This window comes from Mesoplodon mirus, assembly GCF_964341445.2.
Source record: "Mesoplodon mirus genome assembly, chromosome: X".
NCBI lineage: Eukaryota > Metazoa > Chordata > Mammalia > Artiodactyla > Ziphiidae > Mesoplodon > Mesoplodon mirus.
The window spans coordinates 86254906-86326994 of NC_138981.1; the positions used below are offsets into that span (position 1 = coordinate 86254906).

The 72089-nt window shown below is 39.4% G+C and overlaps 2 protein-coding genes across 6 annotated transcripts; one reads left to right on the forward strand and one right to left on the reverse strand.

Annotated features, from left to right (window-relative positions):
• Window positions 1-1540: 1540 nt before the first annotated feature.
• On the forward strand, window positions 1541-27416 carry CSTF2 (cleavage stimulation factor subunit 2). 5 transcript variants are annotated; one of them, XM_082609570.1, is made up of 16 exons: window positions 1541-1636; window positions 2969-3047; window positions 3388-3557; window positions 4588-4724; window positions 5220-5339; window positions 5433-5570; window positions 7902-8025; window positions 11092-11157; window positions 12641-12703; window positions 15228-15287; window positions 15933-16074; window positions 16863-17038; window positions 17201-17493; window positions 20913-21023; window positions 22341-22466; window positions 24626-27416. In XM_082609570.1, the coding sequence occupies exons 1-15, from the start codon at window positions 1579-1581 to the stop codon at window positions 22461-22463; spliced, it is 1860 nt and encodes a 619-aa protein (XP_082465696.1). In that variant the 5' UTR covers window positions 1541-1578; the 3' UTR covers window positions 22464-22466; window positions 24626-27416. The 5 variants fall into 5 exon arrangements, with proteins under 5 accessions (XP_082465696.1, XP_082465697.1, XP_082465698.1 ...); XM_082609571.1 differs by lacking the exon at window positions 15228-15287; XM_082609572.1 differs by lacking the exon at window positions 11092-11157.
• Window positions 27417-27763: 347 nt separating this feature from the next.
• Window positions 27764-53783, reverse strand: NOX1 (NADPH oxidase 1; the record flags this gene model as incomplete). Its single annotated transcript, XM_082609575.1, is given in 20 exon segments — window positions 27764-27949; window positions 32390-32432; window positions 32435-32501; window positions 32697-32843; window positions 33268-33430; window positions 33646-33710; window positions 33714-33785; window positions 33789-33881; window positions 34608-34643; window positions 34647-34700; window positions 46316-46448; window positions 46535-46639; window positions 46641-46714; window positions 46818-46963; window positions 47303-47379; window positions 47613-47701; window positions 47705-47740; window positions 50602-50633; window positions 50636-50696; window positions 53739-53783. Coding segments are annotated over 20 exon segments (1665 nt in total). The 3' UTR covers window positions 27764-27822.
• Between the last annotated feature and the right edge of the window lie 18306 nt (window positions 53784-72089).

Genomic DNA, 72089 nt, shown 5'->3' on the forward strand with positions numbered 1-72089 from the left:
GACGTATGACCTTTCATGGCCAGGAGAAATAACCCAAGTCTCTGTGCCCTCACAATCTTGAATGCCTTTGCTTGCTTCACTGGTACCTTATCCAATATTCTTAGTGCCATTAACAAAACTGGATAAGAACTCAGGACTTTACCACAAAACTTTCTGCCAATGCCCCACAAATCTTGCCTGTGGTTTCCCAAATTCTTTGATTCTCCACTACATACCCTTTCTCTTCTGCTCAAAGCCCCCAAATAACACTTAGTCCCATTTGTGTAGAAATGCATCTTTCCTAGTTTTTCCCCTACCTCTTCATACAGTACCTATTTCCTTGTGTTAACTGAGGTTCAGTCATAATACCTACAACAGCATCAGACAACACCTTCTGTCTTCATTTTGCTACAACCTGGAGGCAAAAGAAATGTGTCACTCTGGGAGCGTAGCAATGAAGGGAAAAGACCCTCATGGACAACAGCAATGAGGCATGGGGTCACAGGCACATGGTCTATAACTGAAACACAAATATAAAAACAAAAGCTTAGGAAATACCCCTTGTACACAAGTCTTCTTTTATAACCAGTAGGGGTGGTTGATGAAGTGATAGAACCAACAGTCCATTCTCCACAAATGGCTGATGGCAGAACAAGCCCTGGCTAAGCGCCTCAACCTATTCTCCGGTGGTTCATTATTATGAGACAGTGATCCACCATCACCAGGCCCTACGCTCTAAGTTCTTTTCCAAAAATGGTTTAAAAAAAAAGTTACGCCATTAAAAATTCTGAGTTATACTGGTAGGCAATAGATACAGCACTTAAACATGCAGCCTCTAGAGCCAAAGCAACCCGAGTTAAAATCACGTCTTAGCTGCTTCCTGCGTACAACCAGTCAAAGATATTTTCCGTTCCGAAGTTTTCTGATAGCCTGCCATGCCAACATCCTCCGCCGCCCCGCCCCCTCACCAACACGAAACACTTGGAGCCCATAGGCTGCACGAGAGCAGGTAGGGGTCTCTTCTGCGTTTACCTCCCATCTCCTCAGCTATGTAGGCGCCTTGACGTTGAGCGCCCCCATTCTCTAGGCTGCCGCGACTGTCTTTCCTCATGTCACCCCGAAAGTTCACAGCTTTTGCAAAAAAATAAAACGCACGCCGCTGGGGCGGGGCCAAGCGTTTCCCTCCCGCAACAGGGCGGAACTAAAATGAAAATGCCACGGTTGTTTATCATATGACTTCCCTGTTACCATGGTAAAGCCGCCGCCGCCTCATTATTGTGCGACAATTACTTGCGTTAGCCTAAGAATAAAATGAGTAATACGGAATTCTGCATACTAAAAGCCTTCAAATCAGCCGAGCTCCAGCTCAGAACCAAGTTATTCTCAGGCGGGAGCCCAGCGCGGAGGAAGCGGGGGGAGCAGCACTCTCGTGGATGTAACAAGTGCCGGCTGTGACGGAATAACGCCGGGGGAGGGACCCTGCGTCCCTCTGGCCCAGGAGTTTCCGGCTCACGCGCCGTACGGAAGCTTGTTCGGCGCTGGGCTCACGCGCCGTACGGAAGTGTGCTCTGGCGCACCGGAAGCCGCTGGAAGAGAGCGATGGCGGGTTTGACTGTGAGAGACCCTGCGGTGGATCGTTCTCTACGTTCGGTGTTCGGTGAGAGGAATTCGGTGGAGCCAAGCATCGGGGAGGGACAGAAAAAGACAGGGATCGGCGAGGAATGCCCCCCTGCACCTCACAGATCGCCGCGGGAGCTGGTTATGGGTCGGGCTTGCAGCTCGACCTGCCTATCCCATAGGGCGGCCAGCCTGGTGGACTCGTGGGCAAAGTGATGCTCCCCTTCCCCCGAGGTTTCGCAGCCTTTTCACGATGTGGCTGATGAAGTTAAACCAGCGTTCAGCTTATATGCGTTTCTCGTTTCATGAGCTTCAATTATTATCCAGAAGCGAGGGCTCATGACAACTGTCCCGTACTACTTCTCACCCCCTGTCCCAGAATACAGGTTGTGTGCTGAGGGTATACATCCTTGTGTCCACTTCCCACCCTCTCATAAGGGCTTTCATCCTCTGCTTTTTACCCGTTACATTTTAGTTCGTCGTTAGTGGTAGCGACTACCCGGCGTCTTAAGGTGGATTGTAAATAAATGAATGAATGAACGACTAAGACTTCATCGAAGAAATTTTAAAGAGGGTGGAGTCTATTCTGAGTAATCTTTAAAGCCAAAATAAGTTGTTTATTTTAAATTATGTGTGGTGATTTTAAAGCATCTTTTGGAAGGAACATGACAAAACAGTTCAGAATAATTTTTTTTTTTACGGAAGTATAGTTGATTGACAATTTTTAAACATCCTCCAGTACATTCATGGTCATTCTCCTTTGAGTGCGTGTATATGTAGAAATACGGACATATGAGCCGGCTTTAAAAATTATAATATTGACATTTTTAGTAGTTATTGATAAGACTTAAACACCTTCAGGTAAATACTAATGCCTAAGTATTTATTTTCACCATAGTTAAGGAAAATCTAACACATGTCAGTTAAGTCTGAAAACTGATACTTAGGAGTGCCTACACCTTTTGTGTTTAGTCTAAGTGGTTTATTTCTCTTGTAAATAAAGTCAGCAGACAGGATTGAAATCTTGTCTAAGGGAGTACGGTGGAACCAGGATTGGAGAAACAGTGTATTTGAACCAGTTGTTACATTTTATTTTTTTTAAACATCTTTATTGCTTTACAATGGCGTGTTAGTTTCTGCTTTATAACAAAGTGAATCAGTTATACATATACATATGTTCCCATATCTCTTCCCTCTCATGTCTCCCTGCCTCCCATCCTCCCTATCCCAGCCCTCTAGGCGGTCACAAACCACCTAGCTGATCTCCCTGTGCTAAGTTGTTACATTTTCAGTGATATATGTAGATACTTTCTCACTAAAGATCTAGGTTACAAACTCAGAATTTTGATATGTTATCTATTTTCTTCCTTAGTGGGGAACATTCCATATGAGGCTACTGAAGAGCAATTAAAGGACATCTTTTCTGAGGTTGGACCTGTTGTTAGTTTCAGGTGAGAGCCCCTTTTACCACTTGGTGGAAGTTTCTTTAAAATCACCACAAATTTGGCCCTTAGTAATAATGACAAGCCTTTTACAGGTGAGTTTTCACATGCATTCTTCTTGTTTGTTTGTAACAGCTTTATTGAGATGTAATTCACATACCATACAATTCACATTCATTTTTACTAAAAGATACATTTTTTCACTTAAAAAGATGTGTAAAAAGTATTTCAGTGAGACAGAGTGGTAAGGTTATTTGTCTTACGGTAGATCAAATTAGAACTTGGCAATGTTAGTGGGAACCCTGTGTGTAAGTAACATTTGTGCCTGACACTTGGTTCTGCTCTTCAGGTTGGTATATGATAGGGAGACAGGAAAGCCAAAAGGTTATGGCTTCTGTGAATACCAAGACCAGGAGACAGCACTTAGTGCCATGCGAAACCTAAATGGGCGCGAATTCAGTGGGAGAGCACTTCGAGTGGACAATGCTGCCAGCGAAAAGAACAAAGAAGAGCTGAAGAGTGAGTATAAACCCCAGCTGTGTGCAACGTGAGTTAGTAAAGATGTAACAATGAAGATTTTCCACTTAATGATATGTTTTAGCATCTGCTGAAATGGTTATCAGCCACACAGCTTCTTTACCTGACCCACCTGAGGTGCCTGTATTAGGGAAGTGTGTATCTTTGAGAAATAAGGTAAAGTTGACTTAAGTCCTTCGATTGCCAAGGAGTTGATTTACAGTTGAAGATGAATTACAGGTTTACCACGTCATTAGTTATGTTAACTATGTTAGTGTTTGCCACTCCTGTAATTATGTTGCCAGATGTGTAACTGATGGGGATACCGAGGCATTCTCATGGCTTTTTTCATGAGGTAATAAATCCAGAAATTCCATTTTGAAATTAGAATTTTTTTCTATTTGAAACTTTTGCTTCTGAAATGACTTGTGAAAGGAAATGGATATCCCTAGTCCCTAATTTATGTTAACATTGTTTACCTATACAATCCTGGTCTCAGCTTTCCTTTGAGAGTAGAAAATATACTTTGTCACTTTCCTCCACAGAAATAAAAGACTTGCAAGTCACTTATTTCTTTTCTTTTCTTTTTTAAAATATTTATTTATCTTTAGTTGCTTTGGGTCTTCATTGCTGCGCATGGGCTTTCTCCAGTTGCATTGAGCGGGGGCTACTCTTTGTTGCAGTGCACAGGCTCCTCATTGTGGTGGCTTCTCTTGTTGTGGAGCACAGGCTCTAGGCACATGGGCTTCGGTAGTTGTGGCACGTGGGCTCAGTAGTTGTGGCACACGGGCTTAGCTGCTCTGTGGCATGTGGGATCTTCCCAGACCAGGGATTGAACCCATGTCTCCTGCATTGGCAGGCGGATTCTTAACCACTGCGCCACCAGGGAAGTCCTGCAAGTCACTTATTTCTAAGCTCCAGAAAATTTAAAGTTATCAACAGGTCCTTAGAGCAACCCTGGAAAGTAGATACTTGAAATGATTTAGCTCTTTAATTTGCCTCCTTAATGTTTTTGTACTTTTTTCCCAATCAGGCCTTGGCACTGGTGCCCCTGTCATTGAGTCACCTTATGGAGAGACGATCAGTCCTGAGGATGCCCCTGAGTCCATTAGCAAAGCAGTTGCCAGTCTTCCACCAGAGCAGATGTTTGAGCTGATGAAACAAATGAAAGTAAGAGGAGGCATTAGGTTATGGAAAATCATAGCATATCAACTCTTCAAGGAGTCATTGATGTTAATGGAAATTAACATTGAGTTAATGGAAATGGTTTCCTGAGCTCCAATAGAAAGTGTGCCTGTTGACCAACATTTCTTGCACCTTCAGTATTCCATATGTGCACAGTGTATTCTATATTTCGTACAAAGAGCTTTCCATTTTTTGTATACAAACACACCTACACAATCTGGCAGGGTTTTTGTGGCCCATAGATATCAAATGTAGATGTTAAAATGTGGCTTTTTTCCTAAATGGTGGTATTATGGTATTTGAAATGCCTCTTCCTTCTCTTGCCTGCCATGACCAAGATTTTGTGTGCTATGTAAAAACTGATAATAGCTTTAAAAGCCTCTTGAATATTACATTTCTCAGATGGGAATAGCTCTAAATCACTGTCAATTTCTGAGTAATAAGTTTTGAACCTGTTGATGAATCTGTTTATCTTCACAGCTCTGTGTCCAGAATAGTCCTCAGGAAGCACGGAACATGTTGCTTCAGAACCCTCAACTGGCTTATGCTTTGCTACAAGCCCAGGTAGTGATGAGAATTGTGGATCCAGAAATTGCCTTGGTGAGTGCTTCTGGTTCTTTTATGGAAATGCTAGGGTAAACCTTGAGTGGGGTAGAAACAGACAGCTCATAGACTTGTCTTTTCACTTTTTAGAAAATTCTGCATCGCCAGACAAATATCCCAACACTGATTGCGGGCAACCCTCAGGCAGTCCACAGCGCCGGACCTGGCTCAGGATCCAATGTGTCGATGAACCAGCAGAATCCTCAGGCCCCTCAGGCCCAGTCTTTGGTAGGACTTTATCTCTTAACATTTTTTAACTGCCTTGAAAATGTCATTTTCAGTTTAGGAGGATATAGTGGAAGAAGAATGGTGAGCAGCCAGAGATGATAATTTCAGTTTCCAGGCATAAAAGCAGTTAACAGGGTTGCAGAGTACATGACATCTGAATGAATACAGATTTAGTGCCAAGTTTGTAAAACAGAGATCCTTCCTTTATGCCCTTTTTTTAAAGCTGATTTTGTGTGTATGTGCATGTGTGGCACTGTGGTTGGCACTTTGTTATTCCATGTGCATTATCTCATTTAATACTTAGAGCGGTTGTATGAGGTCAGTGCTCTTCTTATCTCCATTCTTACTGATAAAAAAAGTAAAGCTTATTTTCCAAGTGCAACACAAAACCCTGAAGCCATGAAAAATTGGTATATTTGAAAACTGAAAAATTTCTGAACAGAGAAAAAGAAATAAACACCAAAGACAAATGACAAGTTGGGAAAAAGTATTTGCCACACACGTGATGGACAGCAGGCTGATTACCTAAGGGCCGTTAGTCATATTCAAGAATGTTTATTGCCACATTTTAATAGTGAAAAATTGGAAACATCCTAAATGTACAGCAATGGAAGAATGGAGAAAATGTGGTATATTTATCCAATGAAATACTCTACAACAGTTAAACTACATGTGTCACCGTGAATGACTTTCAAAAATGTAGTTTCATATAGCAGTTAAGATGAACTAGGATACACGGTGTCAACACAGGTAACTCAAAAGCACAATGCCATACAGAAGTGAAAATAAGTGAATGTGGAAATATTTCCAAAATACAGGATGTATGTGTCTGTATATATCCCAAGAACATGTTGAGTGAGTTGCAAAGAATACGTTTAGTATGTAATGGTTTACATAAAATTTCGAAACATCTATAAGAATTCTTAAGTGGTTGTCTAAGAAGGGGATACAGGATGCAATGGGGAAGACCATACAGGAGATTTCAACTATATATGTGATTTGTTTCCTAAGCTGTGTGGTTATTTTATTCTCTATACAACTTATATGTCTGAAATTTTTTATATTAAAAAACACCTCCTATAAATTAGTAAGAAAATTACCAATAACCCAGTAGAAAACTATGCAATGGACATGAACAGTTCATAAGAATGGAAATACAAATATATATTAAATATATGAAAAGTATTCAACCTCAAAATAAGATAAATGTGAATGAAGTACAATAAGCTATCATTTTTCACCTGTTAGATGGGCAGAGGTAAGCAATTTGGACGGCTCATACAAAAGTTGTCAGCAAACATCTTCTAAATGGCCAAATAGTAAATATTTTTTGGCTTTGCAGGCCATGGAATTTGTCTTAACTACTCAACTCTGCCATTGGAGTGTGAAATGAACCACAGACAGTACATAAACAAATGTGCATGATTGTGTTCCAGTGAAACTATTTATGAAACCAAGCAGTGAGCCAGATTTGGCCCATGGGTCATAGTTTACCATCCCCTGCTCTGATTCAATAAATACTTTTTCAGAAATAGAAAGGAAATAAATAAAGGTCCAGAGAGGTTAACTGCTCCAAAAATAACAATCTAAGTGGCAAATCCAGGATCTGAACCTGGTTCTGTCTGAAGAAATCATAACCTGTTTTCTCTTAACCACTTCACTATACAGTTTCCTATTTTCTATTCTAGAGTTTTGTTTGTGTTCTCTGAGAAGATACCTGATTTTTAAAATATTTATATATATCTTAGTTTTTATTTTTCTATTCCAAGGGACTGCTCAGTTCTTTTGGGAATACACACAAATGAAAACATAACATTCCCTTTTCCTCCAGGAGCTTTAATGTAGCATTAGAAAAATTTTACATCCCCCTCCCAACTAGAATTATTTCTGAGGACAGTGATGAGAAAAGATTGGTCAAAGAAAAAATGTAGACTACCAGCAGTTCTGGTTTCTTTTTTTTTTTTTTTTAGAGTCCTCATTTCTTCTTGCGTTCAAGACACTTTTTAAAAAAACTTTTACTGCCAGGCCCTCGTCTCTAAGTCAACAAATAGGTGCTATATATGGCCTCACCACACAGATAAGACTTGTCAATCTCTGCTTTTATAATATGGTCTGTCGTAATCGTGTTCTGTGTAACCAGGCTCATTGCATGTATTGCAGCTTCTGTTCAAAGTGTGTTATAAATCTAATGCTGCATGAGACGTGCTGTCAGAAAAGGGTATTTGGTAGAATATTTGGGGGTGTCAATTTGAAGAGTTCTTTTAGGTCATAGACTTTGTGTGTTGAGTCTTCACAGAGGCATATACATACTCTGGTTTTTCTCTTGGTCAGAGTGGAATGCATGTCAATGGCGCACCTCCTCTGATGCAAGCTTCTCTGCAGGCTGGAGTTGCAGCACCAGGGCAGATACCAGCCACTGTAACAGGACCTGGGCCTGGTTCCTTAGCTCCTGGAGGTAAGTTTTTGTTTAGAATTTTCACCATTTTGGTATTTTGCTAGAGTTTTGTTATAGCAAATGGCATAGTGTAACCAAATTATTACGTGGCAATGAGATCTTGATATTAAACTAATGTATAGCTAGGCAGTATATATCCTAGGTGGAAGAAGTAGTTGATTTCTTATATACACATCCTATATGTCTGATTATGAGAGCAGAGGAAAGAACAGTAAATTGAAAAAGTACAGTAAAATTCCAAGTTAACAAGGGGAAAAATAGAATGAATGGAAACTAGACCAAGCCAGCAAATATAGAGAAAAGGAAATGACATTGTGAAGTAAGTAATAATAAACATAGAGTTAAGATAGAAGGAATAAAATCTCATATAGTCATTATTCTGCTAAATGTGAATGGACTGAATTCTCCTACTAAAAGCCAGACTGTCAGATTAAGTTAAAAAGTACATGCAGAAAAAAAACCAGAAGCAAAATGCCTGGTTACATTTGTTATTATATGTAACAAACATAACATTGGATTTCATGAAATATAATTAGACCAAACAACAAAAGGAAAAAAGAATTCTAAAAACTAATATGTTCACTAAAATTGTGTATATAGGAATTAATATTACGCTTGTAGCTTTTTGTCATTTAACAATCATAACTTTAAAAGTTATGGGTGAAATAGGTGATTCCCCATATAAAACACCAGTATGAACATATGATGTGTATCAGTATTTAAAGTTTTTTACACAGCAAACTCACTTCTTGTTAATTTATCTAATCTGGGTTAGATTGACTACAACACAACTAATAGGCAATAATTTGGCCTTAAATTGTTCTGGTTTATAGAGAAATAGGTTTAAAGAGCTAAGTTGACAGGGAATGGGAGAAGGGATTTTCAAATAAATTTCAACAAACTCACGATTTTCACTTATCCTATAGAGTTACCATTAAACTTAAATTATCTTTCATTGAAAGAAATAGATTCTGTGTTTTATACATTTTTTTGTGTTATAGGTACCTAGCTTACCTTAAAATATCACAAGTTGTAATGTGGTCCTACTACACATGACAAGTGTGCAACCCATGACATATGCAGCTCATTACATGAGTTGAAAAACACCCAAACTGGTCTATACCCTGTTCAGTGAGACAAGTACATGTCATGCACTTGGATGCCACAGCAATGTCAAGTTGCTATAAAAGTGTCTACTCTCCATTTCTGTAGTTAACAGTCACAAACTGTTAACATACAGTGTGGATCACTGTCACCTGTAGACAAAAAATAAGTAAGGATGTTGAGAAATAAAATAATGGAATCAATAAGTTTGATTTAATATGGAAAGGGAGTCTTATATCTTTTGATTGGAGAATATACTCCCCCCCATTAAAAAAATGACCATGTACTTAGCCATAAAATAAAAACAAATTTTAAAATGTAGAGATTTGGGGCTTCCCTGGTGGCGCAGTGGTTAAGAGTCTGCCTGCCAATGCAGGGGACACGGGTTCGTGCTCCGGTCTGGGAAGATCCCACATGCCGCGGAGCGGCTAGGCCTGTGAGCCATGGCCGCTGAGCCTGCGCGTCCAGAGCCTGCGCTCCGCAATGGGAGAGGCCACAACGGTGAGAGGCCCGCGTACAGAAAAAAAAAAAAGAGAGATTTTACAGGCTGCATTCTCTGATTATAAGCCAATAAAGTTAGAAATAAATAATTAAAAGGTGACTGGAAAAAACCTTTACTTGTAAAGTTAAGGAACATATTCTTGGTAATCCTTGAATTAAAGAGGAAATAAAAAGAAATTTATAAATTATCTAAAAGACAACAAAAAGTAGTACACTTCATACAAAAAAGTGCAGGAAATAGTGAAAGCAGTACTTAAACGAAAATGAATACCCTTAAGTGCCTTATTAAAGAATAAAGGAACTCTGCTAGTTCTAAAGTATTAGAAAAATAATTTTTAAAAAAACCGAGGTACCAAGAAGAGGGAATTAATAAATATAAAAGTTGAAAGTAAGTGTAAAAGGAATTTAAATAATTGAATTTTCAAGTGATATTTTTTATGCATTTATAGCATTTATAGTTCTGAAGTTATTGAAACTTAAAACTTCACTACAATTTTTGAGATACCCTGTATGAAGCTCTTTGGCAGTTGATGAGAAGGGGGAACAAACTAGTATAAAAGTAGGCAAAGAAAATGAGTAGGCACTTCATAGAAGAGCACATCATAGAAGAGCAAATCCAAGTGGCAACAAAGACATTCATTTATATTCAGGGGATTTCAAATTAAATAACGAGATTTCACTTTACTTAAACCCATCATACTAGCAAAAGTTTCAGAGATGACACTTAATTTTGGTGGGGAGAGTGGTAGTATACATTGCTGGTGGAAATGTGAACTTTTTAAGCCTTTTAAGAAAGTAGTCTCACATTAAAAATTCATATACACTTTGACCCACCAATTCCACTTCTGGGAAGCTAGTCCATATAGATAAAAGTGCCATTATGTGATAGTGTAGTATGATAAATTACCCATATTGCCTTCTGCCATTGCTTTCCTCAGATTCTAAATTTTTGTATTGTTTTGATGAGTGGTCTGAATAAATCATAGAATGTTATGGCTAGAAGAGAGCTTTGAAATCATTTAGACCTCAAATGTTAGTGTGCATTAACATCACCTGAAGGGCTTATTAAAACACAAATTGCTGGTCTCCACACCCAGACTTTCCATTTCAGCAGGTCTGAGGTAGGGCTCTGAGCTTTGCAGTTCTGACAAGTCTCTGGTGATGCTGACGCTGCTGGTCTGGAGAACCACATTCTGAGAAAACAGTGTTCAGATAAACTCGTTCACTTTACAGATGAGGAAGCCTGAGGGTATGTTAATTTTATCAAATCAGTTGTTCAAAATGACAATTACTTAGTAGCATTGGTAGGGCTAGCACAGACTCAGGTTCTTAATTCATGGCTCTTTGGTGCCTGGCATGTTAAATGGGATATGAGAATGTGACATGTATTGTACTTGGATATTTTAGGTGAGTATTAAGGAACTGCAAACAGTTCAGTTTGTCTTTTCTCCCTACTCGCAGCATGTATTGTTCCTTTGAGGAAAACAGAATTATTGCTACGTGGGAAGGACCAGACAAGGACATATGGTACATGTTTAGTCTTTGTATAGCAATCATAGCCCTGCTGGTTAGAGTAGACCTGTCATTCTCAACACTATTAGACCCGGTGGCGCCTTTTTGTAACATACCTTGCAGTGACCCTTTACTATCCCGAAATGAAATGCACAGGTGACATAGCATACTTAACATGGCTTCCAAAAAAAATCAGTATAGTTACCCTAACTGTAATATAAAGGAGAAGTAAAAGGAAATTAATTTATAGTAAAAGAATATTATAAATACGCAAGTATTCAAGCACAACTACACTAGAAAACAATAAATAGCAGTTAGATGCTTGCACCAATACTATAAAAGTAAAAGACAGACCCAGGTGTGTTGTTTTGGCAATTCAGATACCACAAGGACTGTTGACATTGATGATGTGATTTTCTGAATGGTGAAAATGAAAACTCTTGGTAAAGTTCTTAACAAAACTGTAGCAGGGTAACTGAGGACATGGGAAAAGACGTGACCCAAGAGTCGGCTCACCTGACAAGCTGGGTGCGTGAGAATGCTTCAGGACTGCAAGCAGTACTGATCGCTCTGGGCACTGATCCACGCATGTCCTTGGTATAATCGGGAACATAAGAAAGTAAGGAGGTGCATTGCTTAGATGTTCAAGGACGACACAGCCTGTGCTAAAAAGAACCTTTTTGTTTTGGATAAAACTTAAATAAATACGCTATAGTGGACTGAGGGCTTTGCTGTTTTGCCTGAGCGAGCAGCAGCCCTCTACCACTGTGCTTTAATGCATACATCTCGTGTGTTGGACTCATTTTCGTCCCTGCCTGAACAACTACAACACAAAACAAGATACAATACCCATAATTTACTCAGTAATTGCATTCTTGGAAAATTCACTGTGTGTGTGTGTGTGTGTGTGTGTGTGTGTGTAAAAACTGGGCAAAGAAGTGCTTTGTTTACAAATAAAACAGACAAGATTTAAGTTCAGATGACTATAAAAAGGTTTTCATTTGTGTGAATGTTTAGCAAGACGTTTGAAAGTTTTGCAAGACAGGGTAATCCTTGATTTTGCGGAACTGTCTCATACGTTGCAGGACATCTAGTATCCTGTTGGCTTCTCATAAAATGACAGGCGTGCCCCCACAAATCTTTGTCACAACTGCAACAGTATACCCACCCATTTACAAAGTACACTGGGAACAGTACCTCCTGTGGGAGGAGGTACGTGGGTAAGTGCCGTTGTTCTGTATTACAGAACTCCCTGCCAAGGTTTTGGTAACCAGTGAGGTTATGAATTCTTCTTTAACTCACTTTTCTGTCACCAAAGGCTAAAGTACAGTAACAAACTCCATCTTCTGTATAACTGCATTGTTTAGTGGTAGTTATGATCTTCCTTTATAGGTTTCTGCTTGTGGGGCAGAAAGGAAATTTGTTAACTCAGCCACTGTCCCGATTTTTCCCTACTGTCCTATTCTGGTTTTTTTTTTTTCTGCCCTTTATCTTCTAGGAGGAATGCAGGCCCAGGTTGGAATGCCAGGAAGTGGACCAGTGTCCATGGAGCGGGGACAAGGTAAATAAATATTAATGTCCGATTAATGTGGACTAGACATGGAAATGTTCTATATCTGCACTATCTGATATGGCAGCCACTAACCACATGTGGCTATTCAAATATTAAATTAATTAAATTGAATTAAATTGAAATTAGGTAAAATGTAAAACTCAGTTCCTTATTCACAGTAGCCACATTCTGACTGCTCAGTAGCCGCATGTGGCTAGTGGATACCATACTGGATATTGCAGATATAGAACACTTCCATCATTGCAGAAAATTCTGTTGGGCAGCACTGTCTCGACTTCTATCTAGTGATTCAGAGCCCAGCTCTACAAGAATTGATGATGAAGCAAATGGATCCTTTGTTTCTATTTAATTTATGTTGCCTTTTCCTGATAGTTTAATGCCTCTACTTACATGTTCTCACTCCCTCTATGGGGATCTGAGTAAGGAATTGTAATTATGACCATGTAATATGTGACTGGGTATGTGGAAGACTAAATTTAAACCCCAGAGAAAACTGGGAGGGGGTCAAAGGTCTGTGAAGCCTGCTTGGTAAGTGTATGTTATACTGTAGCAGTAACACTGGATACCACAGTGGCAGCCGCTCCAAAATGTCCACGTTATTTCTCTATGTTACTGGAGTTTGAAGAAAAGAAAATGCAGTGATTCGGTTGAAACCAACATCAGGAAGAGAGAGAGTGAGAAAACTGAAGGAACTAACGATAAAACTGAGCGCATCCTATAGGCCATGCACTTTAATTGTCATAAACAACCTTGTGAGTTAGGTGGCAGCACCTCAGTTTTCAGGTGAAGAGCTGGAAGCTCAGAGTTCTGAGTTACTTCCTCAAGGGGACATGGTAAGTAAATGCTGGTATCTGAGTAATGTGGCCTGGGCTTGGTGCATCTGTCTTCTTTTCCAGCTAATAAGTGGCAGAGCTAAGATTCCAAAGTCTCTGACTCTGAAATCTGTCCTCTTTCTGTCAATCACACTGCTTCTGTTTCCTTCCAATGTCTTCTGTTCTTATTCATTGTGTCCTTGTGATGAGAAAGAACTGCTTTGGACAAGTGTAGGGAAGCTTAAGTTACTTCTTATTAGCATATGATCTATAAGTAAAACCCATTAAAATTTTTTTTAATTCATTTTTTTGGGCCACACCATGTGGCTTGCAGGATCTTAGTCCCCCAACCAGGGATTGAACCTGGGCCACGGCAGTGAAAGTGCTGAGTCCTAACCACTGGACCGCCAGGGAATTCCCCAAAACCCATTTTTTTTTTAAAGCAAAATACTAAGATATAGGCCTATGCACTGTACTCCTTGTCTATGGTTTGTATACTGATATTGGTTGCTAAAGTGACTGAGCTAATAATATTGTCAGGCAATTAACAGTGGAACAAGCTCTTTGTCCAGACACCTCATCTGAGCAGACCATGCTGTTATGCTGTTGTGCCCCACCCCCCTCGGCTGCTATCAGTAGATCTTGTATGTGCCCCAAAGTATTTTTGCAGTAGTGTGAAGGAATTAGAAGTTTCAGTCATACCTCTACCTCTCCCCCAGCCATCAATAAATCAAACTTTGTTTAATACACACTTCCACAAGACATCTTCCTTGATACAGTTATCTTCACCTTTCTGGTCAAAAGTTAACAAAGGGAAATGACTTGAGTTTTGAAGGTATTTCAAGGATGTCTTCATGAAGAGACAAAATGAGACTTTTCTTTTATACTTTTCCTTTAGTACCCAGCAGAGGAAGCAAGAATCTTTCATTTGTACCCAGTTTGTCATTCTTTTCCTGCAATCCATGCTTCTTTTACACATTTGTAATGTTGAAAAGAGACAATGAGATGTTTAAGAAGAGACTTCTTCTCGCCTTCTGCCACCTTTGTTTAGTGTTGGCACCCTTGTCATCTTATTAGTCTTTATTTGCTGATGTCATGATGTTTGTTTATCAAAAACTTACAGTGGCAGAGTACTTCTTGAGGAGTAATATTCTCTTTCTTTGTCTAAAGTTCATTCACTGCATTTCCCCATTTGATAGCAGAAATTTTTGTGCTTTAAATTATGACAAAAAGAATACTGTGCCACTTCTGTTAATGGGCTTTTCCAGAATAAATCTTGCCTTCCAGATTCAGTACAATTTCTTTCATTTTTTGCTTATGAAAATATGTTTACCTTCTTTGCCTAACTGGAGTTTCAGAAGCATCCTTTTTATATTTTGTTTCTCTTTTTCATACTATTATAAGATTTAAGGGGAATCCCAGTAGGAGAGGTGTAAATTGAAAGTGGCTGGTTATTCCTGCCCAAATAAAATCAGTGGCCCACAGGTTTTACCTTAGGAAGCAATCTCATCAAAGCAGAACAGTTTCAGATCCCAAAGAAGCTCATAGTTTAGGAAGATTTTGTAGCCCAGGGCAAGCTAATGAACTCTTGGCTCTTTAACTTATATGTGTAAATCTCCAGTGTCTGTGTGCCTCTGCGTGTGTGTGCAAGCTATTTTAAGTGTCTGTTCTTTCTCCTTTTGAACTTACTGCTCACCTAGGAACCCTACAGCACTCGCCCGTGGGACCCACCGGGCCTGCATCAATTGAGCGAGTTCAAGGTACCCATTGTATCTGCGGGTTTCCTTTTGCTTGTGGTGTTCAGGGTGGGACGTTGAGAGGTCAAGGGCTGCTTGGCAGTCATCCTCACGTTCGGAACCCAAAAGGGTAGTGTTTTGGGTTTTTGTTTTTTCATTTTTTCCTTTTGGGGCCACAAGCCTAAGATTGACCTCTTCACACGGGGCAGAGAACATGGATGATATGGGCATCTGTCTGAGGTTGTACTCCTTCCCTACTGGTGTCAGGAGGCTTGGATGGAATAGCAGTCTGTAAGGAAACAGCAGGTTCTTGCAGAGCCATGGCAGTGTTCACATATGCCAAGGCCCTTCCTCTCTTTTGTGACTCTGGTCCTTGAACTAAGACTGATTATAAGCAAAACCAGGAGCCTAAGTTTCTTCAGGTTGCAGTGCTAGGCCTTGGCAGGTTGCTCTCCAGTTTGTTCTTTACCTAATTCCATCCATACCTCTGACATGGAACAGATTCTGCCTACACCCTGCTTCTGTTCTTGAGCTGCAAGAGAAGTCTGTTGTGGTGAGGTTTCACCCACTCTAAGGGGTCTGAACTATGTTGTCAGTGGTATATAGAGTCATTTCTTCTTGCCTTACATGTCCTTCACAGCAGTATCTCCCCGTTTGTTTCCTTGTCAGTGCCAATGCAAGACCCCAGAGCAGCTATGCAGCGTGGGCCCTTGCCTGCCAACGTCCCAACTCCTCGAGGTCTGTTGGGAGACGCTCCAAATGACCCACGCGGAGGCACTTTACTTTCTGTAACTGGAGAGGTAGAGCCTAGGTAAGCACTGACACAGAAGGAAAAGATTGAAGGAATCAGAATTTCCCCTTGCCTTGAGAACAGAGACTTTTCATACCAGTTGTGCCTGTTTGCTTACTTCAAAAGATAAATAAATATTCATGGCCACTGTCCAAGATGAAGTACTTCCTGGGCAGAACTATGTAGTTGAGTATGTCATTTGGAACTAACCATTGCTACTCCATCCTCAGAAACTGGAAATTCTAGCACACATATCTAAACAGGAAAAACTTATATTGCTTATTGTTAGTAGTAATACTAATAATAGCAATAATAATAATAATTGGTATTAGTGGGGATTATGCCTCTCAATCTTCTCTGAGTACTTTACAGAGATCATCTCACTAAATCCACACAACAGCCCTGTGAGATTGATACTAATATCAGTCCCATGTTACAGATGAAGAAACTGAGGCTTATAAAAGTTAAGCAAATGTGCCCAAGATCACACAGCTAATAAATGATAGAGCCTAGATTTGAACCAATACAGTAACCCATGTTCTTAAGCACCCTACTGCATATTCATTATATATAATGGATATCCATTCATTCCTCCTTAGTTTGAGTGCCCTGACCAAATACAAAATTCTAGAATACATGGATTTACATCTCGATAGCTTTCCTTTGACCTGTTTTGTGTTATTCTCTTAGCATTTGTAGACTGATGTTTACATCAGCTCTTTATCTAATTTTACTGATCTTCTGGTTGACACTTTTTTCTTATTGTTTTGTTCTGTTTTAAAATACAACATTTTTTTCTCCATCTCTAGAGGTTACCTGGGACCACCCCATCAGGGTCCGCCCATGCACCATGTCCCTGGCCATGACAGCCGTGGCCCACCCCCACATGAGATACGAGGAGGCCCATTAGCTGAGCCCAGACCTCTAATGGCAGAGCCAAGAGGACCCATGCTAGATCAGAGGGGTCCACCACTGGATGGCAGAGGTGAGGGGAAACCACGTCACAAGGCTGACTGGTAGTTGTGGGCTCATGTTGAACGTGCTGTCTTAGGCTCCAATCTGGGATACAGAGTGTTTATTTGATTGTTGGTTATTATTGCAGTAAAGGTGGGTAGCTACCCAATGGTTTTCTTGCAACTTTTTATAGGTGGAAGAGATCCCCGAGGCATAGATGCACGAGGGATGGAGGCACGAGCCATGGAGGCAAGAGGATTAGATGCTAGAGGATTGGAAGCCCGTGCGATGGAGGCCCGTGCAATGGAGGCTCGTGCGATGGAGGCCCGTGCGATGGAGGCCCGTGCAATGGAAGTCAGAGGAATGGATGCCAGAAGCATGGATACAAGGGGCCCAGTCCCAGGCCCTAGAGGCCCTATACCTAGTGGAATCCAGGGTCCCAGTCCAATTAACATGGGGACAGTTGGCCCCCAGGGATCCAGACAGGTATATGTAACACTCACTTCTCACTTGTATGTGAAATCTTGATCTATTCAGGAATTGATAATTGAGGCTGATTATTACTGCTTTCTGATTTGGATTGTTTTCTCAGCTTTTTGGGGAAGATTAGAATCTCCCTTCCTTTAGTTTCTGTGTTCCTTAGTGTGGTGGTTTTCTGACTACCAGGATTATAGTCCAAAAGTGTAACCTTGTCCCACAATTTCAAATTCCATTCAGAGCAGAATCCCTGATTAGAATCTAGGCATGGATAATTTGAAAAATCTCCCCCAAATGATTCTAATGTATAACCCTAAGAACCATTGCATTAGAGCATATGAAGAGCTATTAGTGGTCATTTAGCTGATCTTAGGTTTGCAGAAATCTATTTTAATTTACTTTCATCACATAGCCTAAAGTGAACAGTGGAGTTGAAAGGCAATTTACTAATGCTTGTCTTAAAAGCTGTGCAACTAAATTCTTATCTTTTCTTTCTCTTTATTTGGCTTTCTCCAGCTATGTGTAATGGTGGTCTATGATTGTCTATGTGTTCTTATCTCCATCCTTTTTACCCTCCAGTTGGTTGTGGGGAGGTAGTACATGTGTATCTTCCCTCTGAGTTTGGTCTGTTTTGTTTTGTTTTTCCGCTAACACCTTCGTTTCACTCTAGCCCTTCCAACCTCATTTTTCCTCAATGTGACTTCCTCCTTCCTCTATGTACTTCTTTATCTCTTCTCTCTTCCATATGCTTCTGTGCCTTACTTCCCCTTGTGTGTGTGTGTATGCACAAGAGAGAGAACTGTATTGTCAGAGCTGGAATGGAACATGTCAGTCACCCAGTTCTCTCATTTTATAGGTTTGGAAACTGAGACCCAAGAATTCAGGTGACTTATCCAAATTCACACAACTAAAAAGTGGCAGAGCAAGGAATAGAACCCACTGTTTTTTCCGCTATGCTACTCTGTCTTGTTATCTGCACGTTGTATATGTATGTCTATCCCTCCTCTCTAATATGAAATATGAATATGTTGCTTTCTGGTATGTGTAGAAAAAAACTGTTTTCTATTGTTTTTCAAGTTTCACTTTTAAAAAATGTGTTTGTGGGCTTTGATTTTTATCATACCCTCTATGGTCAGTAGCCTCATAATAAAAATGGGTTTTATGCTTTCAGTCAGTCATTCAACAAATATTTATTGAGCACCTACTATGTACCAGACAGAGCTATAGGTACTGGGGATATAGCAGTGTGAACAAAACGAAGTCCTGCCTCCATGGAGCTTATATTCTACTGGGGAGATAAATAACTGCGTGATGTCCTTATATAGTTCTGTCAATAATTCTTTGGAGAAAGATGTCGAAAATAATGGTTGGAAGACCATTTATCAATAATTTCTTGTTCCTTTACCTGCTAGTACTCGAACTCATTACTCTAATATTACGTTTATTATAGTTTTCATTAGTAGATTCTATAAAGCCAATTAGATCTGAGGTAGAGAAAATAAAAACTTTATATTCAAACTTTTAAAAAAATGTTTAATATGTTTACGTATAAATAAATGTCTAAAATACATTCACTCGTATAAAAGATATACAGTAAGAACCTCACTTCCTCCTCGTACCTGTCTCCCTTGTGACCCCCATCTCCTATAGATAATCACTTTTATTATAATGTATCTTTCTAGCAAATAAGAATATATATTCTTATTTTTGAAAATATGAATATACATGTATTCTTACTTTTTCCTCCTTTCACTGTTCTGCACCTTGTTTTTTAACCTAACAATATGTCCTTAACTCATAATTTTAAATCAAATTCTAAAATTAACTTCAGTCCACCTAGTTGGAAACTTGTTGGTAAAAGGCTTATTACTAGGGTGATTATATAACTTACTATCCAAACAGGGACACATTTGAGAGTGCTGTTAGAAATTACTGTGGGGCAGAAGCTTAAACCGGGACTGTCTTAGCAAACCTGGTTATGTGGTCAGCTGTATTATTACTTGAGAGCCTAGAACAGGCTCTTCTGGAAACTTTAAATGGCCATTATTAAATGGTTAGATCACATTATAGTACCTCAAATTAGTATTTACTGAAGCTTCAAAAAATTTGTTCTCATAGAGTTTTCAGGTCTGTAACAGCTCATTAAGGTTCAGACTGGTCTCCGGATTCAGTATTGATAAAGAACAGAAAGTGATAATATTCTAGCAATCTGTACAAAGCTGTACTAATGCTTCATGTCTCTGGTGTCTTTGGGAAATTAGTTAATGCATCCAAATGAATGTTCCAGATAATAGAATTATTCAACCAAGTTTTTAAACTATTTTAATGAAAAATCATTTATAAAGTATACTATGCTTCCTTCTCTTCTTAAACAGGATACAAAAAATTATTTTGATCATTTTTGATTGCTCAAGGTCATCATTAAATGTACCCATTATTGTATAGGCTATAATAGAAAGCATAGCATCTCCTGTTTTGGTTTCTGGTATCCTTCACTGTCAGGTTGTCACCTGGCTCTTCACATTGCTGTCATGATATCTGCTCCTAATGGTTCATCCACATTTCTTTCATGCTTTGCTGCTTCTCGTCTGCTGGGGAAGCAGGTAACATGTTTGTTAACAATTTGTATTTAATAAGAGTACCACCTAAGCTCTGGGTGAATGCCTGAGTGTGAACATAAATCCAGCATAGGGACCTTTTAACAGTTATTCTAGGTGCTCTGAGGCCTTTTCCTTGTGTTCTGGTTGTCTTCCAAAACATTGAACCCATCAAAGGTCTTAAGTACCAGTAAGCGTGATATAACTGCACTTTGTTAACTCAGGTCAGTCGTGTTTCTTGGTCTGTATTTAACAGAAAGCAACTGCTGCATATTCTCTGAGGAAAGTTATAAAAAGCAAATGTTGGGCTAATAGTAGTCCTTTCCCTGGAGGCCTTCCTATCTCCTTTCTGCCTCTGCCATTATGATCATCTCTGCCTTACTTGTGGGATAGGGCCTGTATCTGATTGAACTAGAGGTAGGCGGTATCCCTGTGAATGTAGCTTCCCCAGTGGACCAGCATACGTTATTCTAGAATCTGTCGGCTTTCGTTTCTGTTTCCACTGAGTGCTAGTTTCTAGAATGCTCCCAGTTTCCCCTGTGCTTATGTGGCTGAATTTTGCTTGATTCGATGGTATCCACTTGTGCCGTGTGATACTTGTTGATGATGCTGGAGCTATTGTAAGAAATTTGTCAACTTGCTAGTTGATCTCTGGCTAAACCCTGCCTTCTGCTGATGTTAAGAGTAGGAGATGATCTTCAGAGTCATTAATTTGCTTTTTAAACTCATATCCACAATCAGATATTTTTTCACATTGCTGTTATTACTGGCTTCTGGTTACCTAAATGAGAAGTACCGAAAATCTCTCCTCATCTCTCTCTGTGCACATAGGTCCCAGTCATGCAGGGAGCGGGCATGCAAGGAGCGAGCATTCAGGGTGGAGGCCAGCCTGGTGGCTTTAGTCCTGGCCAGAACCAAGTCACTCCGCAGGACCATGAGAAGGTAAGTAATGCTGTCCAGCTGCCTCCATATGCACGAGTCTTTTGGAGTCCTCTTTTCACAGTCACCATGTGGAGGTCCTAGGTCTTCAGAGTCCCTTTGGAAGTGGTGTTTTTACTCTTAGAACTCTTCATGATCTTGTTACCTGAAACTCTGTGGGCTTGGTCCTAAAATTCTTAAATGGATGTATGTGAATGGCAGCTTATCTTACATTTCAACTCATCTGCCAGTAGATTTTTTGTGTGCAGCCCTGATTGACCTAGAAATCCAAATCCCTTTCTTCCTCCCTTTTTTACCTTATCCCTAAAAACAATAGCAGATTCCCCATGAGCATACCTTTCTGTTTCTATATTTGACCATTGTAGGGAACTCATATCTGATGGAAAGGCTAAAACTTGTGAAAAGGAGGAACTTTTTTTTAAATTTATTTTATTTTTGGCTGCATTGGGACTTCGTTGCTGTGCGCAGGCTTTCTCTAGTTGCGCGAGCGAGGGCTACTCCTCATTGCAGTGTGCGGGCTTCTCATAGCAGTGGCTTCTCTTGTTGCGGAGCACGGGCTCTAGGTGCGTGGGCTTCAGTAGTTGTGGCACGCAGGCTCAGTAGTTGTGGCTCACGGGCTCTAGAGCACAGACTCAGTAGTTGTGGCACATGGGCTTAGTTGCTCTGCAGCATGTGGGATCTTCCTGGACCAGGGCTCAAACCCATGGTCCCTGCATTGGCAGGCGGATTCTTAACCACTGTGCCACCAGGGAAGTCCCAGGAGAAGCTTTTAAAGCAGGATTAAAAACTGTAGACTTCCCAGGGCTCACAGGTGTCACCTTAGTCTGTAAGAATTTGGGGTTCATGAAGGTGTCTGTTTTGAGTCTTCTGATCTTAGGCATTGTACTTGTGTTTTTCTTTCTTTTTTCTTTTTTTTTTTTTTTTTTGCGGTACGCGGGCCTCCCACTGCCGCAGCCTCTCCCGTCGCGGAGCACAGGCCCCGGACGCGCAGGCCCAGCGGCCACGGCTCACGGGCCCAGCCGCTCCGCGGCGTGCAGGATGCCCCCGGACCGGGCCACCAACCCACGTCCCCTGCATCGGCAGGCGGACTCCCAGCCACTGCGCCACCAGGGAAGCCCCTGTGCTTGTGTTTTTCATTGTGCCTTTTCTCACCAGGTGGTTTTGGTTTTTTCTTTGGTTTGATTTGGTTTTTATTTTTCTTGGCCTGCTGTTTTTTGTGTGCGAACTATCCTTCCTCTATCCTTCCTTTTTGCACAGAAGCTGGTGGTGTTTTTTTAGCTGCCATCATTAAAACTCACTACCTTTGTTTCCTCTGCACAGGCTGCTTTGATCATGCAGGTTCTTCAACTAACTGCAGACCAGATCGCCATGCTGCCTCCTGAGCAGAGGCAGAGTATCCTGATCTTAAAGGAACAAATACAGAAATCTACTGGAGCACCTTAAAAGGTGAGCAGACTTACCCTGCCTGAGTCAGACAAGCTTCTCGTGCATTTGGGATATATACTTTCAAGCTTAACCAACAAGACTCTCCAAGGCCCTCACTTCTCTTGGCTAGACCCTTCACCCTTCAGTAGCTCAGTCCCTATCATGACAGGGGAAGGCAATAGGCATTTGTTCAGTTATTGAATGGATTGTAATCTAATTTAACCTTTCTTTCCTAATGACAAAAGTGACATATGATCAATTTAACCAAATTAATCAAATACAGAAATGTAGAAAGTTCAGGGTAAAATCTCTGCCCTCTCAGTCTCATTCCCTAGATATAACCCCTAAATATAGTTTGATCGTATATTCCTCCAGAATCAGTTGTTATTTTATTCCAAAATAAAATAGCATAAATAAAATAAAATATTTCCCCATCAAAATGAAGAAAATACAAACCATTTCAATAAGACGTATAAGCATTCAGTTTCCAGTATTTATTTTACATTGAATACTTTGAGGTTAAACTATTACAGCACATAATTTAAGGTAGTGAATGTCCACCATCGCCATCAGTCCCTGTACATTTTAGAGGTTGCTGTACACTGCTGCCCTTATTTTTCTTGCTCATCAGTCAGGTAAAAAGGAACATAGTCATGTGACCTAACTTGATTACATGTATTGGTGTTTCTTTTTAAAGAATTTTTCCCCAACATCTTGTATTTCATAAACAATTCTGCTTTCTAAGAACAGTTTAAAATGTACATTGTCCCAATATCAGTTGGAATATCACATTTTGAATTTCTGCTTTTTATTCCATCTTTATTATAATTCCCATCCATGTATTATCATATGACAGTGAACTCATTTACACTAACTAGCAGTCTTTACTAAATATATTGTATTTTAATCCATATTTGTAATGTTGTTAAAACATCCAAACTGGAAATACGCATTATATCTGTATCTAGACTTTAAATGACTGAACTTTAATGGGAAGCTGTCGTAGATGGATGGAGTAGACTTTCAGTATGACCAGCACTTTTAGTCCAGATACCCAAGGCATTCTATTTTCTTCAGTAAAAGTATAGACTATTATAGACCTATAAAAGTATAGACCTGTTATATTCAGAGGAATAGATATATAAAAAAAAATTATTCCTCTCTTTTACTTTTTCTAATTTATTTATGCCAGAAAAGGCATCCCCTACAATGTGAGGAAATTATGTTTTGGGAGAGTAGAGGTAAAAATGTTTCTGAAAGTTCTTTCATTGTGTATTCTTGCTTGTAAGATATCTCATTTTAAAGCCTTGCACATAAACCACAGGGCACGGTTTTTTGTTTTATCTTTTATTTTGAAATAATTAAAAATTCACAGGAAGTTGGGAAAGTACGACAAAGAGCCTCGTGTACCCTTCCCCTAGCTTCCCGCAATGATAACATCTTGGGAAGCTGTTGTACACATACCTTTTTGGTTTATAGTGCAAAAGGAAGAAATTGACTTTGGTACCTTACCGTTAACTAGACTACAGACCTTATTCACCTTTTACCATTTTTACTAAACCTGCATTAATATGTGTGTGTGTGTGTGTGTGTGTGTGTGTATGCACACGTAGTTCTGTGCAGTTCTGTGTATGTAGTTCTATGCAGGGAAGGTTTTAATGTGTATTTGCTGGTATTTGTGCATACTGTAGCTGAGATGTTGGCTCTCCCTCCGTCCTATACCTTGCTCATTGTGATCCAGCTCTGCTGTCACTGACAGGCTTATGTACCATTACCATCAGGTCAGTGGTTCTCAACCAGAGGCAGTTTTGCCCCCTACACGACATTTGGAAATGTCTGGAGACATTTTTGGTTATCACAGCTTTAGGGGGTATGGTGTGCTACTGGCTTTCAGTGGGTGGAGACCCGAGATACTGCTAAACATCCTGTAATGCACAGGATATCCCCCAATAACAAAGAGTTCTCTGGCCCTAAACGTCAGTAGTGTTGAGGTTGAGAAACTCCACTGTAAGGGATGATTACTTTGGGGAAGCAAGAGGCAGACACCTTAGGGATCTGTCCCTGGTGATATGCTCATATGTGTAGCCTCCCTCCCCCACCTTTAAATTCTTTTTCCTGATGTTTGGGGAAGAGAACTTTGTCTCCACTTCTGATGGCTTTCTCCCTACTTTTCCTTACAGGTTTTCAAAACTACCTGGCAACAAATCTGGAAGTTAATTCCATAACTTTGTTGAAATGTTGCAAAAAGATGGATACTGCATCCTAACCCTTGAATGACTCAAATTGGTGCCAGGTGGAGGACTCCCATCACCTTCTCTCAGAACAAAATCAGTTCATTCTGTTGTCTTAGTTTGTATGTTTTCTGTGACTTGAAATAAACTTTGAACACAATTTTAGTATACTGCAAATCGATATACATGACCTTTTTGCTTTTAAAAGGCTGAACACCAAGGGTGAAACCTTACATGTGTTTTCTACCCTTACTGCAGTATTGTACTTTAATATTATGTTGCCATAGCTCTGTTTTTCCTTTTAAGTTAACCATTTATTCTTCTTAATGATATTTGAGAATTTCTCAGAAACAGTGTTTTCTGGAACTTAGTTTTTGCTTAGTTTGCTTCCAACAGGAATAATATTTGCCCTTTGAGAGCTTGCTAGAACTTCTGAGTCTACTGGGAGACAGTAGCATGTGCTTAGAGCTGTAAAATGGTCAGAAGGCCAACGATGCAAAGAGCCTACCTAGGAGAGCAGTGTATTTAGTTTAGAAAAATCCAAATATCAAAATGTATTTTTTGGTCAGTACCAAGTCTCTTCACACGCATAGTTTAGAGTTAAGACAAAAATGATGTATGATCACTGGTTTGAGTGTGTCAACAACACAAGAGACTGTTGACATTTTCTTGTCTGTTTTAAAACTCTTCAGTCTGGGCAGTCAACCTTAAAAGTTAAGAAAGCCACTAATTTTTCACATGTTCAAGGTGAAATAAACACTGAACAGAAATCAAACAAACAAAATACATTTCATCCTGCCTTCTAAATAATTACTAACCTACAGCCCTACCCAGTAACCAAAGTTATTCTGGGAAACTAAAACATAGAAACTCTAAAACTTTTACATTTTTCTCATTTATTTTAAGAGGACCAAATGTAGAGCATAAGCTGTCAGATTGCCCATTAGGCCTGCGCCTGCCTGCTTCCTTTCAAATAGGTGTGAACATAATCAGTGCCACTGGCTCTAACCTATTGCTCTTCCAGCCTAGTATTCTCTCTCTCATAGTGGCATTAAGGAGAAACATGATTTCTCTCCATCAGGCCAACCTCAAGAGGTTAAGAGGTGCCTTAATAATTAGTAAAGTTCCACTGGAACTACTCCTGAGCCTATTTATGTTCTCAGAGTCCTAGCCTCTGGGTTAGGATAATGGTCAAGTGAATTAAAAGCCTGCCATAGGCTTAGAGGATGTAATAGCATATTGCTTACCTGTGAAGCAAAAGAATGCAAAGATAATCAACTTTATGAGAGACATTAAAATTGAGGGATTTTCTACTCTGATATGTAAACATTTACTGCAACAAAAATTTGCTGAATAAGATACTTGATATTACAACCTAGGGAGAAAAACTTGCTCAAAACAGCTGAGGAGCTTTCTGGGTATCTTGCTCATCCCCAGTTCAGGCTTAGATGTTGATTATGTGTAGGACTTATTATCATTACCTTTTCTGCCTACTTCCATGAACATTCTAGGCCTTGATATGTTGATTTTAGCAGCAGTCATATCTTGAAGTGTCAGTACATTTAGACATTAAGACCGATAGTACAGCCTTTCTCCTTAGGAACTCATTATAAATTTCAAGAACACTAAGATTCCAAATCAACCTCACTGAAGATCAAATTATAATTTGGTCAGCAGTTGTCTAGTAGGAACCATATCATCAAGGTTCCATTGTGCATGTTCCTAAAGCCTTATTAAATTTAAATTAGCTGAAATCCGGGAAATTGGTAACAGCAGGGGTATCCCAATCTATTCCCATGGAAACATCCATTAGTATTTTTTCCTGATGTCCAGTTAATAAATGAAACACAATTAGCTACCATGAGTTCATGACCTATGTTTATTTTGTTCAAACTAGTGACTGAAAAAATTGGTTTTACTAATCTTTCAAGTCATGTAGGTTTCTGGATAATTAGAAACAATCATTTATTCATTTTTGCTCACTTAATGGTAGAGAAATAGGTGCTATAATGTTGATTCAGTAAAAAATCCTTGTAAATCCAGTGATTTGAATTGTCTTTGGGCACAACGAAATGTGGATTACTTTTCCTCTTTTAAGGGCCCCGATCTTCTTTCCTTCTACTGTTTCAGTGTGACTGCTGACATCCCAGAGCCAGGAGATGGAAGAAATAAAAATCATTTCTATAGGAGAAAGAAAAGGCATTTTGCTGATGTCATTAGGTGAATGATTCCTTAATGAATAGGTATGTACGAGCCAAAAAATGTGTTGTCAAAATTTTAAATTATCTTTAAGACTAGACATTAATAAACCCCCTTGATAAAAATGGCAATAAAGAGTCCTTGTTGACTAAATAATCATCCTAAGATGGAGTTCAAGTTTTCACAATTATTTCCAACAGAACAATGCAAGCTAATGACAACATAACTGACTTTCAATTATAATACAATTTCAATTATGATTAGCATACTTCCAAGATTTTCTTTCCCAAATGGAGAGCCTAGGTAAAGTAACAAAAGATTTATTCATTAAGCAAAGAAGAAAATCCTTCATTTTTTGACAAGCAAAAATAAGTAAAGCATAAATTGCTGTTCACACTGGATAAGACCATGTTTAACAGTAAGAATGTACATAGTGTTATATAGGGATTGGGTTCTTGGTAATTCTATGTTCGTTGTTTTACTATTTATGCTTATTATTATGTTTTGTCATTCTTTAATAAATTTTTATTTTAAAAAATCACCCTACTTAGAAATCTTCTTTGCAGGTGGGAGGGAGAGGAAAATGTGGCCCACAGTCCAGGAGACAGTAACACTTGGAATCAACAAAATCACCTGGGGTTAAATTGTGTAACTGTCAACCACGTCTCCTATCAAGGCTTGCTTCAATCATGGCATTCCAGAAGGATTTACAGTTGTTTTTCCAAGAAAGGATCCACGGGCTTTGCAATTATTGTGACTCCTGAAGTTCTTAGGTCCATGAAGCTCAGTGATGACGAAGTTGAGTCCAATCAAAAAAGAATACTAGGGAGTCAAGGCTTGAAAGAAACATGTTATTGTCCTTAAGTGGCTGCCCAAACCTGACCAGACCAAGTAAATTGTTGAAGATACAGAAGCTAAATGCAGATTACCATCCTTATTCTTATATTTCAGAAATTTTCATTGTTGAAGTAGAATTGAACCTTCCTAGGATCCAGGCTGTAGTACTGATGACAGCATTTGCGCGGGCTCTTTGCCAAAGTCTGAGGACCACATAGGAAGACTCCCACCGCCGACCTGCAAGAATAGAATGGTAGCCAGAGTTAGAATGCAGCAAAGGCTGCTGACAGTGTTTGTGGGAATGGTTTCTGCCTCTGCTAGGCCTCTACTACTCCCAACAACCTTACATAAAAATTCAGTTATTGACTTTTTCATGTTCTTCATGTTCGTCTTCTCACCTTTTCTGCTTGCAAGCCCCAAATATGCTCCCAACCCTTAACCCTCTCAGCACTCAGCCTTGCCTATTCTATTGAGCACAGACACTCAGGAGATGGAGTGCAGTGCACTGATGAAGTACTAGACTCGAGCCAGGCTGTCTAGGTTCCAATCCCTGTTCTGACATTTGTCCCAGCTGTGTGACTTTAGGCAAGTTTCTTAACTTCTCTGTGTTTCAATATTCCCCCCTGTAAAATGGGATAAAAATAGTATCCACCTCACAGGGTTGTTTGAAGGTTTAAACAAAAATAACATATGTAAAGCAATTAGAAAAATGCCTGGCACATAGCAAGTGCATATGTTAGCTGCCATTAAATCCATCCAGTGTTTTCTCACACTGAAGAGGTGGTGATTCTTATTGCCAAGGATAATCTTTCTAACTAGGCTCTCTGGGTCTCACCCTGTCCTTCCTTCCTCATACCTTCCTCTTCCCTCTTTTTTACTTGAGACATAATTCACATGACTTAACATTCACGTTTTTAGAGTGTTCAGGTAGTGCTTTTTAGTATAACCGCAAAGTTGTACAACCATCACCACTATCTAATCCGAGAACATTTCCATCTTCCCAAAAAGGAAGCCCATACACATTAGCAGTCACTCCCCATTTCCTCCCAACTGCCCCCACTCCCTGGCCTAGACAATCAAGTATACTTTCTGTCTCTAGATTTGCCTATTCTGAACATTTCATATAAATGGAATCATACAATATGTGGCCTTTTGTGTCTGGTTTCTTGCACTTAGCATACTGTTTTCAAGGTTCCTCCATGTTGTAGCATGTAATATACTTCATTCCTTTTTACGGCTGAATAATATTCCTTTGTGTGAATATACCACGTTTTGTTTATCCATTCATCTGTTGATGGACACTTGGGTTGTTACCACTTTTTGGCTATTTTACATACATACAAGTTTTTGTGTGGACATCATATGTTTTCATTTCTCTTGGGTATGTACTTAGGAGTGAAATTGCTGGGTCATGTGGTGACTCTATGTTTAACATTTTGAGGAAATGCCAGAGTTTTCCTAAAGTGCTGCACTTTTTCACATTCCCATAAGCAACGTGGGAGGAACTTGCCTACAATTTCCCCATTTCCTCACCAACCCTTGTTATTGCCCTTTTATTATGGGCATCCTAGCCCTGTCTCCCCTTTTGTATGTTTATTTTATTCCTATCTACTGGCTCCTGATCTGTCTATAAATATGCTTAGATCATCCTTAAACTAAATAAGCATTTCCTGGACCCTGCCACTCCTCCAACCCTGTTGACAATACTCCTCTAATACTTCCTCCCTTGGCTTCTGTGATACTGCTTCTACACATTCTCCTACTTCTTCCCTGGCTCATCTTTCTCCCTTCCCACATATTGTATGCATTCCTTAATACAACTTCAACTATGATCAACCCGACACAATAATTAACATAATCTCTTTTGTTTATATGCTGTTTTACAGTTTACAGAACATTTTTTATATATTGTCTTGCTTATTATTCACGACAGTCCTGCAAGTGAGTAGAGCAGGCGCTTACTAATATAAACCCACATGTTACATATGAGGAATCTGAAGATCAGAGGGCTTTGTAGCTCAAGGTCCCAGAACTAGAAAGTGTCAGAACTAGCAGTAGGACCCAGGATCATCTAAATCTGAGTCACTAAGTGTTCTCTCCACTGCCTTCCTGAAGCCTTTCCTGATCACCCCATATGGGCATAGACTTTTCCTCCATGTCCATGTACCTGCTTCATGGAGTGCATCATTCTGCTTGAGTTGATTATATGCATCTCTCGTTAAAATGTGTGCTCCTTGAAGGCAAGAACCATATCCTATTTTTCTTTCAACCTCCAAATCTTTTAGAATAGTGTGTACTGTACCCTATAGAAGGTAACCAATAATGTTTGTGGAATTGAACTGATCTTCACCTGCCAACTTGTTCCCAGGATTTATCTAATATGATCAGCTTAATCTTCCCATTGGAATGGCTGATTTTATGGCTGATTTTCATGCTCTAGCATGTCTCAGAACCCCTCAGAAAACTGAGGTCAGGTCATCAGTTAACTAGTTAATACACTCCAAACCCTTGTTACTTTAAGTAGAGGTCATTAAGGCCCAAAACAATGCATTTTTTAAAATGTAATTGTAGTTGACTTTTATAATATTGTGTTAGTTTCAGGTGTACAGCTTCAGATTCTTTTCCATTATAGGTTATTACTTCCCTGTGGTATATGGTACAATCCTTGTTATCTGTTTTATATATAGTGGTGTGTATCTGTTAATTCAATGCTCCCAATTTATCCCTCCTCCTCCCCTTCCCCCTTTGGTAACCATAAGTTTGTTTTCTATGTCTGTGACTCCGTTTCTGTTTTGTAAGTAAGTTCATTTGTACCATTTTTTTAGATTCCACATATAAGTGATATTATATAATATTTGTCTTTGACTTACTTCACTTAGTACGATAATCTCTAGGTCCATCCATGTTGCTGCAAATGACATTATCTGAGTAGTATTCCCTTTTTTTGAAAGAAATTTATTATTTTTTACTTATTTATTTTATTATTTATTTTTTGGCTGTGTCAGGTCTTGGTTGCGGCATGCGGGATCTTCGTTGTGGCTTGCGGGATCCTCCACTGCGGTGCGTGGGGGCTCCTCATTGCCATGCTCAGGTTGTGGCCCACGTGCTCAGTAGTTTCAGCACGCGGGCTTAGTTGCCCCGCGGCATGTGGGATCCCAGTTCCGCAACCAGGGATTGAACCCACGTCCCCTGCATTGGAAGGTGGATTCCTAACCACTGGACCACCAGGGAAGTCCCTGAGTAGTATTCCATTTGTGTGTGTGTGTGTGTGTCACATCCTCTTTATCTATTCATCTGTCAATGGACATTTAGGTTGCTTCCATGTAAATAATGCTGCTATGAACATTGGGGTGCATGTATATTTTCGAATTAGAGTTTTCTCTGGATATGTGCCCAGGAGTGGGATTGCTGGATCATATGGTAACTCTATTTTTAGTTTTTTAAAGAAACCTCCATACTGTTTTCCATAGTGGCTGCACCAATTTACATTCCCACCAACACTGTAGGAGGGGTCCCTTTTCTCCACACCCTCTCCAGCATGTACTACTTGTAGACTTTTTGATGATGGCCATTCTGACTGGTGTGAGGTGAAACTTCACTGTAGTTTTGATATGCATTTCTCTAACAATTAGTGATGTTGAGCATCTTTTCATGTGCCTGGTGGCCATCTGATGTCTTCTCTGGAGAAATGTCTGTTTAGGTCTTCTGCCCATTTTTTGATAGGGTTTTTTTTTTTTATATTGAGTGGTATGAGCTCTCTGTATATTTTGAAAAGTAAGCCCTCGTCAGCTGCATTGCTTGCAAATATTTTCTCCCAGTCTGTAGGTTGTCTTTTCATTTTGTTTATGGTTTCCTTTACTGTGCAAAAGCTTTTAAGTTTGATTAGGTCCCATTTGTTTATTTTTGCTTTTATTTCTTTTGCCTTGGGAGACTGATCTAAGAAAATATTACTACAGTTTATGTCTGAGAACGTTTTGCCTAGGTTCTCTTCTAGTTTTATGGTGTCATGTCTTATATTTAAGTCTTTAAGCCATTTTGAGTTTCTTTTTGTGTATAGTGTGAGGGAGTGTTCTGACTTTATTGATTTACATGAGGCTGTCCAGCTTTCCCAACACCACTTGCTGAAAAGACTGTCTTATCTCCATTGTATATTCTTGCTTACTTTATTGAAGATTAATTGGCTGTAAGTGTGTGGGTTTATTTCTGGGCTCTCTATTCTGTTCCATTGATCTATATATCTGCTTTTGTGCCAGTACCAAACTGTTTTGATTACCGCAGCTTTGTAGTATCATCTAAAGTCTGGGAGGGTTATGCCTCCAGCTTTGTTCTTTTTTCTTAGAATTGCTTTAGCCCAAAACAGTGCATTTGAATTGTTCCTGTTCTCTATTTTGTTTGGTAATACAACCAGAACTGAGTCTCTTTGCCTCACTATTTGAATGCATGCGGGGACAACAGTGTCTTCTCATCAATTACAAGATCAAGACCCTTATTTCACTGAAACGCCACAGGAAATTTCCTCACTTTTAAGCAAAAATCTAAGATTGGTGCAAATAGTTTTGGCCCCAGAGATCTTCCCCAAGAGTGTTCAACATGCTGTAATACTTTTCCTAAACCTAAATCTGCAAAATCAATCAGTTCTGCAAAATCAATTCTGTAACTAGAGGAGAATACACTTACTTGGGGTGGGTGGTAGCTATTGTAGAAAACTCATTGTCCCAAAGGAGGTTTTCTGTTTCAGACCTGTCAGGTTATCAGTGGCCTTGTCAAAGCTTAATGCCGCATGACCAGCCTGGAGTCAGAGAAATAGGAAGTTAGAAAAAGCAGGTCCTGATAGCTGCCTCTTCCTTCAGCCACTTTTAAACTTGGCTGTGAAGGTGAGAACAGGTAGGAAATCATAAGAAATGATTATTTCTAATCAGCATGCATTATATTTTGTCTGACATTCATCTTGCATCTTGGGAATGAGTCTGTTGTTTGAACTCACAAAGTTGCAGTCACATCCGGTGAGGAAGAGACGGTAGTTTAGGAAACCCACTTTGCCTAATTCCTCCATCTCCTGTTCCAGGGAAACCAATAGGTCATTGAACCAAGCAAACGCACCTGTCTCCCTGTAGATCCAGTAGAAATAAATCTGGAATCAGCAAAAGAGAATATAGCCTTATTAAGTGCCCTTTACAGTGTGCACTATGGTGACATGATTATGTACGTATACACTATATTTGTTGATCCAGTCTAAGAGTGACCTGAAAAAATCACCTCTACAGTACAGCAGACCTCAGGTGGCATTAATGTCCAGAGTCCTAACAACTTCCATTATGGAAAGAGAACTCCAACGTCAGCTTTAGTTCAAAGTGATTGTAAACTCCAATTGAAAATGAAGACCCGGTTCTTATGGTAAGTCTGTAGAAGCGGATGCCTTGGCAGGGAGAAGCGATCACTCACTCTCATAACTCCAGGGAGGGGTTACTCTCTTACCAGTTGTAAAGAGCTTAGCCCATGAAAGCAATGGACCTATCAGGCCCAGACCAGATGAAAAGTGGTATTCGGGAGCATACCGTTTGTGTTTTGAGGTTGTGATCTGCATTCCAGAATTTGTACGAGATGGATTTCAAGATGGAAGCAAAGGGGGTGACCCCAATTCCTGCTCCGACCAACACAGCCACTTCATACTGGAAGACATCCTCACTGACAGTGCCAAAGGGACCATCCACCTTGATCCTGGCAGAAGGCAAAAAACAAAGGGCAAGTGAAGTCTCACCTCCACCCACAACCTCAAAAATACCCCCAGAGGCAGAGCTGTTCCACAGCTGATTGCTACCTGTTTATTTTAATCATACTCCATTGTACCAGACTTAAGTTTCGGTGAGGAATTGCTTTCTCTTTTCTGCTTGTCTGCTTTCTGGTCTGGGTCTTTGCTGCTCTTAAGGACCTACCTGGGAACTGGTGAATTCTGTTGTTCAAAAGCCCTTATGGGATTTTCTGTCCAGTCCCCCACTGCTCAGATATGAATGGAAAAGAAGTCTTCCTCTGGAGCAGAGGTCAGGGTAAAGGGATGCCACTCCAGGTAAGAGATTCAGGGGCAATTAACAAAAATATACTGTCCCACTTCCATGCTGAAGCCATGCTTGTGCATCTGCAATTCCAAAACTTTGGATGGGTACATGACCCATCCTATGAATAAAGCACAGAGGCCAAAGGAGGCAAATTCAAATGGCGACAGGAGCAGGCAGATAAGGTAAATAAGTAAAGCCGGAGAGCTGGTGATGGCCGTAAATTGCGAACACAAGTCTTTTCTAAAGGGGGCAGCAGTTACCAAGTCCAGACAGTGGTCGCACTACGTAGCCCAGACTCAGCATTATCAGGTTGCCTGATTCTTCAAGAGAAGCCAGAAATGCCACTTTTAAAAATTGAAGCATGGTTGATTTACAATATTGTGTTAGTTTCAGGTGTACAGCATAGTGATTCAGTTATTATTTTCAGATTATATTCCATTATAGGTTATTGCAAGATATTGAATATAAATTCCCTGTGCTGTAACTGGGTAGGCTGGAAAAGCAACAAGAAATGCCATTTTTTTAAATGTGAAAGCCTCCATCCAGATTTCTAAATGTTAGCAACCAATTTGACTTTCTGAACAATCAGGGTGTGTGACAAACAAAATATGTCCGTGGACTAGATATGGCGCAGACTGCCTGTTTGCAGCTTCTGACATAGACCCATGCTGATGATTTCTGCCAAACCTCTCTGTCCAGCTCTGTCCAGCTCTGGAGGAACTCAAATATATTGCCCTCAAATTCTCTTTTATTCCTGTCAAGGTGACAATGTGGCAATCTATTTCTATAATCAGGAAGAACACAACTCTTAGCAGAGCAAGAAGAAAGTGCATATTCTTTACCTTGGTCATCACAACCTTCTGCTGGGAGTGATAAAATCAGAGGATCCTTTCAAAGATGTAAATAATGACTGGTGTAAGGATCCACTTCCAAGACTGCACACAGAGACAATAAAAGGTGAGGTTACACATTAATCTCTACGATTTGTTTGTGTAGCAGTTCATTCCTTCAATAAATATTTACTGAGTTCTCTGACGTGTATCATTATTAAGCCGCTAATTTCACCAAAGCTTGAAGACAGAAATGGAAAGGAGTAATCCACAATGGTTTTGTTTGATAATCTGTTACTCATAAAACAGATCATTTCCTGAAATTTTACAGGTCTCACCAGGAAGCAAGAGAAAAGCACAGAAATAAAATACATGGTAATTATATATATTCTTAAATTATATTTAAAGTTTAATTTTAAGAATCTAAGACTATCTTCCAGGACAACTTGTCCAATCTGAAAAACCAACAGAGAAAGTAGATGTGAAATAGCAGCAGATGATTAAAAATAAAACAAAAAAAGGGAAAGTGTGTGGCTGACACTATTGGTAACAGTAATATATAAAACTTGGTATTTATCCATCACCTCTTTTTTCAGGTGCTCAAAACATCTAACATAGTAAAACACTTTTTATCTTGTCTACTTTTTTTTAAAGCAGTCTCTCTATCCCTGAGATCTTCTCAAAGGCAGCAGTTTGCTTCTATATGCACGGGAGCTACTAAAAATGTATTTCCTAGCAGTGCTAAGTCATGTTCTTTTTTGCCCAACTGCTCAATCACAATACATTGGAACTGTGTGGAATGAGGTTTCTTATGCTGTTTCAGGCAAGATACTTTCTTGGGTATCTCTGGGGAGGAAAGGGGCAGAGACGGGGCCAGTAAATCAGAGAGTGGTTTTAATACAATTTGATGCTACTTCTTATTTGGAAAAAAATCCTCAGCTGAATTCAGAAGACATGAAAAAAATATATTTAAGAAGTGGCTAGGACTTCCCTGCTGGTCCAGTGGTTTGGACTCCATGCTTCCAGTGCAGGGAGCACGGGTTTGATCCCTGTCGGGGAAGTTCCACATGCTGTGGGGTGTGGCCAAAAATAAACTAAAAAAAATAAAGTGGCTAATCACCAACGTGGGAAAAAAAATGTTAGCTTTGAAAGTAATCAGAGAAAATGAATATTAAAACAAAATAGCATTTTAGCGTCTCAAATTGGAAAGCAGTTTCAAACAATAATGCCCACCATTAAGTGGGATGCAGGGAAATAGACACATTCACATGTGCACCTGGGAGAAGTACAAATAAGTAGCATCTTCCCAGAGAGCAATTGGGCAAAGCATCTCAACAGCCTTGAAAGCATTCCTTCTCTTTGACACAGGAATTTTACTTCTAGGAAATGGAGCATAAAATAATAATTAAGGTGTGCACAAAGTATATGAGTATAGTCATGACCCCTTATTTACTAAGAAGAAAATTACAAAAATGGCATATCGGACTCCTCTGGTGGCACAGTGGCTAAGAATCCACCTGCCAGTGCAGGGGACACGGGTTCGAGCCCTGGTCTGGGACGATCCCACATGCCATGGTGCAACTAAGCCCATGCACCACAACTACTCAGCCTGCGCTCTAGAGCCCGCGAACCACAACTACTGACCCCGTGTGCCACAACTACTGAAGCCCACGCGCCTAGAGCCTGTGCTCTGCAGCAAGAGAAGCCACAGCAGTGAGAAGCCCGTGCACCGCAACGAAAAGTAGCTGCTGCTCGACGCCACTAGAGAAAGCCCACGTGCAGCAACAAAGACCCAACGCAGCCATAAATAAATAATTTTATTAAAAAAGAAAAAAAGTGGCATATCATACAGACTTTTTTTGGCTAATACCAAACTCCTTTCTTAATTTTTATAAATTTTTTTGTATTGAGATATAATTGACATATAACATATTATTTTCAGGTGTACAACATAATGATTCAGTATTTGTATATATTGCAAAATGATCACCACAATAATTCTAGTTAACCTTTCTCACCATGCATGGTTACAAAAAAATTTTTTTTCTTGTGATGAGAAATTTTAAGATCTACTTTGTTGGCACCTTTCAAATATGCAGTAGAGTATTATTAATTATAGTCCCCATGCTGTACATTAGATCCTCAGGACATTTTATAACTGGAAGTTTGTACCTTTTCACTACCTTCACCCATTTCACCTACACCCCAACCCCTGCTTCTGGTAACCACCAATCTGTTCTCTGTATCTATGAGCTTTTTTTTTTTTTTTTTAGAGTCCATATATAAGTGAGATCATACAGTATTTGTCTTTTTCTGTCTGACTTATTTCACTTAGCATAATACCTTCAAGGTCATTAAAAATGATCATGTAGAAAAAAATGACAAAATGGTATAACATATGGCATTTTTAAAACAAATTCTTCAGGGACTTCCATGGTTGTCCAGTGGTTAGGACTCCACATGCCCAATGCAGGGGCCATGGGTTCAGTCACTGGTCGGGATTGAAGATCCCTCATGCTGTGTGGTGCAGCAAAAAAAAAAAAAAAAGTTTCAGTAGAATACTTGACAATATAGGAAAGGATCCATGATATAGACTAAAGGAAAAAAGTTATTACTTCTAGGTGATAAAATTCTGTGAAATTTTAATTTTCTTCTAAATATTTTTCTGTGTTTTCCAAACTTTCTACAATAAGCATGTATTATTTTTATAATTTTTAAATGGGGAGAATGTGGAGAGAGTATTTTTGTGTGTGTTTCTGGAAGAAACAAACCAATACATTCAAACAAATGGCAAAACCGGTATTCTCTCCCTTGTGGTATTACATGACTATTCAAAGCAACCCCTGAGTTCTAAGTATACCTCCGAATAGGCCAACTATACCTTTATCTCAGGTAATAGATGGGAAAGGGATAGAAGCTGATGTGCAAGGTAAGACAGGGGATTAACTGCCTTAGCTAGTAAGGGACTAGTCAAGCGTTGTAACTTCTTGTCTTTAAGGACCTCTTACTGGTCAAATAATATAAAAGGTGTCTGGTCATAGCCTACAAGTTCCACTGACTTTAGAAATGAAATGCGCTATTAACATATATCAGGTATGTCCTTTAAAAATTATTTTTAAAATAGGTAATACACGTACATGTCACAAAATTCAAAAGTACAAAAGGGTATACAATAAAAAGTAAATCTCCCTTCCACGGCTCCCCTCAGCTCCCCAAGGCAGTCAATATTATTATTTTGTGAATCCTTTTGGAGAATATGCATTTAAATGATAATATTACATTAAGTACAAATGGTAGCAGAGCATACATACTGCCCTGACTTTTTTTCATTTAACATCTTAGAGACTGGCCCATATTCATATCTAGAAAGCTACCTTTTTATTTTCAATGGTTACAGAGTATGCCATTGTAGGAAAGTCCCGTAATTTAACTAGTCCCCTATTGATGGGCACTTATTTCCAATCTTTTGTTCTACCAAGCAATGCTACAATGAATAACCTAATACATGTAATTTAACACATTTGCAAGCATATTTTAGATGCTCACCAGCAATGCTTGAGAGCATTACCAACACAGCACATGAGCAAACTCTTTGATCTTTGCTAATCTGTTAGGTTTATTACGGTGATCACTGTTCATATCTTCTACATCTTTTTTTTAAATCAGGTTGTTAGGCTTTTTCTTATTGATTTCTATATTTGTATATTAGGAAATTAATTCATGGTCTGTGAACTGTAAATACTTTTCCTACTCAGTAATTTGTTACCTGTCTTTATTTATGATGGATTTTTTTGCCATAAATATATATATATGTATGGATGAATGGAGAGAGAGAAGGAGAGAATAAATAAATTTGAATAAAAATATGTATTTTCTTTCCTTTTCTGGCTTCGAGCTTTTTTTTTTTTTTTTCGGGTATGCGGGCCTCTCACTGACGTGGCCTCTCCCATTGCGGAGCACGGGCTCCGGACGCGCATGCTCAGCGGCCATGGCTCATGGGCCCAGCCGCTCCGCGGCATGTGGGATCTTCCCGGACTGGGGCACGAACCCGTGTCCCCTGCATCGGCAGGCGGACTCTTAACCACTGCGCCACCAGGGAAGCCCGAGGCTTTGAGCTTTTTAAAAATATTATTTAGAATATTTTTACTAACACTCTAGTATTAGAAAAAAAATTCCCATGTGGTCTTAGGGTGCTTTTATGATTTCTTTCATTTTTTTCAACATTTAAATCCTTGATCCATGCATCCTTGACCATATTTTACTGTAAAGTGTGGAATAAAGAGACAGCTTTTTTTCCTAGATGTCTATCCTATTATTGTAAAGAAAAGTATTGAATAATGTATCTTTTTTCCCCAACTGATTTGAAATGTCAACTTTAGGGGATTTTCTTTCTTTCTTTCTTTCTTTCTTTCTTTCTTTCTTTTTCTTTCTTTCTTTCTTTCCTTCTTCTTTCTTTCCTTCTTTCTTTCTTTCTTTCTTTTTTAAAAAATTAATTAATCTTTGGCTGTGTTGGGTCTTCATTGCTGTGCGTGGGCTTTCTCTAGTTGCAGCAAGCGGGGGCTACTCTTAGTTGTAGTGTGTGGGCTTTTCATTGTGGTGGCTCCTCTTGTTGCAGAACACGGGCTCTAGGCACGTGGGCATCAGTAGTTGTGGCACGTGGGCTCAGTAGTTGTGGTGCATGGGCTTAGTTGCTCTGCAGCATGTGGGATCTTCCCGGACCAGGGCTTGAACCCGTGTCCCCTGCATTGGCAAGCGGATTCTTAACCACTGCACCGCCAAGGAAGTCACAGGGGGTTTTCAAAAAACATTTTTCTCTTTCTACATGAGGACAGAGCTATTGCTCTTAATTCTGCATATGATTTAAAGACTTTAATCATCCTCAGAGCACTTTAAGACACCACAAATCAACCTTTCCCTTCCATTTCTTCCTCAATCTAACATATTTTATGAACAAGCAAAGGTAAAGCGTAATATCCATGGTACTTACCTTGAGGCACACCTTAAGTTCCCTGGAATCCAGTTTATTGATCATCCACTATCTAACAATAATTTCCAGGCATGTTCTTACAATACCAAAGAAAGCCAACTTCAAGAATGGTTTAAAAAATATATTGAGGGGGCTTCCCGTGTGGCCTCTGCCAATGACATATGGCAAAATAGGGTACTAAGCTCCCCAAGCCTCAGGTTCCCCATCCAGGAGTTGAGGAGAGGACCTTCCTTCAGAGGCTTCTTGTTGGTATTTTATGAAATCACAAGGCAGCAGGCTGTGGCCAAGATGGTGGAGTAGGAAAACCCTGAGCTTGCCTCCTCCCACATGCACACAAACATTACAAATATTTACAGAGCAACTATCTATGAGAATGACCTGAAGACCAGCAGAAAACATTTTCCACAACTAAAAATATAAAGAAATAACCAAAACGAGATGGCTAAGAGGGGTGGAGTTGTGTTATAGTCAAGACCCATACGCCCAAGTGGGTGACCCACAAACAGGAGGATGATTACAATTGCAGAGGTTCTCCTCAAGAAGGGAGGGATCTGAGGCCCACATTGGGCTCCCCAGCCTGGGGTTTTGCACGAGCCCCTGAAATTTTGACTTTGAAGGCCACTGGGGCTTACTTTTGGGAGGCCCAGAGGGCTGTGAGAAATAGAGTCTCCACTCTTAAAGGGTGTATACAAAATCTCACATGCTCTAGGACCCAGGGCAGAAACAGTCGTTTGAAAGGAGCCTGGGTCAGACCACCTGCTGATCTTGGAGAGCCTCCTGGAGAGGCAGGAGGTCATTGGAGCCAAACCTGTGGGATATAGATATGGGTGGCAACCATTTGGGGGAGCTCGTTCTACCACTAGAACACTGGTGTTGGCAAGTGCCATTTTGGAGTCCTCCCTCTAGCCTATTAGTGCTGGGAGCTTACCCACCCACCAGTGGGCTGGCATTGGAGTCCCCCCAGCTGCAAAGACAGTCACACTGGGACATGGTCCCACCCAACAGCAAGCTGGCACCAGCCCTAGGACCCCCAGACTATGAAGGCAGCCACACAGGGACCCAGCCACCCAGCAGGTTGGCAGCCACTACAAGAGGCAGGGCCTGGCAGCCAATGTGGCCAGAGGCCAGTCATGCTTACCAGTATGCCCATAGTAGTCAGCCTCATCACAACAGAAGAGCCCATGCAGCTCACATTGGTGGCACCCATACAGCATATAGCTCTGGTGATCAGAGGGGAGTGTGCTACTGGGCCCCATAGGATGTCTCCTACATAAGGCCACTTCTCCAAGATCGGGAAATGTAACTGACCTATCTAATACATAGAAATAAACAGACAATTAGGCAAAATGGGGAGACAGAGGAATATCTTCCAGACAAATGAACAAGACAAAACCCCAGAAGAACTAGGCAAAGTGGAGATAAGTAATCTACCTGATAAAGAGTTCAAGGTAATGATCACAAAGATGCTCAACACACTCAGGAAAATAAAAAATGAACACTGAGAAGTTTTAACAAAGAGTTAGAAAATATAAAGTAGAACCAAAGAGAGCTGAAATAAAATAATTGAAATAAAAAATACACCAGAAGGAATCAACAGTAGATTAGATGATACAGAGGAACAGATCAGCACACTGGAAGACAGAGTAATGGAAATCACTGAAGCTAAACAGAAAAAAGAATTTTAAAAAATGAGGAGAAAAAAATGATATAAGTCTATATTGACCTGAAAAGATGCTCAAGATATATGGTTTTCTTGAAAATCAGGAATCAAACAAGTACTACAGAATTGTTCCATTATTAAAAACAACAAAAAACTAGATACATATGTCTGAATATGTATGTATATTAAAAAGCCTATAAGAATAAAAAAAATGAGAAGAGCTTAAGAGACTTCTGGGGCCACATCAAGCATGCTAACATTTGCAATATAGGGGTCTCAGAGAAGGAGAGAGAGAGAAAGGGGCAGAGGAGTTATCTGAAGAAATAATAGCTGAAAACTTCCCTAACCTGGGGAAGGAAGCAGACATCCAGGTCCAGGAGGCACAGAGAGTCACAAACAACATGAACTCAAAGACATCCACACCAAGACACATTATAATTAACATGACAAAATTAAAGATAAAGAGAGAATCTTAAAAGCAGCAAGAGGAAAGGAACTAGTTATGTACAAGGGAACTTCCATAAGACTAGCAGCTAACTTTTCAGCAAAAACTTTGCAGGCCAGGAGGAAGTGGCACTATATATTCAAAGTGATGAAATGAAAAAAAACCTACAACCAAGAATACTCTACCTGACAAGGCTATCATTCAGATTTGAAGAAGAGATAAAGAGTTTTACAGTCATGCAAAAGCTAAAAGAGCTTAGCACCAGTAAAGATCAGAGTGGAAACAAATGAAATAGAGACTGAAGAAAAATCAATGAAACTGAGAGCTGGTTCTTTGAACAGATAAACAAAACTGATAAACCTTTAACCACACTCATCAAGAAAAAAAGAGTGGGCCTAAGTAAATGAAATCAGAAATGAAAGAAGAAAAGTTACAACTGACACCATAGAAATATAAAAGATCATAAGAGATTACTACAAAAAATTATTATATGCTAATAAAATGGACAATCTAGAAGAAATGGATAAATTCCTAGAAACATACAATCTCCCAGGACTGAATGAGGAAGAAATAGAAAATATGAACAGACTGATTACCAGTAATGAAATTGAATCAGTAATAAAAAAGAAACCTCAAAACAAACAAAAGTCTAGGACCAGATGGCTTCATAGGTGAATTCTACTAAACACCTGAAGAAGAGTTAGCACCTACCCTTCTCAAATTATTCCAAAAAATCACAGAAGAAGGAACAATTCTGAATGCATTCTGTAAGGCCAGCATCACCCTAATACCAAAACAAGGCACCACAAAAACAGAAAGCTACAGGCCAATATCACTGATAAACATAGATGCAAAAATCTTCAACAAAATACTAGCAAACAGAATCCAACAACACATTAAAAGGATCATACACCATGGTCAAGTGGGACTCATCCCAGGGATGCAAGAATGGTTAAATATCTGCAAATCAATCAATGTGATACACCACATTAACAAATTGAAGAATAAAAATTATATGATTATCTCAATAGATGCAAAAAAGCTTTTGATAAAATTCAACATCCATTTATGATAAAAACTCTTAACAAGATGTGTATAGAGGGAACATGCCTCAACAAAATAAATGCCATATATGACAAATCTACAGCCAGCATCATACTCACTGGTGAAAGCCTTAAACTATTTTCTCTAAGATCGGGAACAAGATGAGGATGCCCACTCTCGCCACTTTAATTCAACATAGTATTGGAATTGTTAGCCACAGCAGACAAGAGAAATAAATAAAAGGTATCCAAATTGAAAAGAAAGAAGTAAAGCTGTCACTGTTTGTAGATGACATAATAATATACATAGAAAACTCTAAAGACACCACCAAAAAACTATTAGAGCTAATAAATTAATTGAGTAAAGTTTCAGGGTATGAAATTAATATACAGAAATCTGTTGTGTTTCCATACACTAAAAATGAACTATCAGAGAGAGAAATGAAGAAACAATCCCATTTACAATGGCATCAAAAAGAATAAAACACCTAGGAATAAATCTAAACAAAGAGGTATAAAAACCTATACTTAGAAAACTATAAGACATTGATGAAAGAAATTCAAGAGGACACGATACATGGGAAGATATACTGTGCTTATGGATTGGAAGAATTATTATTGCTAAAAAGACCATACTACCCAAGGCAATCTACAGATTCAATGCAATCCCTACCAAAATACTAATGGCATTTTTTGCAGAACTAGAACAAATAATTCTAAAATATGTATGGAAACACAAAAGACCCTGGATAACCAAAACAGTCTTGAAAAAGAAGAACAAAGCTAGAGCTCCCAGGTTTCAAACTACACTACAAAGCTACAGTAATCAAAATCCCTACCAAAATACTAACGGTATTTTTTGCAGAACTAGAAAAAGTAATTCTAAAATATGTATGGAAACACAAAAGACCCTGGACAACCAAAACAGTCTTGAGAAAGAAGAACAAAGCTAGAGCTCCCAGGTTTCAAACTACACTATAAAGCTACAGTAATCAAAGAAGTATGATACTTACTTATTTTAAACGTATAGCTACTGTTTGGGGAGATGGGAAATGTTACGCCAGGGGAGACAGTCCCTGCCCGTCCCCGACCATCTAGAATCCGGCGAGAGGAGGCAGGGGATCCTCATCCTTCCTGCTCTCGGCCAAGTTCATCGGTTACTTGAAAGCCTAGGCGGAGAGCCCTCGGTGTAGCCAGGTTCGGGAAGCGAGGGCAGCGCGGGATTCCGCTTCCAGTGAGCCGTGTCCTCCCCGCGGGAGGTGCATGGAAGGGACACCAGGAGTCCGGATACAGCCGACCCCAGGAACCTAGCATTTAACGTGACGCCTCCCGCCCGCGCCCGCACCCCCAGCCTCGCTGCGCACCCTTCTCGGTCTCAGGTCCAAGTGCGCCTTTCCGCCAACAGAGCCTTACTACACGAATGGAATTCCAGCCTCCAGGAGGCCAGCAAAAAAAAAAAAGAAAAGAAAGATTTTCAGGGAAGATAATATTAATGAAAAGCTGGCCTTTCCTTTCCGCTCAGCAAGCGCGAGCTCTGCCTGCGTCCTGACCCGCCTGGGAAAGGGGAGGCCCGGCAGCCGCAGGCAGGCACTCCCCCCCGCCAAAAAAAAAAAGTATGATACTGGCATGAAAGCAGACACATAGGTCAATGGAGCATAATAGAGAGCCCAGAAATATACCCACACTTAGATGGTCAATTAATCTATGACAGAGGAGGCAAGATCATACAATGGGGAAAAGATAGCCTCTCCAATAAATGGTGTTGGGAAAACCAGACAGCTACAGGGAAAAGAATCAAATTGGACTACTCTCTTACACTATAAATAAAAATAAACTCAAAATGAATTAAAGACTTCAATGTAAGACCTGAAACCATAAAATTCCTAGTAGAAAACAGGCAGTATGCTCTTTGACATCAGTCTTAGCAATATTTTTTTGATATGTCTCCTCAGGCAAGGGAAACAAAAGCAAAAATAAACTAATAGGACTATATCAAATAAGAAGCTTTTGCACAATGAAGGGAACTATCAACAAAACGAAAAGACAGCCTACTGAATGGGAGAAGATATTTGCAAATGATATATCCAATAAAGGGTTAATACCCAAAATATACAAAGAACTCATATAACTCAACATCAAACAAACAACCCAATTAAAAAATGGACAGAGGACCTGAATAGACATTTTTCAAAAAAAGACATACAGATGGCCAGCAGACATATGAAATGATGCACAATATCACTAAATCATCAGAGAAATGCAAATCAAAACCAAAATGAGATATCACCTTACACTTTTCAGAATGGCTATTATAAAAAAGACAACAAATAAGTGCTGGTGAGAATGTGGAGAAAAGGGAATCCTGTGCACTGTTGGAGGGAGTGTAAATTGGTGCAGCCATTATGTAAAACAGTATGGCAGTTCCTCAAACAATTAAAAATAGAACTATCATAGGAGCTAGCAATTCCACTTCTGGGTACAGCTGACCCTTGAACAACACGAGTTTGAACTGCACATGTCCATTTATATGCAGAGTTTTTCAATAAATACATACTATAATACTACAAGATCTGTGGTTCGTTGAGTCTGCTGATGCCAAAACGTGGATACAAAGGCCAGCTGTAAAGTTATACACAGATGTTTGTCTTCCCAGGATTGTCACTCCTAACCCCTGAGTTGTTCAAGGGTCAACTGTATTTTTCCAAAGTAAACAAAAACACTAATTTGAAAAGATATATGCATCCCTATGTCCATTGCATCATTATTTACAATAACCAAGATATGGAAGCAACCAAGTGTCCATTGATAGATGAATGGATAAAGAAAATGTGACATATATATATATAATGGAATATTATATATGTACATACATAATAGAATATTACTCAGCCATAAAATAGAATGAAATCTTGCCATTTGCAACAACATGGACAGATCCTGAGGGTATTATGCGAAGTGCAATAAGTCAGAGAAAGACAAATACCTTACGATTTCACTTACATGTGGAATCTAAAAAACAAAACAATGAATAAACATAACAAAACAGAAAGAGACTCGTAGATACAGAGAAGAGACTGGTGGTGTCAGAGGGGAGATGGAGGGGGGCAATGAGTGAAATAGGTGAGAGAGATTAAAAGGTACAAACTTTCAGTTATAAAATAAGTCAAAGGGTTGTAATGTACAGCATGGGGAATATAGTCAATAATATTTTAATAACTTTGTATGGTGACAGATGGTAATGTATTATGGTGATCATTTTGTAATATATAAAAATACCAAATCACTCTGTTGTACACTTGAAACCAATATAATATTGTAAGTCAATTATACTTCAATTTTTAAAAAAAGAAAAAAAGTTGAACTCAGAAACAGAAAGTAGTAAGGGGCTGGAAGGTGGGGGAAATGGGGAGATGCTGGTCAAAGGGTACAAGCCTTCAGTCAGAAGATGAATAACGTATAACATATGTCCTCCATAGGAGCCAGCACCAGGCTGAGCTAATAATGGTTATCATAAGAAGAGTAATAATAAGAATAATACCAATAACAGCTCCTAACAAGAATCTACTATCCTTGTCCTGGTCTTACCTCAGCGGGGAGCCCTTCAAATTGGGGAGGCTTGCAGTGGGAGTCAGGATCATTCCACTTCTCAGAAAACTCTGCACACTTGTGAGGATGATTCTCATCCATGTTCTTTTCTGTTTGATCCTGGACAAGTCCACTGAGACAGACAAAAAGACAATATGTGGCAAAGAATTACACAAGGTCAGGAACTGGGGCATGAAAATGGGAGTTTGAGGACCTTACCCAAGGCCATGAATCCCTAAGCCAATGAAGTACATGATAAAAATATGGTGTGTATACCAGAAGACCTCAGAATAACTCCTCCAGATAAATTCCATAGCTAAAGTCCATGAGAACCAGAACTATTGTGATAATCACTCCAGTGACACCAGCAATGTGGGTGAATGTCACATACTCCATTGTCTATGAAAGTAGAAATTTCAGCCTGACACAGTGTCCACCAGGGACACCATGCCTTTCCTGCTCATGACCAGATTCCAGATGCTTTGCCCTTGAGTCAACTCACCGTGTTTGAGGACTGGATGGGATTTAGCCAAGAATCTTTCTCCTGATGAGATAGGTTGGAGAGAATGGAAGCAAGGGATCCATCTGTGGCCTGTCGGCTTCTGCTATATCGTTCAAAGTTAAACAGGTGTGTGGTGATGTGAAGAGCTAAATGAAAAGATGGAAAGGAATGTGAGAGTTGTCTCAGAAACATCATGGCAGGCATGCCCCACTAGAAGAGGAGGATCCTATATATAGTGCCAAGCAGAATGGTGAGTCCACAGAAGGTGCCCAATAATGATTACAGAGAGAATCAAGATCTTTTTTATACTCACTCTGTCCCCAAAGGAATAGAATGTAAATTCCATTGAAAGCAGGTTTAGAATAGTGCCTGGCAAATAGTACCAGGTGTTCAATAAATATATTTTGAATGTTTATATGCGTGGATGTATGAAACTAGATTCTGAATGTCCAGGAGCCTGCAGTTTCATCGTTTGCCCCAGTTACCTGTGTGTAGGCAGATTATATATGCCACCAGCTTGTGGAAGGTGAGGTTGTGATCCAGTTGCTTTCCCAGGGTGCACCTACAAAGCGACAAATGTAAAATAATCAAGATCGGGTGTATCCAGGCAGCTTTATGAAATTCGCTAACCCATAACCAACATGTCTTACATAGAGTGTGCCAATACACACCCACTCTTGCTCACCCCCTTGGTTACCAAAGGAGACCTCTGGCTTCCATTCCTAGGGGCTTGGTGTTGAGCTGTCCTACTGAGATGTCAAGAGTCTCTTGTCTTTAATGTGAAAGTTGACCTACAACTGGCTGGGACTCAGTGAGCAGGTGCCTCTCAGGAAGGACAGCAAATTTCGACACACAGGAAGCAGGATCAGCATGCTGTTAAAATGCTAGCTGCAAGCAGAGGCTTGGGCCCAGGCCAATGCGGACTAGAACAGAGGAGAGAAGAAACCATTAGCTGCTTCATCTCCTCATCTTGCAGGTGAGCATGGGCCCAGCCTGAGACCTGGACAATCAGTCCAAAATCTCTGTTCACAAATGACAGAAAATTTGCTGAACTTAACATTGAATTGAGAAATCCTCATGAAAGTGGTTTGGAAATGTTTGACTATATATTTATCAATATGAAAGAGAACAAGACTTAATGTTAACAAATAAATTCTATGAATGTAATACTTTACAAGGATTTTTGCTTAATACACTCAATTACGATTTTAGTTTGTCACTCGTAAAACAATCTTGAAGATCATATATATTTTATTTGCACTTTAAATAAAGCTTAGATATTTTGAGTTATAATTACAGATGGTAACTATTTTTCTCCTTTTGTATATTTTCTAATGTTGCAATTATAAGCATGTAATAATCATGTAATAAAATAATAATCATGTAATAAAAACAATAAAAAATTAACCATTTATATTTAAGATCTCTTTAATAATTAAATAAAACAGGCAAAACGAATGAACCCCTCAGAGCAAAAATTTTAAACTTAGGTAGAGATTTGAGAAAGGAGAACTTCTAAGAACAAAATTTCAAACTGATTTCCTTGGGTGGCCAGGCAGCATACATCAAGATCAATCTGATCCAACAGTAGAAGCTGCTAGAAAAGGAGACAAGGAATCAGTGCTTCAGAGAAGTATTGAGCCCAGAAATAGGCTTGATTAGGTATAGGCTAGACAGTATATGTTCAACTCTGTAGTAGCTAATTCCGACTTCTCTCCTCAGCTGTACAACTGGTCTCTGAGTCAGCTCCTTGGGATTGCAGACAATGGAGTGTGACAATTTCACAGCAGCAGTGAAGGTGGTGGCAGCAGCCAGGCAATTTTTGTTCACTTCAGCTGACTGGTCAGCCTTACATATGTGCCTGTCAGTGACTTGCTAAAAGAATATGAGATAGAGTTAACAATTTCTCGGCCTTTTTCTAATTATCTTTTTGGCACAAAAATTATTTTTCCATACAACCTAAACCCGCGACAACGTGACATTGGTTTAATAAGCCAGGTCAAGATGTGCCTACCATCCATAATGGCTTACAATGTCAGGCAGTGCAATGAACATGAGCTGCCCTACTGTTTTCCATTTCTGACTCTTCCACATGACCTGTGTTTTCTCCCTCTGCTGAGTCACGCTCCAACTGTTTTGGTAGAGACGGCCTGTTCTATTTCTGAGTAAATTTTCTCTGCTCATCTCAAAGATCCTGCATTTCCACATTGGTTCCCACTCCTTGCTTATTTGAGTCACAAAAGTTCCTTAAAACTAAAATTGACAAGTGAATTGAAGAACATAGGACTACAATTTCACAGCTCCATATTCTGTGGAGGCTACCTGTATGGGATGAATTCTTTTTTTTTTTTAACACATCTTTATTGGAGTATAATTGCTTTACAATATTGTGTTAGTTTCTGCTTTATAACAAAGTGAATCAGCTATACGTATATATATACCCCATATCTACTCCCTCTTGCGTCTCCCTCCCACATTCCCTAACCCACCCCTCTAGGTGGTCACAAAGCACCCAGCTGATCTCCCTGTGCTATGCGGCTGCTTCCCACTAGCTATCTATTTTACATTTGGTAGTGTATATATGTCCATGCCACTCTCTCACTTTGTCCCAGCTTACCCTTCCCCCTCCCCATGTCCTCAAGTCAATTCTCTACATCTGTGTCTTTATTCTTATCCTGCCCCTAGGTTCTTCAGAACCCTTTTTTTTTAGATTCCATATATATGTGTTAACATGCAGTATTTGCCTTTCTTTTTCTGACTTACTTGACTTAGTATGATAATCTGTAGGTCCATCCATGTTGCTGCAAATGGCATTATTTCATTCTTTTTTATGGCTGAGTAATATTCCATTGTATATGTGCCACATCTTCTTTATCCATTCGTCTGTTGATGGACACCTAGGTTGCTTCCATGTCCTGGATATTGTAAACAGAGCTGCAATGAACATTGTGGTACATGTCTTTTTGAATTATGGTTTTCTCAGGGTATATGCCCAGTAGTGGGATTGCTGGGTCATATGGTAGCTCTATTTTTAGCTTTTAAGGAATATCCATACACCAACGTGCCATACCCACCCCCACCCTTCCTCTTCTGTCCTTGATCTGCTCCTTCCCCAGCCTTCTCCAACCTGTTACTCTAACCTGACCCCACCTTTTATACAGGCCTTGAATTTGGCAACACCACCCACTTCACAAAACCCCCCACCCCAAGTATCCTTCTTGTTTGATAGGTATTTTTCTGTGAGATCAGTCCACAGTGGTGGTTTTTAACTTGTTCGTTTATTTGTTTTCAGCCAAACTCTTTCTTAAAATCATAAGCAGGAATCCATAAGACAGATAAAGGCTGCTTTGGTTGAAGTAGAGACACTGCCCAGTTAGCCTTCCCCTCACACCCTGTAGGGATACCTGAATTTCTGTGGAAACCAGTTTGAAAATTGCTCAATATTTCTTTACTGTGTATTTTCATTATTGGGTCTGGGGAGTGTGCCCTGGATAGGGCTGTCAGATTTAATGAACAAAAATACAGATGCCCAGCCAAATTTGAACTTCAGATTTTTAAAAAATTAATAATTTTCTAATATGCCCCTGTCTCATGCAATATGTAGAATAACTTATACCCCCCAAAATATTTGTTATTTTTCTGGAATTCAAATTTACCTGGGCATCCTGTACTTTTTTCCTGGCAACTCTAACTCTAGGAGAAATGAGGGCATTGGGTCTCAAAGAAGCCAGCGTCAGAGATAAGAAAAAACAGAGATTCCCCACATCACAACTGTGATACTCACCCCCAGGATTTGTCTTGTGTAGTAGTACTTGTTGCCTTCTCAAATGACAGGAAGGCATGCACAAACAGGAAAACATTCAGCCCCAACCAAGCAGCCTAGAGGAAGAAAAATTAAGCAAGGGATAAAGTGAAATTGGGGTAAGGGAAAGAGTAGATAAGGGGTAGAAAATAGTGTTACCATTTGGTTATTTTGTGTTTATCTGTTTTCATTTTGGGGGTGGTGTGTGTGCCATGCAGCATGTGGGATCTTAGTTCCCTGACCAGGGATAGAACCCTTGTCCCCTGCAGTGGAAGGGCAGAGTCCTAATCACTGGACCACCAGGGAATTCCCATATCTGTTTTCATTTTAAATGAGTCAACTTACTCTCAGAGTCAGTTAGGACTTCAAGACATGCATTAGATGCTAATGACCAGGGTCAGCAAATCAAGGCTCATAGACCAAATCTATCTCACCACCCGTTTTGTACAGCCTACAAGCTAAGAATGGTTTTTATATTTTGTTGTTTTCACATTTTTAAATGGCTGGAAAAAATCAAAAGAAGAATATATTTCATGACACGTGAAAATTATATGAAATTCAAATTTCAGTATCTATAAATACAGTGGTATTGGAACTTAGCCACACCTACTTATTTCTGTATTGTTTATAAATGCTTTTGTGATTCAATGGAAGTGTTGAGTAGTTGTGACATAGAACATATGGACTGCAAAGCCTAAAATATGTACTACCTAGCTCTTTACAGAAAACATTTGCCGACTTCTGGATTGGAGCGTTCAAACTATTGCACCTAAAAGGTGGCAATACGTGAATAAATGGATTTCTAAAGAAATAGAAAATAAATTTAACATCTGTGACAATACCCATCTGAAGGGACTAAACCATTCCAGATGGGCCTGCCTCTTTAATACACTTTCCTGACGTACACTTCCCTGTTTTTAGATTGTGACTCTTTTTTCAAACTAACCTATCATTGCTTTGGACTCATTTGAGCTCTTAAGACTTCTTTTGTCTGTCCCAAGATCTGTCTCTACATTGGCAAAGAGGGAAATTTGGAACCTACCATTCATTGCCTTGGAGAACAACCAGGTGGGCTTTAGCCCAAGCTTGAAGTTGCTAGTCTGTAATTGATCAGGACTCTAGGGCACTGGGATGCCTCTGATATATATCCATGGCCCCAGGATGGTCCAGAACCATCTCAGCCCCACAGGTAGAGGGCCTTTAGCCTAGAACGTGGCCCATTCAGATTCCCTAGATCTGGACCACTCACACAACTCTGGCATCATAACATAGTGATTCGAAGTGTGATATTGGAGTCAAACTCCTTGGGTTCAAATTCTAGCTCCAACACTTTCTAGCTCTGTAATCTTAGATCTGTGATTTAACTTTTCTGAACCTTAATTTCTTCACCTATAAAATGAGGACAATAACTATATCTACCCCACAGAAATGCTGTGAGGCTTACATGAAATAATGTATGTGAAGTGATTAATACAGTGCTTGGTGCATAGTAGAAGCTCAATAAATTCTGCCTGTGTCATCACCAGACTGGCTTTACCAATCAATTTCTTCCTGCATTCTTTGCCCACACGCCCTTTCCAGAGTTGTGTGTTTTCCAGAGATCATTTGACCTTAATGGAAAAAAAGAGGTGAAAGCCACAGATACTTCAAGAGTTCAGAAGACAAAGGAGAGAAGCTTATTTAGAGAGAGTAGAAATATTTCAGAATCTGAGAGGGACATAGACAAAGACCTCTGTGTCAGCTCATCATCAACTCTAGGTAAGATGAATGATGAAATACAGTGACATCTGAGAGTAAGGAATTCCATTCCCCACCTTGACTATAATTTCCTCCACTATGAATGGAAAAGAAAGAATAGAAGACCTGGCAGGAAGAGTAAAAATATTTTGGGGGTAATTTATTTTTCATTAAAAAAATAGTTCAAAGGAGTGTATGTCAGAGATAACAAGAAGTCTGAGCCTGCCAGTGGGATTGGTGCAAGGTGAAAAATCAAAGCTAGTTACATCATCATCACCACCAGGGGTGATGAACTCTCCAAGCAAAACCTAAGAGAGGGATAAAAAATGCAGAGGATTTTAGAGCTAGAAGCACACTTATATCTAATCTAGTTTTCATTAATCCCCTCCCCCCACACATACACACACAGGTGACCTGAAGGCTAGAGAGGATAAATAATTTGATCAAGGTCACTCAATTAATAGCATAACTGAAACTAGAGTTCAGTTAGAGAGTGCATTAGAAGGGGAGCTGGGGAGCTAGCTCCCTGGGGAGCTAGATTTGAGTGATGGCTCTGCAATCAATTCACTGTGTGACGTCTAGGTCTTATTTTCCCTTATAAAATCAAAGAGTTGGCTTGGTTTTGCACTACACAAAGCTGTAGCCACTAAGCACATGTGGCTACTAAGCACATGAAATATACCTAGTTTAATTGAGATGTTCTGTAAGTATAAAATACACATCGGATTTCAAAGACTTAGTAAAAATAAAAGAATATAAATTATCTCATTAATATTTTCATATTGATTACAGGTTGAAAGGATAACTTTTTGATATATTGGGTTAAATAAGATATATTACTAGACATTAATTTCACCTATTTCTTACCTTTTTCAATTGTCTAGGTATTAGACAATTTTAAAATTACATATGTGATGTTACATTATATTTCTAGTGGACAGCACTGGACCATAATCTCTAAGATCACTTCTATCTCAAATATTCAATTTTATTATTTCTTGATGTGAGCAATATAAGAAGAATGGAGAGAAATGAATGCTCCATGGCACTAGTTAGAAGTGAAATGGAAGAGAAAAAGAGAAGACAAAAATGAAAACAGACTGAAATTCCAAATATTTGTGGTTTATATTTTTGTCTCTTTACCAATCAATTTCTGGAGTTGGACTTTTTTCCTTTTCTAAAATGCTGAAATATATCATACACAGAAAAGTATATAAAACATATATATGTAATCCTAGAGTTGGACCTTTCAGCTGATAACTGGCCTTGATGAGCTCAATAGTGGCATGGGATCTTTCCCTTTCAAGTAACGTCACAAATATTAACAAGCATAATGTCTCCTTACTCTAAGAGTAATTATTAGAAAGTGAAACATCACTTACCAGTAACAAAACTGAGAACCAATGGTTAACCACCCAGTTTCCCATTGTCAAATGGTGGTTTGTAGCCTCTGTAGGCAGCAGGGAAGATTCAGCAACTTGGATTCTGGAGAGATTCTTCAGGGTTGGCACCTCTGTCCAGCTCAGGGACTGTGAATCTTTAAGATGTGAAAGATGCACACCTACTCACAAAGCTTTCAGGAATGAATAAATGCACTCTGCCTTCCTCCTCTGGTCAGAACTATGTTATCAGCTTTGGTAGACCAGCCCTACCTATAAGTACCACAGGTGTTTTCCCTAGTGGGGTTTTATCCCTTCAGGAAATAACAATCTTCTTGGGTGAGAATGTTCTCTCCCGTCAACTTATCAACATGATTTAATGTGAGGCATTGTCTTCCTTGATAAGACATTCGCTAACGTTTCTCATAAGGAAGATTTTAGGCTGAGGCTATAAACAGATGATCTCAGGAAAAGCAGGGCAGAACGCATGCAGGTTAAGAAAGCTGCTTTAAGGTGGGCTTTCAGAAGAGCTGCTGTAGCTGCCTGCTGCAATTTGGACCTCAGCCTGGCTAGCTCAGAAACTGTTTACCAGTTCTCCTGGAAGATGATCTGGCTCTGGGGAGCGCTTGACTGGTTGGAAGGACAAGTGAAAAGAATGGCCACATAGAATAAAAGAAAATTTAGCAGGTACAAATGAACATCTTGGTTCAAAAAAAACAGAGGCAAAGTATTTCAAACGAGAGAGGTGACTGTCTTCTAGTATGATGGGTTAGCTAGAATTGTGTGTTCAGTTCTGGGCACTGATATTTTTCCTTTTCTAAAATGATGAAATATACACAGAAGAATGTATAAAACATATATATGTAATTTAAAAAATAATTTTAAGGAATGAATATCTATGTATTCAGTACCCAGGTTTAAAAAATTGAATATTTACTTCCAGTATCTTAAAGTCCTCTGTGTGTCTCTCTGTGATCATGATTTCCCTTCTTCCCCAGTCTCTCCCCCATCAGATGTAACTACTATCCTGAAATTTGGAGTAATCATTGCCATTTTTCTCTACAGTTTTACTAACTAAATGCATTCCTAAACAACATATTGTTTAGTTTTTCCTGTTTTTGAACCTCTAAATAAATGGAATCTAACTGTTTGTCTGTATATAAGCTCCTGTGATTTGCTTCTTTCACTCAACATTGTTTCTCTGAGATTCATACATGTTGGCACATGTAGTTCCCACAGTTTGTGGGATCTCAGTTCCCAGAGCAGGGATTGAACCCGGGCCATGGCATTGAAAGCCTGGAATCCTAACCACTAGGCCACCAGGGAACTCCCAGTTGAGCATCTTTTAATTCAACCGTTGGCCAGTTGAGTGAGTTTTCTTCTTTGAGAAGTGCCTAGTCTAGTTTCTGGCCTTCCTTCCTTCCTTTCTTTTTCCTTTCTTTCTGGTGTGATTTCCCAAGTCTTTATTGTGTGGTTACAGAGGATGTGGAGATTGGCTTCGGGAGTTTTGACATGGTGAGAAAGATGTCGTATTCCCTGAGCTCTTCAATGTGTCTGTAGGTCTCACAGTGCTTGGCTCTGCATCCTTGTTTGACCACCTTACACAAAAAGACTAAGTTTTGGAAATCAAAAGTTCAACCTGGCTTCAGCCCCTCTTGGAAAGGTTATAGTATGAACTTGTTTTTTTCTTCTCTTTCTTTTTCTTGATGTTTCGTCTTTTGTCCCATCTCATTATGGTTCTTTCTCTATATCTTTAATTGTAGAAGATCTTTTCTGCTAGTCTTTTGTTTTTCTAATCAATAGTTTCTCTGTAAATAATTGTAATTTTGGTGTGCCCATGGGAGAAGGCAACATATGTATATGTATAACTGATTCACTTTGTTATAAAGCAGAAACTAACATACCGTTGTAAAGCAATTATACTCCAATAAAGACGTTAAAAAAATGAGCATGAGAATAGGCTGCCCTATAAAGTATTTTGTGCTGTGGGTTGAAAGCTTAAATAAGTAGTTTTAGCTAACTAGTTTCAATTCTATCTAAATGAGGAAATTATAGAAAAATTATTGGGTGAAATATTGGTCAAATAGTATCAGGGTCCTTTTACCTCCTGTAAACACCAAATAATGTACTGACATCAACAGGGAAACCTTCACTCTGATCTCTGTTGCTTGTCTTTCTATGGAATTGCAACTCTTTGTACATAAATATGAAATGGATGGTAATATGACAGATTCATGGTTCTACTTCTAAAATAAGAAAATGTTGCCTTTAATGAGACCAAAGCAGATGAGAGGTAGAGGAAAAAGTATAAGTAAGTCAGGCAGGCAGGCAGTCTCCTATGTTGTATAAGTTTTTGAGAAATTCAAAATGACATTCCTCTTTCCCACCCCACTAAAAAAGAACCTTTTCATTAGTCTTTCATAGGGTAGGAAATTCTTACTATTGGAATTAAAAAGCTATACTCCCAGAGGCTATGATTAAATTCCATTGTTATCTTGTATTGATGGAGGGGTGGCGGTGGGGGATGAGGCCTCTGCTCTAAGGAGAGGGAAGTAACGAATCAACCCACTATCACCTGTGACTCATATTTTCACAGAAGGCAGGATCCAGAGAGAAGGGGACCTATAACAGATTCCTGGGGCATCTGGCAATAAGGAGTAGCTAGAATGGGGTACTGTAGTAGAGGACTTTGGAAAACAGGGGTGCATTGGGTGTTTGGAGGTGGACTGAAGCCAAAGTGAATGCCTGAAGACCCACTTGATCCACCTATAATGCCCTCTCCATACCTACTGAATCAGAATTTTCATTTTAACAGGATCACCAGGTGATTCATGTGCACATTAAATTTGAGAAGTGTTGCTCACAGAGTCTGCAACTCACAAGGGCTCAAACACTTAAGCAGGCTGGGAAAAAGATTAAATGGAAAAAAAGTTGGGAATTGATCTCACAAAATGGTTTAATTAGATTCCTTTATTTAACAAAGGTTTGTCCTTTAAGAAATGGTTTAGAAACACAACTTCCTTCCCCCCTTGCTTGAATCTTCTCAGATTGCAAACCACACACAATCCCCCTTGTTTATTACAGGAAAAGCCTCAGTTTAAGGTGAAATAAACATCAAGATTCCGGGTTGGAGCCCTTCTTTCAATTGTTAAGGAAATATGAAAACAAACAATAATCAAAAACCCCTAGAGACTTTGTTTAAATACCACTTTATCTTAGCACCTGTCAGAGGTCATACAGCTGAGAGCTGGGAGGTAGGTGGCAGGTCAGATCTCAAAGTGGACTGCTCTTAAAAAAAAATTAAGGAACAAAATATAGTCATTGCTCCAACTTAAGGCTCTTACATTTAGAAATCTCAGTTGGAACTCAGCTTAGTTCCTTGGCCTTTTCTGAGCAAGCTGATTCAATGAAAAGGGATCCCCTATTTTTCCTAATAGGTAGTCCAGCTAGGCCCGTTAACGTGTGCCTACTAGAAGGGAAAAAAACTAGCCAAGCTGGAGGCAGAGCAGGTGGCAGACAATCTTTGAGGAAAGATTGAAAATGTGCCTCTGCCTTGGAACTGACCGCTCTTCACTCTGATTTTTTGCTACCCTCAGGTGGCTTCCTGGTAGTATAAAGAGAGGAAAAACAGGTAACTTTGGGGGAGATGAGGAATATTATTTTACTGTTTTATAATTGGATTATAAATTAGTTCATTTCCAAGGGGGAAAATGAATATCTCGAGGAGTTTGGGGTAAGTTCCATTTTCTCAAGGAAAACTTGATTCTACTGGGCTTTCCAGAGACTAAATCAGATAATCAACAAAGTGAGCATTTGCTCATTCAATGTTCACTCAACAAACATTTATTAAATACTTACTCTCTAACAGGCACTGTGTTAGGAGCTGATGATACAGCAGTAAATAAGATATACAAGCTCCCTGTCCTTATGGAACTTATATTTTGGTGGGAGAGACAGATTAAAAACAAATAAAAAGAAATATACTTCAGGTAATGAGGAGTGCTATGAAGAAAACTGAAACAGGGAAAGGAATAGACAATGATGTGTGTGGTGGAGGGGCTATTTTAGATAGGATGATCAGGGAAGACTTCTTTGAGTAGTTGACATGTGACACTTGTATGCTGAGAAGGGAACAGTCATGCTTCTTTGGCGTTCTAGAGGGAGAACTAATACATATAAAGGACCTGAGGTGGAAATGAGCTTGGTGAGCTAGAGGAACAGCAAGAAGGCCAGTGTTATGGGTTGAACTGTGTCTCCTCTAAAATTCATATGCAGGGGAATTCCCTGGCAGTCCAATGGTTAGGACTCAGCACTTTCACTGCCGAGGGCCCAGGTTCAATCCCTGGTCAGGGAACTAAGATCCCGCAAGCCCTGTGGCATGGCCAAAAAAAAAATTTGTATGCAGAACCCCCAGTACCCTAGAAAGCAACCTTATTTGGATGTAATTCATTAAGATGAAGTCATACTGGAGTAGGGTGGGCTTTTAATATGACTAGTGTCATTATAAAGGGAGGAAATTTGAACACATACATGTACACTGGGAGAACACCATGTGAAGATGAAAGCAGAGATCAGGATGATGGTTCTATAAGCCAAGGAATACCCAAGATTGCCAGCAAACCATCAGAAGCTAAGGGACAGGCATGGAACAGATTCTTCTTCATAGCTCTGAGAAGGAAAAATCCCTGTCAACATCTTGAACTGGGACTTCTAGCCTCCAGAAGTGTGAGACAACAAACTTCTTTCTGTTGAAGCCACTCAGAGTGAGGTACTTTGTTATGGCAGCCCTAACAAATGAATACAGCCAGTGTTGCTAGAGACAAGTGAGAGAATGGGGTAAGAAATGAGTTCAGAGAGGTAGGTAAAAGTCAGATTATCTAGGGTCTTGCAGGCCTGTTCAAAGGTGATGCAAATAGACCTAAACCCATTGTTTTTGGTAGACTTAGGGAGCCTCTAAAGATTAGAGGTAAGTGAGGGCTATAGGTCGCCTCTCCCACAACCTCCTTACTAGGTAGAACACTACAGTGAAGGTAACTGTCAGACTAAATTCTGACACATGCAGTTATTAGCAATCAGGGGTCAAAACAGTCACATAGCCTCTTCTTGTAAATTGGGTGAAGTATCAATACATACTCTCTGTCTGACCTTTAGGAACTCCAGCAAGTTGCTTGCATGAAAGATTTACCTGAAACAGATGGCCTAATAATATGGTAATGGGATCAACCTATCTTCTGGGTGGAGCAGGAAAATCTTCCATTAAGTGATATATATTAGTTATCTATTGCTGTGCTACAAGTTACCCCCAAATTTTGTGCCTTAACAACAAACATTGATTATATCACATAGTTTTTATGTGTCAGGAATCCAGGATCAGCTCTGTTGGCTGCTTCTGGCTGAGAGTCTCTCGTGAGGTTGCAGTCAAGATGTTGGCTAGGGCTGCAGTCATCTAAAGGCTTGAATGGGCCCAGGGATCTTCTTCCAAGGTGGTTCACTCATATGCCTAGCAAGTTAGTGTTAGTTGTTGGCAGATCTCAGTTCCTCAACACATGGCCCTCCATTTCTCATAACGTGCAAGCTCAGAGCAATGATCCAAGACAGAGCAAGACAGAAGCTGTAATGTCTTTTCTGACCCAGCCTTGGGAGTCACATTTGGTCATTTCCATAATATTCTACTGGTTACATTACAGTGGTTACATTCTTCCCTATTCAGTGTGGGAAGGGAGTAACTATACAAGGAAAGAATCACTGGGGACCATCTGGCAGGCTGGCTATCATGTAGTGGGATAGAGGACCACACAGAGTCTGAGGCCTAGAATGCCACTCCAAAGAGTACTGAGCTGTTGGGTTTGCTTGCCAGATTTTTATATTCTGATCATGCAAGGATGGAAGTACCTGGACAATATTTCTAGCCACTTCACATATTTTGAAAGCAATTCATTTCACCAATGAAATATATTTCTTACATCTTTTATGCTGATAAGTGGAGTCTTTGGTGCAAGGTTTCCTAACCTTGGGTCCTGAGGATAGAATCCAGGGGGCTCTGGGACCTTGATGGGAAAAAATTATGCCTTTATTTTTTTTCTTACTGAATGTAGTCAACAAACCACAGTCTTACTAGTAGTACCTGTGACTTTGTCACCAGCACATATCAAAGGTATTTTCATATCACATTATAGCTATTGCCAATATCTTAAAATATCATTAAATTCATTACTATTTCAAAATTATGGTGATTATTAGACCTGCTGCTAGATCTTGTTATTTGCAGGGCTAATAAAGAAATACATATATTAATATGTCAAAATTGTATCTTTAATATTTTTTCCTATTTCTTTTTTTATTATTATTAATTTTCATTGGAGTGTGGTTGCTTTACAATGTTGTGTTAGCCTCCACTGCACAACAAAATGAATCAGCCATACACGTACAGATATCCCCTCCCTTTTGGACTTCCCTCCCATTTAGGTTCACAGGGCAGGGCATTAGGTAGAGTTCCCTGTGCTATACAGTATGTTCCCATCAGTTGCCTATTTTATACATAGTATCAATAATGTATATGTGTCAATCCCAGTCTCCCAATTCCTCTTACCCCACCCCACTCTGTATCTTTACTATTTTGATAATTGCATTTCAACACAATTGGTTTTAATTGTAATCTTATGTGTTTTATCTTGTTGTGCATTAAAAACATGACTGAATCTGGTTCATCAGTTGGCCAAAGGGACCCATGGGACAAAAAAAGTGTAAGAACACCTGCTTTAGCACAGGTTCAGATAGGAAAATGTGAACATGGGGATGGGGGGGCGTGTAACTACCTTTGGGGTAAGGACACCTGAGGAGGATCTTTCAAATGCTAACCAACCACTCCTGAGTCTATATTCCTGATTAGGATAATTCAAATATTAACTAACCACCCCCAGAGTGTGGATTAAAACGAATTTACAATGAGTTGAATAAATTGTTTATCAATATGAATAATCATTGCCTGTTCTTTCTCCACTTCAAAATATATACTAAACCCACCCCTCCCTTCTTCCTACCTCCACTGCCCCCACCCTAGACCAATATTTCAAAAGATTATTTTTTAGACCAATACACCGTTTCATTAAATCATTGATTCTATGAATCCAAAATGTCCATAGGTTGTAAGACCCATCATTCTCTTATGCACAAAGAAAGAAAAATTGCTCTTAATTAAACTATGCTGTACCATTAATGGTAAAATTCATCCCAATTTCAGAGGTGATGAAAAGTGGGAAAATATGCATCTTAGAATAAACAAGGTATATTACACAGCTGATACTGAAGTGTTTTGAAGTAAATTATAGGCAATATAAAACATTACACACATACAATATAACATGGCAAGGAGTTTGGATTTTATTTTAAATGTGATAGAAAGCTGTTTTGAGCAGGGAAGAGATGTGATCTGGTTTTCATTTTTTATACGTATACTCTGGTAGTTGTGCAAAGAACAGATCAGGGGAGAGGTGGATGTGACCAGAGAGGCTTGGTCTAGGGTTGGAGCAGTGGAGGTAGGAAGAAAGGGTGGATTTAGTAAATACTTTGAAGAGGAAGAAGACCAGTAATGTTCGTTCATACTGATAAACAATGTATACAACTCATCAAGCAAAAAGAAAACATTGCTACAAATCTAAATAATTCTTAACTCTTGTTTTGACATTCATTAAGTCAGTACTACCGAATCTCTTTGACTTTCAGAAGCTCTGCCAATCTTTCATTAGCTGCAGCTAAGTCCCACCTCCAGGTGCCAGTATTTCACTTCATTGTAAAGGAGAAAGCAGCATGAATGACTAGTACAAGGGCTGGAGGGAATGACTGACAACAGCCCCTTGTGTGAGCCTTCCCCAGGGACATTGATATTTTCATATGGGTGCTTTAAAATACAAAGTAAGTATGTGTATTAGTTTGTTCATGCTGCCTTAGCAAAATAGCACAGAGCGGGTGGCTTAAACAACAGAAATTTATTTTCTCACAGTCCTGGAGGCTGGAAGTCCAAGATCAAGTCACCATCAGGTTGGTTTCTGGTGAGAGCTCTCTTCCTGGCTTGTAGATAGCTATCTTCTCGCTGTGTCCTCACATGGCATTTCCTCTGTGTACATGGAGAGAGGGAAAGAGGGAGAGAGGAAGATAAGGAGAATCTGAGGGAGACCAGGACACTAGCCTTATCATATTAAGGCCCCTTCCTTATGACCTCAACCTTGATCACCTACTTATATGCCTTATCTCCAATACAGTCTTATTAGGGGTTAGGGCTTCAACATATGAATTTTGGGGACATGCAATTTAGTCCATAAGATTACCATTCTTCAAAATATATTAGGGACATAACTTGAAGTACGGAAAAAATTATGAATAAAGATGTTCATTGCAGCATTATCTGTAGTTGTCAACAAAAAGGAAATAATCTAAATGCTCAATAACAGAATAGTCAAATCAATTATAGCATATCTACACAGTGGAACACTACACAACTATTTAAAAGAATGTAACAGGAAAAAGTGTATGATTTGAAGTTAATGGAGAGAAAAACCAAGATATCAGAATAATCACAACAATGTATAATTTGGCACGTAAAAAGCCTGAAAGGAAATATAGCAAAATATTAAATGTGGCAATTGATAAGTAATGAGTTTCTTTGTGACTTTTTTTGATTTTCTGAATTTTCTACATTTTTATAATGTGCATCATTGCTTTTATATTTTAATTTTTAAAATTTTTATCAAAGTTATGCATTATCATAGTTTACAGAGTTTAAAAGTTCTACAAGTTTTGTTATGAAAAACAGTGCCCTTTTTCCTTCCCCATAATTTCCCACTCCCCAGAGGCAAGAGTTTTCAACTCTTTTAGCTGGTTCTTTTGGTATTTACCTTGGTTCTCTAAATAACATTATTTTATTGCTACTTCTTGAATTTTAAGTTTTTGACATTGTCTATTGGCATTACCTACACTCACCCTGCCCTCCCAATTCACCCAAAGACCCTTTTTATCCCTACATTCTTCCAATATAGGCATATCATAATTTTGGTTAGACCACTATTCAATGTTTACAGTATGGTGACCAAGGAAACTTTATTCACAGCCACAAAGTCACAAATACTTTTCCTTACTTGCACAACTTTTTGTGTTTCCTGGAGCTCATAATTATTTTGTTTTTTCTTTAAATAATTTTCTATGTACTTAGCAAGAATTCAACTTTAAACTCTTGATCAGTTACCTCCAGCTCCTCTCCATGTGTTTTGGTGTATCAGGTATCTTGAAGATATCTCTCCTGAAGTCTTCTGACCTGTATGAGCTAGTTGACCTCTATTCCCTCTTTGTGTGCAGCTGTCATCCTGGAACCTACCTTCACCCTCTTCTGGAGCTTCCCATTTGCCTCTTTCTTACGCTGGATCATCTCCCCACTAACCCAAGTCCTTCTGCTTTCTTGGTTTAAAGAGGTTTCAAACAGGGAACTATACTGAATATCTTGTGATAAACCATAATGGAAAAGAATATAAAAATGTATACATGTGTATAATTGAGTCACTTTTCTGTACAGCAGAGATTGGCACAACATTGTAAATCAACTCTACTTCAATAAAAAAATTTTAAAGAAAGAGGTTTAAAGAGATTTCTTTCTTGGTTTCAAGAGGTGTATGAGGGGTAAATTTTTGAGACCTTGCTTATCCGAAATTGTATTTGTTCTATCCTCACACTTGATTGACAGCTTGGCTGGGTACAGAACTCTAGGTTAAAAATAATTATTCTTCAGAATTTTGAAGGCATTTTTGCTCATCTCCTAGTTTCCAATGTTGATATTGAAAAATTCAAAGCCACTGTGATTCCTGATCCATTATATGTGACCTGTTTTTATCTCTGGGAGCTTGTAAAGTCTTCTTTTTAAACCAACGTTGAGAAATTTTATGAAGCTGTGTTTTGGTGTGGGTCCATTTTCATCAGTCAAGGATATTTCAACCTGGAAACTCATGACCTTCAGTTTGGGGGAAATTTCTTGACTATATTAAACATTTTATTCCCTTCATTTTCTCTTCTCTCTAAATAGAATGCCTCCTCTTCCAATATTGGACCTGCTGGACAGGTCCTCTAATTTTCAAATATTCTTTCTTCTATTTCAGTCTTTGTCTTTTTGCTCTCCTTTCTGGGAGATTCCTTCAACTTTATCTTCAACTTTCCTATTGAATTTTTCCTACTGTCATATTTTTATTTCCAAAGAGCTCTTTGTTATTCTGATTTTTCCTTTTAAAAAAGTGCAACTCATTCTTACTAATGGTTTCTCTTAACTCTAGGGATACTAACAATCGTTCTTTTTTTTTTAATCTTTTATTCTCCCTATGTAGCAGACACCTGGTGTACATTGCTTCACATTCTTTCAGCCCACAGTTTAGCCCAGCCATTGCTGTGGCAACCAGTCTTTTTCAGGAGTAATCTGACAGTGCCTCACTTTAGCGGCACCAAGAATTGCTTCACACCCTAGAGCTCTTCTGACATACAAAGTTATGCTTGGGGAAATCAGCTCTGCACTGCAGTCTACATAACCCAGAAGTGCACGGTAGTTGACATCCTTGACCAATGAAGGATGGGAGCCAGTGGATTAATGCTCTCCTTTTTCATAACTCAGGAGGATAATTCTGAGATAGGTTCAACATAGCTGCTCAGAAGGTACTAGCATGATAGAACCCCAGTTGCCAACAGCAGTGACTACTTGATAATGCATTCTTTCCTTCCTTCCCTTTTTTACTATCCCAGGTCTCTCATTCTTGTTTCCTGGGATTACTTCCCAAAATAAATCACCTGCAGGCAAGCCTTTACCTCAAGCTCTGCTTTGGGGTAGAGAAAGAGACTGTAAAACTTTACATTATCCACTTTTGCTATGTTTACGTGGGCTACTATCTTTCTTTTTTTTTTTTTCTTTTGCGGCATGTGGGCCTCTCATTGTTGTGGCCTCTCCCGTTGCGGAGCACAGGCTCCAGGACGCGCAGGCTCAGTGGCCATGGCTCACGGCCCAGCCGCTCCGCGGCATATGGGATCTTCCCGGACCGGGACACAAACCCATGTCCCGTGCATCGGCAGGCGGACTTGCAACCACTGTGCCACCAGGGAAGCCCAGCTACTATCTTTCATATTAGAGACTTTGTTCAGATGTATACTGACCTTTGGCCATCTGATTATAATTAACAATGGGAAGCTAAAAAGCTAATTGGAAGTTCAAAGCCTGTAGTTGGTGTTTGTCAATTGTGACACTGTAGGATAAGGTAGTTAGGCCATTTCATTGGGGAACACTTGGCATCAATATATTTAGGTCTTTATTTATGGGCTCTTCTGATTCTCCAGAGAAGAGTCTTCCAGTCTCCTATCTGGAGGATACATAACTGGCCACCGGCTTTCTGGAAACTGAGTGGGGAAGAGGGCTAAAGTATCAGCGTTCAGTATGTAAACATTCACTTAATCTCTCTGTTTCTGGTTGGATACCTTTATCCTCAATTGTATCTAGTATCCCTCCTGTTCAGACATTCTCTGTTTTATATTTTCCAGAAAATAAATCTTCAATCCTTTGTCAGGAAAAAGGACAGTTGCTATATGCATGGAATGAAGGAAGGAATGATTCCGGGGATTTGTTTTCAACCAATCCCCCTGTCTTTAGCCCATCTTCATTCTCACTTTTGAAGGTGCTGTCAAGTCCTGATCCCTTTTGGGGGGCAGAGCAAATTGGTTTTTTTCCTTGCTATTGTTATAAGGTTCAGCTTTGTCAGATCTGCTGAGTAAATTACCCACTTCACCATTGTTTTCCAGCTTTCAAAATACTATCTATAGGGCTTCCCTGGTGGCGCAGTAGTTGAGAGTCCACCTGCCGATGCAGGGGACACGGGTTCATGCCCCAGTCCAGGAAGATCCCACATGCCACGGAGTGGCTGGGCCCGTGAGCCATGGTCGCTGAGCCTGCACTCCACAATGGGAGAGGCCACAACAGTGAGAGGCCCGCATACCGCAAAAAAAAAAAAAAAAAAAAAAAAAAGCTACCTATACTATCTTCTTTCCTATTCCCTTCAGTCTTGTGGGTCATGCCTTTTTAAAAAATCCCTTCGTTGTCATTTTTTTACATATTAAACACATATTCTGGATACTAATCCTTTTGTTATTATTTTGCAAGTCTTGGAGGTTTTCTTTCACTGTCATTTAAATGGGGCTTGGTGAAGGAGCAAAACCAAATTCATATGTTCAATCTGCCATATTTAAGTGGAACCATGTTTTGCTTTTATAATTTAAAATACATATTTTCACATACAAGTGAAAATTTCCGGAAGAGTAAAAGTCTAGTGGAAAACATCTTTTTGGCCCCAGAGTCTTCCCAGAACCCTTCGGATCACAACGTTTAGACTACCACTGAAACATCAAGTCAGCTCTGGGGAAAAGCTTTAATGAGCTGCAGTACCCAGCATGTACCATGGATAGAAATAACTGATAGGATACTGTGAAAATTTGCCATTATATCAGAAAGTGCTTTCGGTTCCTCTCTCAGCTTGCTAATTCAGGGTCCCTGAAGCAGCTGAATAGACGATGTTTGCATGACATGATTTCAGGAAAAGGTCTCACTCTCAAGTTTGTATCCTCCCTTCATTCTGCCATTGCCACCCTCCCTGGTGCCTGAACTTCTTTTAGCCAAAGACAGAGCCTTTCTTTTCACAGTCAGAGGACAAACTCTCCAGGAGAGGAATATGATGACATACGGTCACAAGAGGCTATTGATAGGTGCAGAGACCACCAGGGCTCTGAGTATTTGAGGTCAGAGAGAGGGCACCTTGAAGAAGGGCTGGAAACACAAGAATAAGGGGAGGTCTAGAAAAGAAAATCTCGGAACATTGGTAATGAACACTTTCTACCTCACAGTATTGCCAAAGCTGGTGGGGGGGGGGTGGAGCCTCAGCCTGTTATAGTTTAGAAAACACTTTCTTCACACTGCTGAAAAGTCAATATTTCAGTTCTTAAGCCTGCTGACCTGCCATAAGATGGCAAGAGCTCCAAGGAGACACTTGGAGAAGCAGTGAATGGAAGTGAAGACAGTGCCTCAGATGAAAGAAATATCAACAACAATAACAACAATGCGTTTGTCTTTTGGATGCCTCCAATGGGTTTATTTCAAAGTTGACAATAGTGAGGCTTCCCTGGTGGCGCAGTGGTTGAGAGTCTGCCTGCCGATGCGGGGGACACGGGTTCGTGCCCCGGTCTGGGAAGATCCCACGTGCCGCGGAGCGGCTGGGCCCGTGAGCCGTGGCCGCTGAGCCTGCGCGTCCGGAGCCTGTGCTCCGCAATGGGAGAGGCCACAACAGTGAGAGGCCTGCGTACCGCAAATAAATAAATAAAAATAAAATAAAATAAAATAAAGTTGACAATAGTGAACAGAAAACAAGTACTTCGGGGAAGTATAAAGATGCACATCTAATGTCCCATTCTGCCTTGTGCGTACTGGTCTATGCCCTTCAGTCACAGGGTCATAGGCAAGATCATCTGATTGGTATAGACGGCGGACAATGAGGACTATTTGCAATCAGGCTGTCAGGGCTGTTTAACATGTTTCGGAACCTACTTCAGCCTCAGGCAGCTTGTGACCTGGCGCATAACAAGCCAAGGCTCGCAACGTTACTTTGTTCCTCATTACTGTCAGGCACCCATTTGTTTTTAGCACAGGGTATGTAATAGAGAAAATAATAGGATGCGAGCTCTCTTATGTACCTGTGGGATGAGTGGTGAGGGAGGTGAAGGCTCTCCTGTGCCATGAAGGCCAGAGTTACCAATTTGATCCACACTGGCCCTGTGGAGAGATATAAAGAGGCCTGAACTCTCACACACTGATGATGGGAATAGAAAATGGTATAGCCCCTATGGAGAGGAATTTGTCTCAATCTAGTAAAATTAGATGTGCATACATAAAGCAATCTCACTTTCCAGAAACTATTCCAAAGGCATATTGGAAAAAAATTCAAAAATAGCATATGTCCAATGTATTCATTGTGACATTATTTGTAATATCAAAAGACTGAAAGAAACCCAGTACATCCACGAAATGGAATAATATACAGTTACAAAAAGGGATGAAGATAATCTTCATGTATTGACATAGAATGATCTCCAGAACATACTAAGTGGTAAAAAGCAAGGTAGAGAATAATTTCTATAGTATGCCATCTTTTGTGTACAAAAAGGGTAGAAATACCTATACATATTTGCTTATATTTTTCAACAAGAAACATCAATAGTATAAACCAAACTGGGAGAAGGAGGGAAGAGTGCAGTGACAGGAATAGAAGCTAAACTTTTCTGAATGTACCTTGTTATCTAGTTTTGATGTTGGAAGCATAATTTAAAAATAAAATTAAATCAAAAGGAAAATAAAAATCAATCCTTAAAAACTGAAAACAAACTGAAACAAATGAACCTCACCGTCTATCAAGTTGGTGACATAATCACACAAAGAAGAGAATAACGTCAAGTGACTTTAAAAGACAGTATTTTGGCTGTACATCCCTAGCTATATATGGTCTAAGAACAAAATGAACTGCAAAGATGGGAATTCTCCAGCTCCCATTGCAGGAGGCACGGGTTCGATCCCTGGTGGGGAGCTAAGATCCTACAAGCCACATGGTGTGGCAAAAAAAAAGAAAAAGAAATATTAAACTGCTTTCAGTAGTCTTATTGTTAATCATAATATTGGCATTGTTATTTTAAATTATTATTGACTTATTTAGAATAAAGTAAATAATTATGATGTTAATGTAGTTATAAACCAAGATTACCAGGGTAAGAGAAAAAAGATATAAGTACAAAATAAAGAAATTAGGTAAAACCCTGTACTATTAAATTTGAATTGGAAATATCATTACAAACTCATATTTTTTTGTTTTTTTAAACATCTTTATTGGGGTATAATTGCTTTACAGTGGTGTGTTAATTTCTGCTGTATAACAAAGTGCATCAGCTATATATATACTTATGTCCCCATATCTCCTCCCTCTTGCATCTCCCTCCCACCCTCCTTATCCCACCCCTCTAGGTGGTCACAAAGCACCCAGCTGATCTCCCTGTGCTATGTGGCTGCTTCCCACTAGCTATCTATGTTACATTTGGTAGTGTATATACGTCCATGCCACTCTGTCACTTCATCCCAGCTTACCCTTCCCCCTCCCCATGTCCTCAAGTCCATTCTCTATGTCTGTGTCTTTATTCCTGTCCTGCCCCTAGGTTCTTCAAAACCATTTTTTTTCAGATTCCATATAATATGTGTTAGCATACGTTATTTGTTTTTCCCTTTCTGACTTACTTCACTCTGTATGTTTTTCCTAACTCTAACCAGTGAAAAGCCTAGAAGCAATGACAACTCAATAGCAACAAATATCCAGGTCTGAGTCAGGAAATGTACAAGATGAGCCTGAGATATCTTGTAGCAAAAAGCGAGGAAGCTATCAAAAATTACTGGGAGTCTGTCAAAAGGAAAACAAGCCACTTTGAAGGGGATTCCACTGGCCAATGATGAGAAAATTTGTGCATTAAAGGTAATGAATGGACATCTGTTTTTAGCTCAGGCATGTTAAGAGCTTGGAAGTGGAATTGCCATTCTTACAAATTTTTTTTTTTTTTAAATGGAGGTCACCGAAAATGGTGGAGTAGGTAATTCCAGGGTTCCGTCCCTCCACGAAAGCAACTAATAAGCTATCAAACTTTCAGAATCAACTTTCTGGGATCTCTGGAATCTAGTAAAAAACTCATACCAACGAAGGGAAAGCTTGATGTAGAAGATGCTGCATTACAGTGAGAGGACTGTGGCATTTTAAATTGTATGCTTGCCATCCCTCACTCCAGATTGGCAGCAGCTGTGAAGATAACAACCTATACTCCTGGTGCGGGTTGTTGTGCCAGAGGAAACAACGATACAGACCTTATCCTCAAGGAACTGTGAATGTGTATTTTGACCTGTCAAATCTGCTGCTTCCTTATTGTTTGTCTGGATGATCTATCCATTGTTGAGAGTGGGGTATTAAAGTCCCCAACTATCATTATATTACTTTTTATTTCTCCTTTTAGCTCTGTTAGTTTTCGCTTTATATATTTATGTACTGTGATGTTGGGCATGTAAATATTTACAATTGTTATACCTTTTTGATGGACTGACCCAGAATATTATTCACTAGATAGATAGATAGATAAAAAGAATTTAACAATCAAGCCATGGAAAAACACGTAGGAAAATTAAGAACATGTTACTAAGTGTAGGAATACAATTTGAAAAGGCTACATACTGTATGATTCCAACTATATGGCATTCTGAGCAAGGCAAAACTGTGAAAACATTAAAAATATTAGTGGGTGCCAGGGGTTAAGGGGGAGAGAGGGATGAATAGGCAGAGCACAGAAGATTTTTAAGGCAGTGAAATTATTCTTTATGATACTACAATGGTGGACACATGTCATTGTACATTTGTCAAAACCCACAGAAGGTTCAATACCAAGGGTGAACCCTAATGTAAACTGTGGACTTTGGGTGATAAAGATGTGTCAAGGTAGGTTCATAGACTGTAACAAATGTACCATTCTGGGGCAAGATGTTGACAATGGCGCAAGATGTTGTACATGTGTTGGGACAGGGATATATGGGAACTCTGTACCTTTCACTCAATTTTGCTGTGAACCTAAAGCTGCTCTAAAAATAAAGTTTAGCAGTAAAAGAAAAAATTCAACATTTTACTTATAGCAAAGGACATCTTAGGCAAAATTAAAAGGACAAATAAATGAAAGGGAAGAAACTGCCTATGTTCTTTTCTTTTTAGTTTTTGTGTATATATTGCAGGGTTTTGATTTGTGGTTACCACAGGTTTCATATACATTGACCTATATCTGCTTGTTTTAAACTGGTAGTCATTTAAGTTCAAACACATTCTAAAATATCTACATTTTTACTCCCATCCCACACATTCTGTGTTTTTTCATGTCATATTTTACATCTTCATGCTCATCTTTTAACTGTTTATTCTGGTCATAGTTGCTTTTACAATTTTTTCTTTTAATCTTCATACTGGATTATTTAAGTGGTTGATCTTTAGCCTTTACTTTTATTTGTTTTTCCTAGTGGCATTTTCCCTTTCCTATAGATTTTTACTTCTTTTCCACTTAGAGAAGATCCTTCAACTTTTCTTTTAGAGTGGGTTTAGTATTGATGAACTATCTTTTAGTTTTTGCTGGTCTGAGAAGTCCTTTATCTCTCCTTCTATTTTAAAGGATAATCTTACTAGGTAGAGTATCCTAGGTTGCAGGTTTTTCCTTTTCAGTGCTTTAAATATATCATGCCACTCCCTTCTGGCCTGCAAAGATTCTGTAGAGAAATCAGCTGCTAGCCTTATCAGGGTTCCCTTTTACATGACTCTTTGTTTTTCTCTTGCTGCCTTTAAAATTCTCTCTTTATCTTTAACTTTTGCCATTTTAATTATGATATGTGTTGTGTGGGTCTGTTCGGGTTCATCTTGCTTGAGACCATCTTGCTTCCTGTACCTCAATATCTGTTTCCTTCTTCAGGTTTGGGAAGTTTCCAGCCATAATTTCATCAAATAGATTTTCGATCACTTTCTCTCTCTCTTCTCCTTCTGGAACCCCTATAATGTGAATGTTGATATGCTTAATGTTATCCTAGAGACCTCTTAAATTGCTTTCATTTTTTAAATTTGTTTTTATTTTTGTTGTTCTGATTGGGTGATTTCCATTATTCTATCTTCCAGATGACTTATGCATTCTTCTGTATCAGTCTGCTATTCATTTCTTCTGGTATGGTTTTTATTTTGGATATTAAATTCTTCATTTCTGATTGGGTTTCTTTTATATTTACTAGTTCCTTGTTGAAGTGGTCATTGTTTACATCAACTCTTTTCCCTAATTCATTAAAATTTTTATTACAAATGTTTTGAATTCTTTATCTCGTAAATTATTTCTGTTTCATTGTTTATTTTTCCAGAGTTTTCTCTTTCAGTTGTGAGGAGCTCCTTTGCTTTTTCATTTTGCTTAACTTTCTCTGTCTCTATGAATTTAGGTGAAACCCTTACCAATTGTGGTCTTAAAGGGGTGTTCTTATGTGGGAGCATCCCTATACAGACTCCTTGTGCTCAGTGTCTTTGGTGGGAGGGCTGGATTTGCTATGGACCAAAGTCCTGTCTTTCCTTAGGCTGTGCTGGTGGCTATCACCTTGGTATGGTGTGGGGTTGGAGAAGGAAGGGCTAGAGCTGGCACTGGGTATGAGGTGGAACTTCCCTTCTGCTCAATGACTGTCACTGTCCTATCAAGGACAGGGTTTGA

What these genes read in the sequence shown, in the direction of transcription:
- CSTF2 (XM_082609570.1), top strand. Translation starts at nt 1,579, where the DNA reads ATGGCGGGTTTGACTGTGAGAGACCCTGCGGTGGATCGTTCTCTACGT. An exon ending in TCCACCACTGGATGGCAGAG is followed by an intron (nt 17,039 to 17,200) that starts GTGAGGGGAAAC and finishes AACTTTTTATAG; the next exon opens with GTGGAAGAGATCCCCGAGGC. An exon ending in GCCCCCAGGGATCCAGACAG is followed by an intron (nt 17,494 to 20,912) that starts GTATATGTAACA and finishes CTGTGCACATAG; the next exon opens with GTCCCAGTCATGCAGGGAGC.